Source organism: Cryptomeria japonica, chromosome 10, assembly GCF_030272615.1.
Source record: "Cryptomeria japonica chromosome 10, Sugi_1.0, whole genome shotgun sequence".
NCBI lineage: Eukaryota > Viridiplantae > Streptophyta > Pinopsida > Cupressales > Cupressaceae > Cryptomeria > Cryptomeria japonica.
The window spans coordinates 284,351,588-284,423,676 of record NC_081414.1 but is presented as its reverse complement, the minus strand read 5'-3'; the positions used below and the strand labels follow the sequence as shown (position 1 = coordinate 284,423,676).

General features: G+C 34.5%; 3 protein-coding genes across 3 annotated transcripts; all 3 read left to right on the top strand.

Annotated features, from left to right (window-relative positions):
• Positions 1-17,076: 17,076 nt before the first annotated feature.
• Positions 17,077-19,235, top strand: LOC131055584 (7-deoxyloganetin glucosyltransferase). Its single transcript, XM_057990052.2, has 3 exons — positions 17,077-17,186; positions 17,280-17,870; positions 17,954-19,235. The coding sequence occupies exons 2-3, from the start codon at positions 17,357-17,359 to the stop codon at positions 18,880-18,882; spliced, it is 1,443 nt and encodes a 480-aa protein (XP_057846035.1). The 5' UTR covers positions 17,077-17,186; positions 17,280-17,356; the 3' UTR covers positions 18,883-19,235.
• Positions 19,236-26,768: 7,533 nt separating this feature from the next.
• On the top strand, positions 26,769-27,173 carry LOC131055565 (UDP-glycosyltransferase 85A4-like). The gene has a single exon (XM_057990031.1). It carries the CDS (start codon positions 26,769-26,771, stop codon positions 27,171-27,173), a length of 405 nt encoding a protein of 134 aa, XP_057846014.1.
• Positions 27,174-40,280: 13,107 nt separating this feature from the next.
• Positions 40,281-41,821, top strand: LOC131055566 (7-deoxyloganetin glucosyltransferase-like). Its single transcript, XM_057990032.1, has 2 exons — positions 40,281-40,803; positions 40,893-41,821. The coding sequence occupies exons 1-2, from the start codon at positions 40,281-40,283 to the stop codon at positions 41,819-41,821; spliced, it is 1,452 nt and encodes a 483-aa protein (XP_057846015.1).
• Positions 41,822-72,089: the final 30,268 nt, after the last annotated feature.

Below are 72,089 nucleotides of genomic sequence, written 5' to 3'. Positions count from 1 at the left end.
TTTTGAAAATAAAGGAAAGATTTTAGTTTCCAAATTCAAAAATTAGGAGGATTTATGAGAAGATTTAATAATTAAAAATTATTAAATATTTCCATATAAGAAGATAAAACAAAAGAATAAAAAATTAAGCAAAGTGGGAAATATCCTCATGAGATGATAAATAGAGATAATTAATAAATAAGAATTATTAATTATCTCCTCACAAAAAGTAGATAAAGATGAGTTAATAAATAAAATTTATTAATTATATTTATTTTGGAGGAAAATAAATATTAATAAATTAATAAAAATGATTTGTTAATTTATTATTCATATTTATTAATTAGTTAATTAAATAAAATGAATTTATTTAATTAATGGACAAAGGAGACAAATAAATAAATTATTAAATTTATTTATTTAGGACTTAGAAGAATTGTTAGTAAAAGGGGGGTTTAAGTAATTAATTAAACCTAAGAGGCAATATGCACATGATATGTTAGGAGACATAGGTGTTGACCATTTTTTAGTGTCTACATATTGAAATATTGATACAATGGCATACATATTATGCACTATCAAATATATCTAGTATTGAGAAATTAAATCTTATAACAAATCAACCTAAAGAAAGGAATGCATTGTGGCATTCTTGATTTGGAAAATTTAATCATATTTGTTATGTGAACTTCCAATCTCAATAGCTAAGGAGATCATGACAATCTATAGCATATGTGTTTCAAAGCTATAAAAAAAAAAATTGAGAATTTTTTTTACAATTGAATTATAATTTGAAATGAAATGATTGTCCAACCATAGGTTTAGCTATAGGTTAACATATATATTAATCAAAATCTTTTCTATAAAGTTGTTATTGTTCTTCATATCTAAACATTACAAATGTTAATAGTTGTCAAAAATTATTAAGATTTTTCCAACAAGAAGTTGATATGTGTTAGTATATTAGGTTATTTCTCTCTTATGAACTTAATCACTCTAGAACAATATATGGTCAATTGTATATATATTCCATATATTGATTGAGATAAATTAGGTTGAAACCTTTGTTTAAATATTATGATATTTGATTATAAAAAAGGTTTTTAACCTATATATGATTATGGGTCTATCTTATATTGACTCATATGAATAAAATATTACTTGTATGTGTGAGGTTGGTGAGTTTGAACATGGATTAAAATGGTTGTTAACTATTTTCTGATTGTTAAATCGATGGGATTTACTAAAGTCTAGCTCGGGGGAGATTCTAACAACATTATCCAATGCCTAAAGGGTCTATCCTCCCCTTCATGGACCATAAAAAATATCATATCTCAAGCTAAGGAGATAATTAAGTTTTTCGAGTTGTGTGTTGTTTCTCACAATTATAGAGAAACCAACACTATTGTTGATTGGGCTGCCAACATGGTCATTTGTGTTGATCACATGATGAGTTCGAGAGGTGATTTAGATCTTCCTCATGAGACCTGTGCCTTCCTCATTTATGATAAAGTGCATGGTTATGAGGGAGTGATAAGTAATAATGACAATGCACTTATCAATGAAAAAGGCCATAATGAAACGGAAAGAGCGGCACTCAAAGATTGAGCTGGCATTTAATGCGGACAAGACTCCAAACACTTTGTGGGTGCCCATTTCTATTTTGAAGACCTTCCTACTCTATGCTTTGATCTTTGCTTTTACCCTATTTTGCATTGTGAAGGATAAGAATAATATGTTTGTTGATGGCATGGGAGGTAACAGGAAAAAAATTGAGCCGCTCTCCTGTGATGCACGGAAAGATAAGTCGAAGGTATGGGCTATTCAGGAAATGGCCAAGATGACAAGTTATATGGAGAGAATTGTAGGGAAAAACCCTATCGTTACTAGAATTTTCAAAAAGAATTGGAAAGATGGAAAAATTACCATAGGAGGAAGAAGGGTTGAAATTGACAAAGGGATGATTGCGGAAGTTACTGGTACGCCAATGGGAGGCAAAAAATTTTACAAAGACAAGAAGCTCATAGAAGCTACTATCAAGTGATTCGTGAAGGAGGAGTCTGAGAAAACCAAGTTGGTGAAATCCAAAAAATCCTACTACTCGCCCAAAGTGATAAAGAAGGTATGGAGATGGATTTCATTTGTTGTCATGCAATATGTGACTCTTGATGGTAGATACTCTCATGTCTATGGATATCACTTTGTGCTTCTAAATCATTTTTGCCATAAAGATATGGTGTCTATTCCATTCTATTTATTTAGCTCTCTTAACACTAGCATTAAGCATTTTAGGGCTAATCCAGACAATAACCCTCCCATGCATGAAGGATTAATGTTGCTTTTATACAACCATGTCAAGGCCTCATCTATACAGTAGTCTATCACTGAGCTTTCAAATTCAGATGATGAGTCTGAGAACTTAGAAGACAATGAAGATGAGGGGTTTGATACTGAGTGGGAAGATGATGGTGACAAGATTACCTCTCCTAAAGGTTCTAGCAAGGGGAAGGACAAAGATTTGGCTTTTGGGTCCGAAAAAAATAAAGCTGGAAAAGGGGTCAAAGGAAAAAGAAGTAAGGTCTAGAAGGAGGACAGTTGGCTTCAAGATGATGAAGAGGATGATGAGGGGATGGAGACTGATAGTGATTATGTTACCCCACTACCAAAGAAGAAAAATAAGTGTAGCCTTGTCATCACCAAAATCAACCCAGATAAAGGGAATGATTTTCTTAATGTCCAACCCAATCCTCAAGATCCCAATAAAAGGACAGATGATGTTGAAGAAGATGGGAAGACGGTGAAGGAAGGTGATACTCTGTCTCCCAATGCTACTAGTGTTAACATGGAGACCTTGGATAATACTGCCCCTAAGATCAACATTGATAGCAGAAACTCTTCTTTAACCATGTTGAATACCACGAAGAGTGGGATGATGGAGATCTGCAAGGTTATTGATTGGGTTGATTTGGAGATGGACAATTTGAAGAAAAAGTGGGAGGATACATCAAGGAAATTGGATACCTTAGAAGCTATTGGAACAAGTAAGCTTAGTACCCCGCCTGACTACCTGAATGAATTGACTAAAGCCATCAGTGGTGCGGAGGCTATCACTGGAGCATATGGCTCTCAATTTAAGGTTGTGGAAGCTAGATTCAATGAACTGAAGAAGCGGATTCTTAATCATGAGAACACCCTAAGGAAACTTGGAGAACAAATCCAAAATATTCTGAAAGCCTCTACCAACAACTTCAGTGTGATGATCAGCAAACTAGAGCAGATCCATCAGGAAAAGAACACTATTGATAATATCGAGGATAACGTTCTAACTCTTGAAGGGGGGACTACTGGTCATGGAAAAAGAACTTGAGCTAGTACTAGGAATTGATGAGTGTTGTTGCCTCTATGGTCCAGCTAGAGAAAGAAGTGATAGAGCTTATCATAAACCTTTCTTAGGGTTTGTTGCTCATGGTTGTCCCTTAGTTATCTTTGTGTTGTCCCTTTGCCTCTTTTGGCTTCTTGCTAGCTTTTTTGTCTTTGCCAACTGTCTCTTTTTTGTGTTATGCTCTATCTAGCTGGTCTTCAGTGTCTTATCTTTTGATTATCTTTCTATAAAAGGGTTTCGGGGCCCCTTCAAAACCTGCTTTTCACTTAATCGAAAACTATTTTTTAATTTTCAAGTTATCCGATTATAGTTTAAGGCATCTTATTGTAGAACCCAAAGTGGCTATGGTATCCTCCGATTTTCCACAAAAATAAATGAGATATTTTCTGAGATTCTCCCACACATCAACTACCATTGGGTGTGGAAAACGAACTAGGAGTCCCCATTTGATCAAACGGAAACAATATCAAGTCGAAGAGCTCATCGAGACAATTCGATGCAACTTGAATGGACTCAAATGAAGTCCATATGAGCAAGATATGGCCAGTCAAAGTTTCCCAAAAAAACATCTATAATTTGAATTAGAGTACAATTTAATTTTGTAAACCTTAATTATGGACCACCATTCTAGATCGGAAACTCATCTGCGAGACACCAGGGTCATTGCCATTGCGTCAAGTTTCCTAGAGCTATTTACGGATTATAGTCCCACCTTATTTCTACTGCTATTGGAATGAATTGTAAGGAGTGGTGATTACAAACGACACTAATTTATGTTTGTCTGTATAAATGGCTGCCAGTAGTGAATCATATCTACTTCACTCAATATTGCATTTACTGCCAAACAATCATCCAACTGAGGTGAAATGCATTAGATATGAATTCACTGTAAAGATATCTTAGATTTTATCTTTGAATGTAATATTTTTCAGCTTCTTTTTCTAGACTAAATATGGTTTTGTAGCTTTTTTTCTAACCGAACAGAAAATGGTTTCAAATAATTACCCCCAAAATGATTTGCATTTACTCACAAAATTGATCCAAAGTAGATTTCTATGCATTTAATCACACCATACTATAATAATGAGTGGTTGAAGATGCGATGTTGATATACAGTAATTTTTGGACATGATGATATTATAAAGAAACTACCATAAAATATTTAAAGGTTGCTCATAGGAAAAACTTAAGGGAGGATATGTTTCTGTCAATATTTTGATAGAGATTTGAAATGTCATAAGATTTGAAGGCGTGAGACAACATTTTGGTTGATGTCTTGTCCCATATAAGACTGTATGTCAATGAATGAAGACTGTGCACCGATAGAAAAAAGGTTGTTAGCAACGTGAGATAATTTTGAGGTTAAAACACCACACAATATAGTCCGTAAGCTGAAAATTAAAAACATCTTGATTGCGAAAAGTGGAGTTTGGAATATAATAATAATTAGTTTATCTTCAATAAAATTTCACTTCAAATAATTATTATCTTATCTGAATTGAATTAAAAATCCTTCAACTTCAATATATAGTTTCTTCATGAAATATAACACATCCATTATTTATTTTGAACATGTTTATCAATGTTTTTAAAACTTTATTAGAATCAGGGGCTTTTTTTTAATGTGTAAATTATTCATTTTTAAAGATCTTTGATTTATGCTTAACCCATCACTTGTCTTCAAAATAACTCTTGAGTTGTTGGATTTTTAAGCTCAATATCATCCCATATTTTCTCACACATTAAGAATACAAGGTCCATCTACTAAAGATAATATGGTTCTAGACATGCTTGGACTTTCCTCTCAAGTTCTACTAGTATTTGATCTCTACACCAATTCAATGTGAAGAGTATCTTTGTAAGAGAATTTAGTCTATAGATTTCCCATATTTATTGAGTCAAATAATGTCAATCCTACACCTCTCATGAAGAGTGCAAGGTTTACTTTAGTGGTGAATTTCTCAAGTTGGCGACCTAGGACATGGCGAATATATTGTACCAACTGGAGGTGGCCATGTCGCTAGAATATTATCAATTTCTGTCAAATTCACGGCCCGATCGCAATATGTTTTATGTACGAGGATTTTGCAAACACAATACACGGTGGACACACGGTAAATTTAATATTTTTCACCTACACTCTCTGAGGTTGCCTTACTAGAGGACCCAATTCGCCAGGCATTTTGCCGATGCGTGTCTCCATTCACCCCAATTTTTGCCAACTCTATTGTATTTTCCAATTAATTGGACAACCCATAATCACCTCAAAAATTACATAAGTAATGTTATAGTTAAGCGAGATTCGCTAAATATTTGTATACCATATAAAATTCTCACGGAATTCGCCATATAAGGATTGGTATAAATGCATTCAAAGATCGGATCTATCTCTACACAATCTGGTGGGTTCTAGGCTCTGAATTCAGATCAATGGCAAAGTTTCACACCAAGGAAAATCATTGTTGTTGACTGCATTGGCGATTGCTAGTGATCTAAAGGTGAGAGATCATATTTTTGAAGTGTTATAATATTATTCTGAATTTATCTATATCTGTTTGCACTGTTGAGTTCATTCTTATTTGGTGGGGACCCGTCAATGTCAAGTGGTCAGTCGGGAGACCTCAAACATCTAGATTGTAGGTCATAGGGCCAATGAAATATATATTATACTTTATATTCTATTATTACTTCTTCAAAAAATTGATTTTTTTTGTAGCCTTTATTTTGTTGGAGATGTCGAATAGGAAGAAGGGTAGGAATCCTGAATGTGGGGAAGGCCATGAGAGGCCAACAAAATGCAAAATGTTGTCTTCATACTTTGGCTTTGGCAAAGATTGTTGTGAAAATCAGGAAGGTACATCATCACAAGTACAAGTACAAAATTCACAACCTACACTGCATGTTGAAGACATCGGCGAACCTGGTATCTCAGATCAAGATGAACTTGAAGAAGAATATCTGGTAGATACCCAAGTTAGCTGGAATGATATAATCGACTTGGGTGATAATGCCAAAGATGATAATGCACGGAAGGGGAAAAGAAAAGCCAAATCAAAAAAGGATCAACCAAAATTAAAAAAGGATCGAGAGTGAGATATGTCAGTGAGGAATTTTCAAATTAATTGGGCATCAAAGTATCCATTCATTGAACTAGTGGAAAATCCAATTGAAGGCGAACCTCCAATAGAATGCAGGTGTAAGATTTGAACTTGGAAACATAACAAGGATATTAGGTTGTAGCTAAAAATTGACACCATAGAAAAGCATATGGGTAAAGTTCATGAAAAACAAATGATAGACGAAGTTGAAAAATTAGTGATAAGATAAAAAACAAAGTTGGAATGTAAGCAACAACATATCCACCTTGTCTCCTCCAAGGTCCAGAAGAGACGCCAAGAACCGGGACGTAACATCTGTGTTAGCATGGTATCTATTTTCATTTCATAGAAACTCTCTACCCAACACCATCATCATAGCCTCATTAGTGAACATTCCAACCTCCTTATAGACTAATTGGAGGGTTGGGTCTCTAACTAAGCCCAAAAGACCCTCTGGTCCTCCGCAGACATGCTTCTCAAGCGGATAGGAGTGTCCATCTTGAGAAATCAAAATACCAAATTATAGAACCTAACCCTATAGACCTAAACCAGAGGCAGAATTTAACTATCGTGAGCTCCAACGATTTATCTACAAAAGGCTAATTGAAGATGAAAGAAGTAGAGGTCATCTATAAATTGTTGAAGCTCATGATTGTAATAATTCCCTCTCTAACCATATTAATTCCTTTAATTTTTTTTTAAATATTTCGTATATCTCTTTAAATCTTTCCCATAATTGCACTGGTGTGAAAACTTGGAAACAACTTGAAACCAGTACCAAATACCATATCGGAAGTCGTGTTGAAGTCATGGGGGCAGAGTGGATTGCAGTTAGTGACAAGACATATATTAAATGACCAACATTATCAACCATGACATTTGATACATGTCTATTGAATCCAATTCCATTCTGGGCACTTTCTGGAGACCTACTCTCTCTTCAAAAATTTGGGTTGAAATAAAGCTTTAGTCATTGATCTACAATCATCGAACGGTTTAAAATCATTGATATATTTTAGGTACGTGTGACGTGTCAATGAGGTCACGCTTATCAATACATCATGTAGAGTTTGGACTCAATGTGATTTGATGTGCCTTGTCTATTAATGACAATAAATTCATGAAATCACCAATAAAATATATATTTTTTCATAAATAACAAAACATTAGCCAAACAAATTAAATAATTTTCAAGCGGTGGATAAAAATTGCCAATACACTTAAATAATTTTTCCTTCATAGTAAAAATGTTTGCCCATACACTTATATATTTGTTCCTTTAAACGAAAAACATTCGCCTCCTACAATATATATTTTCCCCACAGAACAAGGTATTATTCACCAAAATTTTATGGAATTTTTGTACCTTAGAAAAAAATCGCCAATACAAATTAATTTTTTTTCCTACTTTGAAATTTTTTTTGCCATCAATATGAAAAATTTACCCCCAAAATAACATTTGATTCCCTAGGGATTTACACTTTTTCCCAGGGGGTTCTTTCTTAAAGTTATACCTAGAAAAGTGTGTGCCTTGACAACAACCAAAATGAGTGCCTCTTGACCACATTGGAGCACTATTTTATTCTTTAAAAACACAATATTTTTATGTGAATGTGAGGTCTTCTTCATGTTGCATAGGTACAATCAAGTCAAGTATAAAACAAATTTTATGTCAATTGGAGGAAAGACTTCTCTATGTAAATGCAAGGAAGTTTCCTTGTGCTGAGCAGAAACAAAAATGCACTAGACAATTTGCATGCATTGTGAAAATTAATCACTGTGCTAACTTGGATGAATCCAAAATGGTAGAATCTAGCACAACATCTCATGTCGTCTCCAATTGAAAGTAGTTGTATCCATCACCTTGTCATTGAAATATGTATTGATTCAAAGGGAAAGTTCCATAGAGTTTTCTAGGAGGAGTATGTATTTTATGTAGATCATTTATTATTTTATCACTAATTTTGAACTTTTTGTTCAGGGCAATTTAGTTTCCAATAATAAAGAATGATAATGGATGGTGTCAATAAACACAACTTTACTTTATATTTTGAACTGAAGGTACAAAAAAATTGTATTCTATTTGCAAAAAAAAATGATAAGAGTCAAATTAATATAAAAAATATTAAAACTATCATCATTTATATATATATCAAAGTATTATACAATATTATTTTATTACTACCAAAAACTTATTAAATATTTATTAATATTTTTAATAGATAATAGTCATGAATAGAACACCATGGAACCTTGCCACAACTTAATTTAAACTTCATCTTGGTCTGCTTCTTTCTTGAGAACCAAAAGAATTTGCACCCATTAAAAACTTTGATGTACCCAGCCAAGCTAATGCCTTCATTATAAATCCCCAAAAGCTAACAGTAGCATTCACAAATGATTAGGTAAACCGATAAATAAAATATCTACTTCTAAGTGCCAATTATCTGTGTTGGGCTTAAACCAAGGAGAATCACTGTTAAATGTCCCCATCCCATAATTCTTCAAGAGTCTTGTAGGGGTTGTTTGTACCATTAACAAAATGCTCACCACGTTGTATTTTTCTCTATTCAAGCACGCTAATTTTTTCATGATCATTGGGAGTCAAAGACCAATGAAAAACCTAATTTTTTTTTAGATATTCTACCTGTGTTGTAGCTCTTAGGCAGCAAACTCACTCCTTTCTTGAAACCCCCACCTTTTAACATAACCTTCATTTTGGGCAATTTCTTGAATAAGGGGATTATCCATCACCACATTAGAACCCCAAGAAGTATTTGGAGCTCCTAGAGGAGACCACGCACTAATATGAATGTTATACTTTCTGCAATAATCTCTCAACTTCTTTTGTTGCCAATGTGGATGCATCTCCACCTGTAATTCAATACGACCAAGTAATTTTTGTGACTCAAGAGAAGGATAGGTGAAATGGACTAGAAAATGAGCAGTCAAATAGGTAGATTTACATTAGCGACTCTGGACTTGTAAACCTGAGGTGATTGAGAAGCTCTCAAGCAGGGAATTGGTGAGAAAATGTGATTATATCAACGTGATAGGAACATGATAGTCACCTTTACATATAGTTGATTATCTCCAACAGTAGAAACAGAGACATGATCAACTATACACCAAGAGGACCATCTACAAAATTATGCAACAAAGAGAAATTGTAGGTAAAAAGAATCTATTCAATTTTGTTGCATTATAAAATATCAATATATAAGTTAATAGAGAAGGAAAAATTTGTTATCAAACAATTATCATTAGAAAAATAATATAATAATAAATATGTTGTAGAAACTTGCTAATAATATGTCACTTTGAATGGACAATCTTTTAATCTACTTTAAAAGAGATACCTTCAATAATTTCCAATAAGACCACAATAATTCACATGGTGATAATAACTAACCTATATCTTCTATATATTTCATACTTATGATTTGAATATCACCCAACCTTGTTTGAGTACTTAAGTATACTTCTTATGATGACCTAAGTACCTATATGTGATTATAATAATGCTTATGTAAAACATATGATTTTTCCACAATCCATGATAGTTGTTAGTTTTTGCTTCTGGTTTTGATTGTGTGTGATTTTTTTGCATCAACATTTCGAATCACATTCTGTGATCCATCATCAGGATGAAAGAATGCTCAAGAATAGAAATACGATGGATCACAAAGTGTGATCCGAAACTTTGATGCAAAAAAATCACACACGATCAAAACCAGAAGCAAAAACTAACAATTTTTATGTAACTTATTTAATAATTAAAGTTGTCATAAGTCAAATATCATAACCAAATACATACTATAAAATTAACTGACTACTCATACCTCGATACACACTATAAGATTAGAGGTTAATAATCACTCAACAGACATAACAGACTTGACTAGTCTAGATAACTTATTGAATTTGTCCCTGAGCTCTATCTCCATGCACTGCTACATTCCCTGCCAAGTAGACTTTATGTCTAATAGAAAAAATATTCTTTTTTGAGTGGGGTAAGTAGATTCTCTGTTGTCAGCTTGATAGACCAGTGGATAAGGAATAGATCTGCATACTCTAGTTGCAAATTACTAGATTTTAGAAAAAAAAATTCAATAAGGAGGTCTACAGAACAGAGAAAGCAAAAAGCTGAATTTTTGAAAGGGAAACCATACATTAGACTATCCTTGATTGCAGCAACAGGGTCACCGTGTTTTGTATTCTTTATTTTAGTGGTGACAGACATCTTCTCTACTGACAGGCCCACTCTGAAATGTTGAATTCAGAACTTTCCCTAGTGTATGCTCTGAGCCGTAAACCCTTGCTGTGTCAAAATGTCTATAACCAACTTATATAGAGAGAGTATTAAACAAAAACACAACTTCAGTGGAATAATAAATAGATATGATATCTTTCATCTTTTGTGATTGAAAATTTCACTGTGTAGTTCCAAATTTCATTACCTTTGCAGATTTCTTGGGAGAAGACTGAGACGATGTAGATAAAGAGGCCACAATAGAACTGCTATAGAAAAGAAGAAAAAGATGGTTTCGTTGTAATATTGATATGAAAAAAGAACATGTTTTAAAGAGAGAATTGGGTGCCAGTACGCAATCTATGGAGTGGAGAAACTTAAAGTCATCTACTGTATTATTTATTCACAAATAGATGAAACACATTTGATCTAAGTGGAGATCATAGAATATAGGGAAAGTGTATCCGTAGTCATTAAAGCTAGTTTCATGTATTGACATATCTAAATGTTTTATCTGATTTTAATTATTTTTTTTGTTGTCTCCCCATGTGACTAACTGGTTATAATTATTGTTTTGACTTATAGATAGTAATGATGCATGTTGTGGGATCCATCATATACCCAAGGTCAAAAAATACACAATGCACTTAAATTGCCAATACTTAAGAACAAATGTCTACATAGTCATGGACTATGGATATTAATAAAGGTGTACAAATAAATTAACACCAAAATTGATATATATAAAATTTATTAATAAATATTTAATATTTTTTAATTTCTTTAAAATTAATAATTAAATATAAAAAAATGAACAATTATTAGTTCCTACCAAAGGATGGATACTATTGCATTCATTGAATTTTTTATTTCAGCTAGTTCAACCAATGAACATAAAGAATTAAAAAAAATTGAACAAAAATTTTATAGTTTAAAAATTATTTATATTTTAAATAATTATAAAAGATCATTTTTCCTTATTCTTATTGGATTGAGTAAGTGTAAAATTCATATTTTTTTTTAAATATTACTCATTATTATTCACACATCATTCATTAATTCTATTTTTAGTACTAAACACATAATGAATTTGACATTCTCCATATCAGCATTGAACTGACTCTTCGTAGGCCGCAGCTATTCTAGCTCCAAAACAGACCTATCGTACAATGTGTTAGTGACAAGTTAGTCAATCACAACCATTAACTGCAAAATCAACGGTGTAAAATGCGTGACTAACATGCGTATTAGTGAATCCGTACTGTCTTTTTAGAGCCAGAATAGATGCGTCCCTTTTCATATCTTAACTATGTGTCTTTCCCTAAAAAAAAATCCATAGAAGGTGAATAATAATAGCATCTAAATAAAATGCGACATGAAATGAGAATGCATACCATTTAATAATGATAGCATATTTTTACACCAACTAAAATATCCTCAAAAGGTGTGTCGTACTACAATGTGATGCCATGAGCTTGAAAAATAAGCAGTATGCATTTAAAATTTAAACAAAGTACAAATCAGCTGAGCCACATAGCATAGCGGCTCTCTTTATAAGTAATCAATTAATCTCATTAGTTGTTTATTCTCCAAAGATAAAATTTTGCTCTTTTCAAACCGATTAGCCAAATTTGTCTTGTTTGTTTAATATGACTCTTATAATTTATTTTGCTCTAATTTGCTTTGAAAAGTAGAGAACAATATTTATACAGTTTAATTGTTTAGATTAAAAAAAATAATGTAATTGATTTTTTATTTAAATCACCTAAAAAATGTAAATTAAATTTCATTTTTCATAATGTTTTTTTTTGTTGAAATTAGATTTTCATTAGATCATTCTAGATAAAGTAAATTATATAGCAATGGTTAGCCAATAGTAATATATAATAAAAAATTTAGAATTCTGAATATGGATGAATTTAAATTTATTTAGAACGGTGAATTATATAGAATATTTGTACAACATAAAAAATTTATCAAAATGTATGGAAACAATTAATGTACGGAGTTAGGTACATACATTAAATATATTTATCAATAAACGGTTTTCTACTGTACGTATTCTTCTTCGATTGTAGGGTTTGTTGACTGTATTCCAATTGTTTAGTTATCTAAGGGTGTCTATATTATTTTGTTTTGTTTTCTAATCTAATGTAATTTGTTTGCTACTCCATCATTAAAATTATTTTTAAATGTCTGTACATGAAGAATTTGTAAATACAATCTCAGATAACAATGACATAAATAGATATGAAGAAAAATGAAGTACTAAATACTTGCACAGTAGAGATAATCAAAGCTGCATATAAACAACACTCAGAAAAATACATTAATTAAGTGATAGTTTACTTTGAACAGACTATATACTTATAGTCCAATGAATTGGTAGCCTGAACTAATAACCATGCAAATAAAACACAAAAAAAAAAAATACTAAAACAAAGATTATGCTATCGCACGCTAGAGAGAGATTTGGAAATACTGGAGTGCTACAACTTTCTTTTGTACCAAATTTCTGATAAAATGATATTTAAAATTAATTTAGTTTTGTAATGATGTACATTAATAAGATACGACACAGATAAGGAGACCTAAATCATCAAAAATGCAGTGTACCTAGATTACAACGTAGAATACCGAGATTCCAAAGTACTTCCTTGAACCTTAGAACCCGCTATTTTAAAGGAAGCCTGTATTAACAATTCAATGAAGATATGGGTCTCAGGATTTGATTTTCAGAGATTTGCAATCAAATTTAACAAAAGCCATACTTATCTCGATTTTTGAAACAACTCACCTACATTAATGATCTAGGGCAACCTGTATTTTGAGATCTCCATTTTTGAGACAACTCACCTACATTAATGATCTAGGGCAACCTGTATTTTGAGATCTCCATTTTTTTGTTTCCCATCTTTTTCAGGCAGGCATATATGAACAACAGAAGAGTGAGGAGGCGGCAAACATTAGGGTTCGATTTAACCAAAATGGTAAGGCGGCAATCATTAGGGTCTAATTTTACCATATACTATTTAACGCCATGGTGAAGTTAATCTCACCACTTAAATAGGTGTGTGGTGTTTCTTTAGATTAAAGTATTGCTCATTTTAAAATCAAGATAATATAAACTTTATATAGTGGCTACCTAACAAAAATATCCACAGCACATTTAAAACTTTTAGGATAGAGCATGATTCTGACGATATTAAATTTTGCCTACGGCCATATCCAAAACTATTCCGACTAAGCGTGAGACAATTCCAGTGGGCAGAGCCCATGTTATAATAGCCTATCAGCTAAAAATAGTCTGTCGATTAATGAAGGAGCATATTTTTTTATCGTGACAATAGTGAATATCCGACGGTCACCATCGTTTCGACCATCTAATCATCACACATTATGGATCATTGATTTTGTAAAGTCAGCAGGTGCATTTCATATAAGAGACATCTTCGTATAAACTAGCAATTGCACCTTGGTGTGCAATGGGTACGCCAAAGAGGTGTGGAAGGTCAATTAGGAAAAAAAAATTAGTCTTTTTCTTGTATATGTTTGTAGAGTATATTCAAGGCCAATTGAAAGGTCATTTACCTTTGAACAAGGAAGGTCTCAATGGAGAAGTGATAGGTTTAAAACAACTATGCATTCTCTTATAGGGATTGAAATATGATTGAAAACAAAACCCTCTAAATAAGAAAGATAATTAAATTACCAATAGGCTCATGTTATGTGTGTGTGTGTGTGTGTGTGTGAGAGAGAGAGAGAGAGCGTTGATTCTACACTATATGTTTCTTGGCGTAATTAAGTGATTCTAGTGTATGATGCAAATTGTGTGTTAATATAATTAATTATTTAACATTAATTTTTAGGTGTAAATTATTGTCAAATTTAAGAAAAAGGATTAAAAATAAATTTTATACATTCATGCTATTATTAAATCATATTTGTAATAAATTAAACAAAAGATAATTATTAGATAGATAAGATAATAATAAATTTTTTAAATATAATAAAGATGTTAGTATAATTTTAATATTAAATTATAAAAAAATAAAAATAATAATAAATAATATAATATAATAATAAATAATTAAAATTTGAGTATTCAATTATGAAATTTTAAATATCAGTAATTAGTAAAACATTATAAACAAGATATTAAGAGCGGTATAACATTATGTAAAGGAGCTTAAATATTATAAATGTGAATATTTTTTTATTACATTAAACTTCTAAGAAATTAAATAATTTAATATATAAATTAAAAATAAATAAATAAAATTAATGATATATAAAATTTTAAAAATAAACTCAATAAATAACTGATGATAATATTTTTTTATTTTTCTATAAAAGTGGATAAAATCACTGAAATATATTAATAATTATTATTTTTTACAGTGTCTGATTCAAAGAGCACTGAAGGGAAAGAATCGGTAAGAAAACCCTTCAATATTGCTCAAGTAACACAAGCCTATCTACCCATTACAAGAAGCCCATTGGCATAATTCATCCAAAAACCCATCCCAATTACATAAGCCTCATTAGATATAAAGGAATTTGCCAGAGGAGGCATACAGAAAGAAAAATATTAGAGTGAAATCTCAGGAAGAAGTATATCCATCCAATAAACCAAAAGATCAGTCAAAAACTCAAAGCTAGACCACCCCTGTCTATGAAACACAATTCTCCAAGCCACTAATTAGAATGATACCATAGAGCAGAAGGGAAATCAGAATAAGAGATCCTACCAATACAAACGTTGTGAGTAAACATAATGTGACCCAAATAAGGAGAAGGAGAGGATGTTGAAGACCTCGTGGAGCCAGAGTAAAGCCAAACCACAGAAGCAGCCAAGAAAAGAGCAACAAGATGAGAAGCCATCTCATATACCAAACCCTCTGCAAATTCCAAGTTCTTAAAGACAACCACCAGCCTCCAAACCTAACCAAGATCTCCCAGATAAAACAGAGCATCTTACCATATAATAAACGATACCATAGTAGAAAGAAACATGAGAAGGCCAATAGCAGAGCCCCGAAATATACCACTCCAACAGAGGAAGCATTATGAAAAAAACCAAATCCACACACGAGACCTCCTCGAATGTGCAAAGACCAACTTCAAAATATGATAAATAAGGAACGTTCCACATAATCAGATGCCAGAAAAGAGAAACCAGGCTGGCAGAATGAAATCACCCAACTATGATGAAGCAAAACCATGTTACAAAAACATGACCCCCACTGATTACCCAAACAGTAATCAATCTACCATCTCAAAGCAATCATCATTAAATAGCCGAGCAAGTGAACAGTAAGCAGTAACCACACTCAATCAATGATACCCGAGACATCCTCCCCAACATATCACGACATGATTAGCACATGAAACCGCCAGAGAGTAAGTTATAATGAAAGGAATATGCCCACACAATACAGCAGTTATACAACTAATGAGTACATCCCAAGCAATAAGCTTGACAAGCCCGAGTACTCATACAACTGCCATACTCAGAAAACAGAACATTAACATGAGAAATAGGCAACATCAGACCTATGAAGAACAAATTCATCACTGATTTGTCAACTACTATTTTTTCTCTTTGATTTGTGGATAATAGATATTAGATTAACTATTTTTTCCTGTAATTTATAAAGCTTTCAATACCAAATGAATTTTTACAATAAAATAAGAAAACTAATATTTGAAAGTAAATCAATTCCTTAATATTTAATTTTAAACATAATACAAATTATAGAAATTGAACTTTGATTATTTCAAAACATTATCAATAATTGATTAAAAAACTCATTATATAATCACAAATATTGTTATATACAGATATATGTCTACTCTGACTGTTTGCTTAAATGATTTTTTTATTGATCTCTACAAATTTGTATTGTTTTCATACTGAAATGGACGGTTATAATCTTTAATAATTTAATCTTTGGAGTATTTAACTAAGGGACGTTTTCTACTACCTAGAGTTAAATGTCGGGATAAGTTGAAAGATGAGTTAAGGGCAGCGAGTCAACACTTTCAAATCTCAAACAGATGTCAAATTTAGCCGCGTTCATCTACAATCGAGATTCTCACTTCTGAATACATTCGTTGTAAGATTATTTGTTTATCTTCAATATATTTTATATGTTTTTTATCTTAATTTTTAATTTATTCTGTACCATTAATGTAGAAGACTACTCAATAGAAAGAAAATATCTTGATATCTTCATATACGACAAACTATAACTAAAAGTATAGGCATTCTTTGGTATTCAGCGATTAAAGACGAGAGAAATTAGCTGGCGCAATTTTACATATACTCGTGGATTTGACCAGCTGTGGGACACTGCCATTGGCTTACATATCAATATGAATAATAATTCAATATCATCATATCTTCGCAGGGTACAGTGTTCATATTTAATCCAATGGAGGAGCGGGTTTTCATGTAGTGGGCATACCGTTGGTAGGTAGAAAGATTATTATTTGTTTATACATTTCTAAAAATAAAGTCGTACACGACCGAGTCATTTCTTATTAATTAATGGTGAAATTTCAGGTTTATACATGGGTTTTCAGACATATTTGGATTGAAAAGCGGAAATAAGCACCTGAAAAGACTGGAAAGGAAAAATCATGGCTGGAGAGAGGAGACCTCATGCTGTTCTGGTTCCTTTCCCCGCCCAAGGCCATATCAATCCCATGATGCGGCTGGCGAACAAATTGGTTGAACAAGGATTTGTAATCAGTTTCGTCAATACCGATTACAACCATTTTCGTATTGCACAGGCCAACAAATCCATCGCCAATGGCTTTGATTCTCGGGAAGGTAAAAGTCATGGCGCTATTCGTTGGGTAGTCGTCCCAGATGGCCTTCCTCCCACCGATACTCGCACAGACATAGCCAGTTTGTGCCATGTGACAGAAAACATCATCGTTTCCTTCATCGACAATCTCATTGGGGAGATGAAAAAGCAGAACCCTCAGGAGAACATCTGTTTGATAACGGACTGTATGGCGTCCACCGCGTTAGATGCAGCCAAACGCCACCGAATTCCAATGGCTGCTCTCTGGACCTCACTTACTGCCACCTATGCCATGCTCTATAATTTGCCCAATCTCATCTCCTCCTCTCTTCTTCCTTCAAATGGTAAGCCCCTCAATTCTCTTTGATTTTATGAAGGCATGGAATTCTAAGATAATGGAGTAGTTTTATGTTTGAATGCTTTACAGGAGTCCCCAAGGATTGTACGATGGTGAAATACCTTCCCTCCATGCTGCCTCTCTGCTCTGCACAGCTTCCTTGGGCTGTTGGATTCAACGAAACCCAGCAAGAGTTTATCTTCCGCTTCATTGAGCGTTACATGGAAAGAACGAGAGAGCTCAAGTGGGTGTTATTCAATTCTTTCTATCATCTGGAAGCCCCTATAATCGATGCCCTAATCGCCCAAGGAGCATCGGTCTGTTCAATTGGTCCCTGTATCCCTTCTCCCCGTCTGAATGGGGAAGTTCATTCAGATATCACGGCGAACTTCTGGTCAGAGGAAGCAGAATGTCTGGAGTGGCTAGACAAGCAGTCTCATAATAGTGTGGTGTACGTGTCCTTCGGAAGCCTGGCAATAGTGAACCAGAGACAGTTAGAAGAATTTGCGCTGGGTTTGGAGGCTACCCAGAAACCGGTTCTGTGGGTTCTGCGAAGTGATCTCATGGACGGTTCAAGCGCTGTACTTCGTCCAGGATTCATGGAAGCCACCAAAGATCGGGCATATTTTGTGCCATGGTGTCCACAGATGCAGGTTCTTTCTCATCCTTCTATTTCTTGTTTTATCACTCACTGTGGATGGAATTCCATAGTGGAGAGCATCGCCATGGGAGTGCCCATGCTCTGCTGGCCTTACTTTGCAGATCAGTTTTTGAACTGTGTTTATGTGGTAGACATGTGGAAGATTGGGCTGGCTTTTATTACAGACAGCGATGGAACAGTAAGAAAGGGGGAGATCGAGAAGGCGGTGCGGATAGTGTTTGAAGATGAGACAATGAAGACAAGAGTGATGAAATTAAGGGAGAAAGCAAAAGATGCAGTGAAGGGCGAAACAGGATCCTCTTCTGCAAATTTTCAAAACTTTGTGAAGGCGATGAGGGAGGAAATCTGTGACAAATAACTGTTGTTTGAGGAGGCGTTGTTCTGTCCTGTTCATCGTCCTGTATGGCGCTACTTCCTCAATTATTTTCCCTGCCCTGCCTCCAGCTTAGTCTCTTCATAATTTAGTGTAGAGAATACTGTTCTAATAAAGGCATAGTCCAACTTCTGCAGGGCGATCTTTATACAGAGATCAGAAAGTTGTATTCAGATTTTCAATTACATAATACAATCAAAAGTGCATTCATACCTATAGGTAATGCGCTTCTCCAACAAATGGATGGAAACAACGTTTTGTCTGAAATCTCAATGGTAAGGAATATTTTGTATATTAATTTTCATCGGCTCTCCTAAAATTTGAGTCATTTTTCGGTACACTCTGATATGCATATTTAAAGATAGACAGTTTATATTTAAGAACATAAATTGGAGCACATGGATTGGAGCAATATCCTCTGCCCTGTGGGGTTAGCTAATATTTATCTTACTTCTCCTGAATGTTCAATTTAGGAAGGAATTCACACTACTTTTGGTTAATCTATGGGGGAAAAAAATGTTTTCTAAGATTTGCTAGTAGAATTAGTTGGGTTTATAGGTGTTTTTTACAGAAATTATTAAATATGTTATTGTGTGAATGTTTAATTGAGAGTTCACTTTAATTAACAAGTGGTATAGTGCAAAGGAAAAAGGAAAAAGTTGTACAACAAAGTTGTACTAGTAATTTCTATGTTAATTTAGAGTTTTATAAATACGAATTGTCTATTGAATGTTTAATCTTATTTTCCTTTCTTTGAATGTTTAATCTTATTTTCCTTTCTTGTAGACTTTGTAAGTTTTTTTCTTAACTTATAAGCAATTATGATGAATTCTAACTTTCTTAGATTTATCAATTCGTAATTCTAACATTTTTTCAAGATAGCTTTAGTGGATATTACAAGGAATTATCATAGGTACAAGGATTCTACTATTTTTACCCTTTTAATGCATTTATGTAGTTTTACTTTTTGTGATAATCATGTAGTTTTGTCCCACCAAAGAATATGTTAGACTATATAGGATATCTAGATTTGAGCAATGATTGAGTGTGGACATTGGATAGGATACACATATTTTTATTTTTATTTTCATCGATATTTGTCAAGCATTGTATGCCTTAGATTTCACAATGTAAGATTTGGCTATGAAGGTAGCCACCCATGATCTAGAGGCCTAATGAAAAGCACAAGAACAAGAGAGAAACAATGTGACAAGAATAAATTATATTCCTATCAATGATGCAATAGAATCAATCAGTGGAATTGAATGAGAGTGGAAAGCAAACCCCTTAGTTGAGTATGCCAATATAAGATAGAGGACTGGATAAGATTATGACAAGTGTCTTAATCTTATGACATGATACATAGTGTGATAACTTATCACCCACCTTTGGTGGAAAAGAGGTGTGATACATCCACTAAAGGTAGATCACCAACCTATGGTGGAACAATGATAACATGATAAAACCATTAAAGGTAGAAGTTCCACATGAGGTAGAAAGTGGTAATGTGATAACTACACTAAAGTGGCAGCTCCTAAAAGCTCCTCTTTGGTCCCTATATAAGTTTAAGTGGCATGTAATTAGGACCTAGGTGAAGAACTAACAAGGTACAACACCTTAATTACACTAGCACCCCCCCTTAAATGCAAAATAGGGAGAATGTAAGAAAATGCAAATAATGCAAGGTGGGTCCCGACAACTAGGCCTTGTTAGGTACAAGTGGGAAAAAGGTCCTCCCCAAAAGAGATGAAAATATAAAATACTCTCAAAGAAGAATGAGAAGGACAAAACCCCACATGATGAAAATGTCCCCCCATATTAGAGAAGAAGAGAAACCATGCAGCGCACACTCAATGTAGAATCTCATGCAAAGCTATGAAATGTATCAATAAAGAAATACTAATGTATCTCTCACATCAACATAATAAAGATTGAAATCGAGGAGACACCTGCATGAACATCAACTAGATACTCATAAATTATAAATTGATACTTGAACTAATATCAATTGAAGACATGTACCAACTCTCACAATATAGACCATGACTTACTAAATACAAGAGGATTACATCCAATGAAGAACCAATGACAAAGTACACTGAAGATATGTCACTTTATTTTAATGCATATACAACATGGCCCATACAAGAGATTACAACAATGACATAATGACAATGAAGCAAATCTAGAAACATGAAGATGTCACCAAAGAATATGCCCTAAAGTGGAGTACTAATGATGCCCTCTGATTGGGATGATGTAAAAAAAATGAGCAATGGCCCCTCCTCTAGCTTGTAGGTAGATGAATAGTCGCATAATAATGGCAACAAAGGGGCATTTTTTTCTGTAGCTTTGGGTTCCCTACTTTGATTTGGATGAATTGATAGTTGATCTTGGGGTTTTTGGGCCTTATGAGAGCAATGGTAAGGTAAATTTATCCCCAAAATGCTAAAAAATTATAGGTACCTCCTAGATCAAGTAACAACCTCTAAACTTCAAACACTTATAGATTTGGCATGTAGGGTCAAATTTAGATAAAACAAAAGGAAATCTTGAATTTCTCAATCCTTCTAAATGAAATTATGACCTTCTATTTGACCCAATAAGCTCTAATTTTTACTTTAAATACAAATCAATGGAAACAAACAGCCCAAAATGCACAAAAAAGCTCTCAAAATAACTAACCAAAGACACATAAAACCTCTAATACCATGTATATTGAGATATGAAGGTAGCTACCCAAGATCTAGTGGCCTAATGGAAAGCACAAGAATAAGAGACACACGATGTGACAAGAATAAACTATATTCCTATCAATGATGCAATAGAATCAATCAATGGAATTGAATGAGAGTACAAAGGAGACTGCTTGCCGAAGTAGGCCAAAGTGATACATAGAATTTCATTAAATTATGATAAGTATCTTAATCTTATTGCATGATACATAATGTTGATAACTTATCATCCTCCTAAGGTGGAAAAGTGATAGCACGATAAAACCACTAAAGGTGAAATTTTCACATGATTTCAAAAAGCTATTGGTTAAAAGATTAAGAGACATGCATCAATTGGATAAAGCAAAATTAATTGTTTGCTGAAACAAGAAGGATGATGAAGAGATGTTGAAGGAAAGATGAAAGAAAGCAATGAATGATATAAAATAATGAAAAGGAGATGAAATGATGAAATAAATGAAATGATAGAAGAAAGGAATGGATGAAAGAGTAGAAGAATTGATGAAAGAAATGAAGAACTGATGAAAAGAGTAGAGATGTGATGAAAATTATTGTGCTTTTTAAGTACTTGTATCATCATTGAGATTATTATGGAAAAAGGATGAACTCATTTGGATATGGAATAGACCCAAATGAATCGTGTCAGTTGCATATAGGAAGACACATGAGATAGTTAAGGAATGCTCCAATTCACGTAAGACCCATACATCCTCGATGATCTTAGACAATCACATCCTAAGATGATTCATCATATTACTAAGGAAACCTGTGTCAAGAATGAAAACCATTAATCTTGAGATGAAATGCCTTGCTTCCAGCCCACAAAAGCACCACAACTCTGTATTTTTTGTTCTATTGAAAAATGAAATACCAGACACAAATGAAAATACCGTCAACACACTGCACAACGCACTTGACATGTCCTTTCCATTTGAAATGGTTGCAGTGAGTGCTATGATGCCACAATAAGCCTAGTGCTAATAAATCTCAATCCACCTCAATGGCTTCCAAGCAACATTGCACGCAAAGATATAATATTTAAATAAACTCACCAATAAATTTAGAGAAGTTTTTGGCAATTGGCAAGCAAATTTTTCCATCTGACTGACACTTTTCTGGCCTTAAAATCTCACACTAAAGCCTATCAACAAATTACATAAATAGACTAGCTTATATATATTTAATTTTATAATATATATATATATATATATATATATATATATATATATATATATATATATATATATATATATATATATATATATATATATAACAAACTGAGAGATATCATTCTCGAGACCCCTATTAGAGTTTAGGGTGATAAATATTAAAAATAGGTCCCTAGGGAAGGATATCTCTCAATGTATTTCATATATATTATAAAATTAAATACACATAAGCTGGTAGAAATCGTGACTTAACAAAAAAGATGATAAAGAAGTCAATATATAATTATATAGTATTGTATTATTAAATAGAATTATACTAATATTATTATATTATAATTATTTTCAATACCTATAAGTATATTAATATAATATTAATAAATTAATCTATTATTGGTATAATATTAATATACATTATATTCATAATTTTATAATTTTATAATTGAATTAGCTATGTTAGATTAGGATTAAAATATTATTTTATATTAGAATAATATACCATTAATAATAGCATTATAACCCTAACTCTATCTCAACCTTAATTGTTTGATTTACAGATAGGGTAAAATAATAACTAGGGTTCAAATATGGTTCATGTTATAGTTTAATTAGCATTATAGCTCAAGCACAATTATGGTTAGGGTTAATGTTAGGTTAGGGTTAGGGTTCAATTAGAGGGTTCAATTTTGCATAGGGTTTTATTATAGGTAGATTAGGGTTCAACTAGAAAGTAGGGCTTAATTATATGGTTTAATTATGGTTACATTTTGTTTTGATTAGGGTTATGGTTTGATTATTGTTAGCATTGGTATTTTATTTTAATTAGGATTAGGCTTTGGTACAGTTATGGTTTGATTATAATTAGGATTTGGTATGATTATGGTTTGATTATTGTTAGCGTTGGTATTTTATTTTAATTAGGATTAGGCTTTGGTATGATTATGGTTTGATTATTGGTAGGGTTAGGATTTGATTATGATTAGGCTTTGGTACGGTTAGGGTTTAATTACGATTAGATTGGGGTTCAGATCGAGGTAGGGTTTAATTCTAAGGTTAGAGTTAATTTTATGGTTAGGTTATGGCTAGTTTTCAATTATGATAAGATTAGGTTTAGGGTTGAGCTTAGGCTACAATTAGGGTTATAATTTTGGGATAATGCTTCGAGTAAGGGTTGAGCTTCAATGAGAATTAGTGTTAGGGTCAAGACTAGGGTTCAATAAGGATTAGGGTTAGTATTATAATCAAATTAGGGTAGAGTTAGTGTTAGGATTCAAAAAGGGTTAGTGTTTAAGAATAAAGCATTGTGTTAGGGTTAGTTTTGAATAATAAAGATTGGCTCAAGGATATGGTTAAGGTTTAATTAGGGTTAGCTGTTAAGTTAGCATAAATATTTAATTAGGGTTGGAGTTCAATTAGGTTTAGATTAGGGATAAGGTCAAGGCTAGGTTTGGTTTAGGGTTAAGACTACTTTAGGGTTAGGGTTCAAGTTCAAGATAGGGATTAATTATGGTTAGGATTTAATTTTAGGGTGAATTTATCATAAGGGTTCAATTAAAGTTAGGGCTAGAGTTCAATTGGGATTAGAATTAAGGTTATAATTCAATTACATTAGGGCTAGGGTTAAATTAGTATTAGTGTTCAATTAGGATTAGGGTTTGGGCTAGATTAGGGTTAGGATTAGATTAAGATTAGAGTTTAATTAGGATTAGAATTTAATTACATTTAGGTATAATTTTAGGGCTAGGGTTTATGGTTTAAAGATAAAGCATGGTGTGAGGGTTAGGATTATATAATAAAGCTCGATTTTAAGGTTAGAGTTATGGTTTAATAAGGGTTATGGTTATGATACCATAAAGGTTTTATTAGGTTTAGGGTTCAATTAGGTCTAGAATAGAGATATTGTCAAGGTTAGGGTTTGATTATGGTTAGGTTTTAATTATAGTTAGGGTTTGTATTAGGTTTTAATTAGGGTCAAGAATAAATTACATTAGAGTTAGTGTTAAAATTGGATTGAATTTCAATTAGGGTCAAGGTTTGGGCTAGATTTCAATTAGGGTTAGTATTTAATAATGGTTAGAGTTCTATTTAGGGTTAGGGTTCAATTAGTGTTAGATTAAGTTTCAAGTTGCGGGTAGGGTTTAATTCTATGGATAGAGTTATGTTTAGGATTATGTTAGGTTTGCCATTCAATTAGATTGATTTGGGTTAATGGTTAAGGTTATAGTTAATCAAAGTTAGGGTTGAAATATGATTAGGGTTTGATTATAGTATGGGTTTAGTTATAGTTAGGGTAAGGATTAGATTTCAATTATTATTATGACTTAATTACATTATGGTTTGGTTTAAATTAGGAGTAGAGTTCAATTAGGTTTAGAGTTTGGGGTATATTAGGGTAAGGGTAAGGATTAAAGTTCAATTTGGATTACAGTTGGATTATGGTTAGGGTTATGTTTAGGGATAAGGTTTAATTATGGTCAAATTAGGGTTCAAGATATAGTAAGGGCTTAAGTGTAGGGTTGTATTTATGTTTAGAGGTTAGGTTATCGTAAGGTTTTAATTATGGTAAGATTATTTTATGGTTAGGATTTAATTAGGTCCAGATTAGGGATACTATCAAGGTTATGGTTTGATCATGATAAGGGTTTAATTATACTTAAGGTTAGTATTAGATTTCAATTAGGGTTATGATTCATTTACATTAAGGTTAGAGTTAAATTAGGATAAGGGTTCAATTAGGGTTAGAGTTTGGGCTAGAAAAGGGGCAAGGAAATGAAATAAATATGTATGTAACCACACAAACATATAAATATTGATAAAAAATTAAATTACATAAATAGACATAAATAAATATAAAAAGAAGAGAAGGACAAAAAGAAACTAAAAACATGTGTATATAATAACAAATGTAACCACATGAACCTATGAAAATTCACCTATAACATATGTACGCAAACCTATATGAACATTGCGAATTCTAATGAAATGTCAATCAATTCATATATAAACATAATTGAAGAAATAACAAATATGTTGCAAATTAGATAGAAATTATATATACAAATGTATATGTATTTATGTAATGACACAACTGATAATCTATAAAATTCATAAAAAAATTATTAAACATAAAGACATAAATAAATAAATATAAATAAAATGCAAAGACAAAAATAAATAAAAAGCTAATATATATAATAAAAACTAATCAGTTTTGAATATTTGAAAAAAAATTAAAAATAAAATAAAAATAAAGTCCATCAAATAAAGATTAATAGGGATGCAAACATATGCATTCAAACCTATATTTAAAAACAAGCAACCCATACATACTTTAAACGGTAAAAAAGAAGAAACATATGTATATGTATATGTATATAAACATATACATAATGAAGGGCGGGTAGAAAACAGGAGTTGGGGAGAGATGATGAATGAAGGGGATAGAGTTTAGGCTTATCCTTGAACGGACAGTTATAATCTTTAATAATAATTTAATCTTTGGAGCATTTCAGCAAGCGAGTTTTTTCTCACCAGAGTTAAGATCCCAGGAATTTAGCCGCGTTTCATTTCAAACAGATGTCAAATTAGCCGCGTTCATCTTCAATCGATTTTCCCATTGTGAAATACATTTATTGTAAGAATTTATTCTTTCAGCGTAGAGTTGAATTCGGACAACGGTCAAGCGGCGGCATCACTAAATTTCTGTGTCCAGACAAACTAAAACTAATAGACATTCTTTGGCATTCAGCGATTAAAGAAGCTAGAAATTAGCTGGTCCAATTTTTCATATACTCGTGGCTTTGACCAATTTTCTCCAGGTGTGGGACACTCTGCCATTGGCTTACATATCAAGATGAACAACAATTCAATATAATCAAGTCTTCACATGGTACACAAAATTTGTGGATTGAAGAGATATTTGGATTGAAGAGCGGAAATAAGCACCTGAATTGACTAGAAAGGAAAAATCATGGTTGGACTCAGGAGACCTCATGCTGTTCTGGTTCCTTTCCCCGCCCAAGGCCATATCAATCCCATGATGCGGCTGGCGAACAAATTGGTTGAACAAGGATTTGTAATCAGTTTCGTCAATACCGATTACAACTATTTTCGTATTGCACAGGCCAACAAATCCATCGCCAATGGTTTTGATTCTCGGGAAGGTAAAAGTCATGGTGATATTCGCTGGTTAGTCGTCTCAGACGGCCTTCCTCCCACCGACACTCGCACAGACATCGCCAAGTTGTGTCATGTGACGGAAAACATCATCGTCTCCTTCGTCGACAATCTGATTGGGGAGATGAAAAAGCAGAACCCTCAGGAGAACATCTCTTTGATAACGGACTGCATGGCGTCCACCGCGTTAAATAACTAGGCAACAAATCCATGGCAAATCTGTAGGCCAGCAAACTTTAAACGTTGTGTGGCTTCGTTCCATGAAATGAAGTCATCAGTGGCGGAATCATTAATTAACTGCTATGTCTTGATCAAAACGGGATGGGTTAAAAAACACACACTAAGTGTTGACCGCACACTAAGTGTTGACCGCTTAGTGTGGCTGGTGTGGGGCCCATTGAATACGTTGCTTCACTCACTGATGTTTCCGTTTCCCACTGTTGTTTTCGTTTCCCCCAAACAGCCTTGTAAACTATAATAGTTAGCAGTCAAGCACCCAATTCCCGCCCATAAGATCAACTAAAGCAAATTCAAATTGCAATTGCTGCCCTACAGAAGTTAATGATGTGGTTCTTCATCTGGTCAAACACAAGTTGTCAAGAAGCTATTCTCAACAATGAATGGAGGAGTCGCGGACAGAAAAGAGTTTTTAATGAGAAATCCAAGCACTCATGGGGATTCGACACCAGAACATAGAACATAGCGAAACTCTTTGGCTACTGCTCACAGACTGTTAATGGAGATGGGCACGACAGATTAGGGTTTTGTTCAGTGAAGAGATGATGAATAATGGAGGAGATGACGTTTTTGTCAAGGATATGTTGGATGGGAGATTAGAGCCCACCAAAGGAGTAATGGTCGATAAGATGTATTTGTTGAAGATGGCATTTGAGTTGGCCTCAATGCTTACGACCTCTTAGTAGGACTATTAGCTGGCCTCGATGCTTACGGTCTCTTCACATATAATTCTTGTATGCAATAGGAACAGGAGAGTTGGGCTTCTATGTTAATGGATTTCAAGGATAGATCCACAGGCAAATACAGAGATTTCTCTGCAACAAACTGAGGAATTGTGAGTTATTCTGGCAGGCTTTGGCTATTCCATTCGCTGAAAAAATTGTGACCGTCCTCAAGATTGCGTTTTTATTCCTGATCAATGTTAATCTCCTGCTTTTGCCTCTGTTTGATGAGTTTTTCAGTGGACACGAGGGATTTTACTCCATTTATATTCTTTGCATTTTGGGTTTGTATCTCAACGTTCTCTCTTTATATTTTCTATACTTTTGGAGGGATGGAAAGAGAAGTCATTTTCGATGAGGTCCAAGTGCTCCAAATGCAGCAATTCGAATATCCCCCTCTAATTTCACTCCAAGGCATAACTAAGATCTCAGGTGAGCACATGGCCAGTGCATGGGTGGCAGCCCACTCCTTCGCAACCGCAGCAATGCGACCCTCTCCATGATTAATCCAGTAGAGGAATTTTATTTTCTCTATAAAATGTAAAATTAAGACCTTGCTTAAAATCAAAGAAAGATATTCTCTCCTCTTCCAAACATGCAGAGCAACTGATAATGGGAAAAACAGCAATACCAACCAAACGGGCAAAGCCATTTTTATTACTGTCCAAAACCAGAAAAAGGTTGAGCTATTATAATTCTCAGTATGAGAGAATAGAAGAAACATCGTCATCTCATGTCTCAAACCACACATTTCTCACATCAAAAAAGAATCTCCCATTAAAAATATTAGCTTCCCATGCCTGAATACAAATTTGTGTTCTCCCCATGCCTGAATACAAATTTGAACACAACTAATATTCAGCTATTTTTATTTGTGTTCAATGCGAATAAATTGAAATAATCAGCTACTATTAGATTTATTTGTTTTAAATGTGAATAAATTGAAATAATCAATAATTTTTAGATTTATTTGTGTTTAATAATAAATTGAAACACTCAACTATTTTTTAGATTTAAATTAAACTCAAATAACAAATATGAGGAGATTGGTTTTCATTTGCCTAATTTTCTGGTATGATAAGGGTTTATTTTAATTTTTGTTGCAAACTCTACCCATTTTTTATCATTGAAATGGTTGACAACACAATGTAATTTATACAAAGTCTCGCGGTATGTCACTTGCATGGTTTCAATGAATTTTTTAAGAAACAATTGTAGTTCTATTGTGTTAGATTTTCATAAATTTTCTTGCAAACTTTGCCCATTTTTAAAATTATTTTTATTAACATAATTGAGAGCACAACACAATCCATGCACAATATTCGGGTAAGCCACTTCAATATTTTTTGTTTATTTTTTATTTTTTAAATATGTACACAATTAGGTCATTTTTTCTTTCATTCTCTTTCTAATACCTTAAACCTTGATATTTTTAGATTGACTTTTCGTTTTATGCTAGTAGACTAAAACAATATCTCTATAGAGTTCATGTTGGTTCATCCTTTTTTTTTTTGTGATGGGATTTCATAAATTTTTCTTGTAAACCTTTCCCATTTTTTTTCATCGGTTTTGTTGACATCACAACACAATTTATGCAAAATCTTCAGGTAAGTCACTTGATATTGTTGTAGGAATTTTATTTTTTTTGGAATCTATACATGACCAAATCATTTTTTTGTTTTATTAATTTTCTAACCATAAAACCATGATATGTTTAGATTATCTTTTTGTTAGTTAAACATTTTCAAGTATTAGTTTGTATTTGAAGTAAAACAAAAAAAGAATATGGGGTAATAGCTGCAAGGAATCCACTAATTTTAATCATTTTTTCATAAAATATTTAACAACTCTAATCATAGATGTACCCAATCCCTTAAGTTTCCATGTCAACCCCAAGAATAAAATAAATTTCATCGATTACATAAACTATTACAAATGTTTAAGTACAACAATATTTTAATCTTGGTCTAAGCCTAACACCTAAGGATGTAAAACAAAAACATTTAAACTTGTTAAATAGTTTATACTCCTAGCTTCAACAATTCATATGATGTTATTAGATTGGTGTGAAAATTCTAACTTCATAATGACATGAAATGCAAAATTTTAGGAAAACATATTCAAAGATACAATGATAGGAATGCTACCATCATGCAACATCAATGCAACTTAAGTACATGCAACCTCATTGAGCCTTGAGGTTTGATGGTTGTATTTATATTATGGAGGTCCTTTGTAGTTTCAAACTAGAAAGAAAGGAAAGTGCAACCAATATAACCACTTTTTAAGGATTTTTTAGGCAGGAGGTTCACTACAGCATCTTTTCAGTTAATGTGTCCAGACCCAATGTACTTAAGTTGTTTGGTAGGGCTTGGTATTCATGAACTAAATAGGTTGTATTTTATATCTTTTTTTCTCTTTGACAATCTAAAAGGTTGAATCTATTAGTCGAGTTTATGCCTATGGTTATTTTGGAAAAAAATTATCCTTTATTGTGTTCCATATGCATGCATGAAAGTTTTCTTCTCTTGTATGTACCATCCCTTTTAATCTTAGTAATATTATAGCTACAATTTCTAGTTTACTTCACTATAGATTATTTCAATTCTTCAAGAGCTTTTATCAACAATTTTTAATCATTACATCAATTAATATTTTATAATGTAAAAATTTTAGATTTCAATAATTAATTTTAGGTTTTCTATTCAATTTATATTTATTATATATCCTATTAGAACTTAACAATTTATATACCATAAAATTAAGATTCTTATTGGCACATTTCTTATAAGGGTTCAAATAAGTTCTACAAGGAAACCTTCCTTGCCTAGTGAAAAATGTCTTAATTTTTTTTGAAAGAATTTAAAAATTGAAAATATATTAGCTCCCATTGATCCATATCAATGAGGAACTTATCAGGAATTATCTCCAAATATTTATGATGAAATCCTCGGGATGAAGTCAGCCATTTGCCACAAATCAAGAGAATCAATAGTGCCATGTGGTGGGAATGGTGATGTGCATCCAAGAAATAGACAAGTGTGACCATAATTAATGAGAAAATATAAGCTAACTTTGTCAATGCACTTTCCACTATTTCACTATTCATATGAAAAGTCTAGATGAGATGGTGTCATTTCCAACTTTATTTACTACCTTACTAAATAAATCTACTTACAAGGAGCATAATAATTGTGTTAAGAAATTTTTTTTGACTCACTAATATTTGCAAAAGTAAAGCTCTTGAAGAGGGATCTTATAAATATGTTAAAAAAATTCCTCTTTAGTATAATATTTAACCCCAATGTTATTGGGTAGCATATTACATATACACACAAAAATTTAAACCCAATAGGGTGATCTAAGCTTATAAAAGGAATCAAACAAATGATTAACACAAAGAATTTATATTTCTATGAGTCTTTAAACAAATGCGACCACCTTTTCATTTTTAAACTTCCATATATAATCAATATGCAGCGCCTTCTTGGGTTCGAATTGACATGATGATTTTAAGAAAATGATTCCAATTTCTTTCAACTACCAAATTCATCTAGCGTTTCCTTTTCCTTTTTAATTTCCCAATTTTTCTTGGCATTTTAGCTTTATTGAAGATGGTCTCTTTGAGTCATTTCATTTTTCTTGAAATTGGCACCCAATCTTCCTTCCAATGCATGTTATATTTTATTACAAATTCAATCACACCCATAGCACAAATATCTTTATAGATTTATAATGTATAAATAGAAAAATGAGTATGTGCACCAAGATGGTGAACAAAAAAGTGGCCACTCACCTAAAAAAATGCAGGTAACACATTTGGGTTACTTGAAAATTCAAATAAATCAAATGCAATACAACTTGAAAATTTGAACCTTAACGAGTAAAAGGTTTAAGAATTAAAACCTCGTATACATTAAACTTGTTATAAAAAAATGATATTTTAAAATATAAGTGACCTGATCATGATTATAATTTTTTTTAAAACAACCAAGTGGGTCATTTTAACTCATCGCTGGCAAGAAAGAGAGAAAAAACCTCCCAAAAAAGAAAAGTAAACCCAAACGTGTTTCATTAGCTATCAACTAAATCATCATGCCATGACATTGCAAAGGTAAGTGTTGATTCTTTTGTGCATTTTAATTGGTTTTTATTTAAAATTTGACAATCTTTTTTTTATTAATATTTTTAAAATTGATATCAGATTCTCAAAACACTGGCGATGAACAAAAATTTCCTTCTGATAACCCTAAGGAAGACCCATAGGATAACCCTCAGACTTCTCTAATAAGCCCTCCAAACAACTCACAAGACAATTTATTAGGTCATCTAGCACAAAATAGAGTCACCATTTCTCAGTTAGTATCTACATTGAAGACCTCAGAATACCAACATGATGCATTGGTTGCCACAACTTTAGAATCAATGGTGACAAGTGTTGACGAAGTTTCCAAACAAGTAACTAATTGGAAAACATAGAGGGAGTCATTTCATTCATATTGTAAAGAACTCAGTCATACATTCTAAAAATAAATGTATACAAGTCAATTTCATATGATCAATTTTAGATGATGGAAAGTTGTAATTGGAAAAAATATACACTAGCCAAAATTCTATAAATATGTTAGCAAAGGATGTAACTCGAGAATAAATAATTATTTTCCTAGTTTCTATTGGCCTTAACACACAATAATTTAGTGGAAATGAGAAACAAACCAAGTCTAGATACACTAATCCAATGGGAGCTACAAGTGCAATCGTGTTTGTCTAGGATCAGTCTCCAAGTGGGAGATTTTTTGGTGTGGAGCTTGATCGGTTTCCAAATGGGAGATTGTTAGTATGTATTGATTGATCATTCTACTAGTCTTAAATTTTTGGTGACTTTGTCAACTATGCTCTCCCCCCTCTAAAAAAATATGGCGATTGCTCCTTCCCGGGGGTTTAGTCTAGTGATGGGTACTATGTGTTTGGTTGTGGCCTCAGCCATTTGGGTCCCTATGCATACTCTTTGTGACTTGTGGATTTGGGCTTTTCTATTCTATTATCTTGGCCCTATTGAGGGGGGGATGTTTACTTAATAGGAGGGTCTCCTTTGGTGTTATGGGTCTTTTGGATGGGATAATCTTGTCTTCCCCTCTAAGAGACTGATGTTTTGCAGTCCCTTCCTTATTGATAAGGATTTTGGTGGTGTTTATTGTTATGCAGGTGTAGGATCATTTCATCTTTGGTTTATTATCTGGAGCCTTTCTCCTTTGTTGTTCCTTATAGGGATGTTGTTCCCCAATGTTTATGTTGATAATTGGCTTATTGAGGTGGCCTATGTTGGTTGTTTTTTTTGCCTTTTTGGCAAAAGGTTATAGAAAGCCTTCCAAAATTTGGTGGTTGTTGTTTTTCCCCTTGGCTGGTTTGTTCCCAGCTTAAGGGTGGTTGTTAAGGATGGTTCGGGGTGCATTTTTAAACCCCTTCGTTCTAATTAGGTAGATTTGTGTGCTCAATATTTCAGTTCCTACTGGTTATGGCTCTGGTCAAAATATTTTTTCAAAAAAGCATCTTCCTTGGTGTTTTTTAGGTCATCTCACTACTTGTGAACTCTTCCCTTGGCATGCCCCTATGGCAGCTTGTTGTGGTATGGGCTTATCCCACTTTTATCTAATCAAAACATGACAAAGAATAAGACATCCAACATCCCATAATAATAATAACAATCTTTAATTTAATAATAGATCATATGTAGCACATTTTAAGAAGAAATGTGTTGATAGAGATGCACTTAATCCATTGAATCAAAAAATGCATCTCAAGACAAGACATTGTAAGAAAAGGAAAAGTATAAACATAATCATTTACAAAAGTGACACAAATGTTCAAGAGAATTTCATTTATAAGCAATGATATGCAATGATTCTATACAACTGAAAAAATATAACAATATTTTATTTACAATCAGACATTGAATTAATAATTAAAAATAATAATGATTTAATTCCAGAGAAGTTCCATCGAAGAGGGTTTGATTTAAGAGGGTTATATAAAAACCCCTTGAATAAAAAACTTTTACGATTAAATATCAATAGAATCTCATTTATAACTATCAAAATATTGACAAAAAAAATAAATTTACCTCACATTATGGTGGATTGGATAAAATCATTGATACCATTTATTTTGTAATTATCTAAATATTAGTATTTTCAAAAGTATAATATATTTTTCATTAATGTTATTTTAATTTTTTTACAATGAATATAGCTCCATTATCGAAAATGACAACTAGTCAAGAAACTAGCAAAAAAACATTTTTAAAAAATCTCAAAAAATGCATTATATTGCATATAGGTATCCTTTGAATTATAAAATAAAATTACTTTTGACATACATTTATAAATAATAGTTCTAATTTTGATTATTAAAGGATTATTTTTTTTCTTGGGTACCTAATAACATTAGTCCGATTTCAAGAGGTCTAAAACTAGTTTCTTAAGTGTGATGGGCATAATGATTCACAAGGGTATGCACATAGTAAATCATTTGCTAATTTGATGGAAGAGTTTAAGATAGAACAAAAATATTTGTGGATGAATTTGTTTGTTAGCTCTTTACGTGGGTATGAAAATGAATGGTTGAGAAGATCTTTAGACTATCATTTTTCTTCCTAGGAGGATCTTATTGCATAGTTTATTAACTAATATGAATGTTTTTATGACCTTTCCTTTCTTGTCAAAGACCCAATAAGCATTATAAAGAAAAAGGGAGAGTCAATTTTATATTTTAAAAAAGGTGTAACTCCATTTCCTAAAATCCCTTAGGAAGAGAGGCCACACATGTATTAGTTTGTACTGACATGTTTTGTCAATCCTTTGAGTATGGGGTAAACTTTTTTCTAAAGGAGCTTAAGCCTAAAAATCTTGATTAGGATTTTTCTTTTTAGTTTTCAATCACTTGAGGTGGTTTATGACTAAGTTGAAACTATAAGTATGGGCTATAAATATTTTCTATCTCCTACATGTTTAAAGGGACATACAAACCTTCTTTAAAATTTATTTTATATGACTCCAAGGATCAATGGCATAATTGAAAATGTGGATGAGCATGGATCATGCTTGTATTACCTATAATTTTCTTGCTCTAATAATTATTTTTTGGTGGTTTGATCATAGTTGTGTAAGAGCTAGTGGCCAATTCATCCCTAGATATGTGAAACATTTCATATTGTAGCTAAAAAAATAAAGGTATCACCAGGGCGAGTATAATCAACCCTCCACAAAAATTATCAATAATTTTTCTTAAACAATCATTATTAGTGTTGTGTTTCATCTTTTCTTTAGGTCTTTGTTATCTCAAGTGTTTAAAATTTCCAGTTTTGAGGGTTTAAGGGTCAATATGAAGAGTTTGGCCTTTTCCCTTAAAGTGCCTTAAATTTCTAATTTGCATGTTTATGATATATATATTGAGTTGATTCATGTGCATGATTCAAGAATGGGGTAATCGATTAGTGCATGTAATAAGAATATGTGTTGGGTATCCTTGTGTCGAAGAACTTAATGAGTATACAAGTGAATGTGAGGCATTTTAGTTTGATGAGGTTATAATTCACTTACTAATTGTGAACTAGTTTCACCTATGAGTGAGTCTTTACTTTGGCACATCAATGAGTATGTGGAGTTAAGTGGAATACAAAGGTTAATGAAATTGAAGATCAACATGTTGCACTTTAGCTTGAAGGTATACCTAAGTTTGAAATATTTTAATTTGAGGTGCACAAAGAGATTTTTTTTTGCAAGTTAGAATTACATGGAGTTTGTGGCGTTTAGTTTTAGTCTTAAATAATTTGATAAACTATGAGAAAATGACAAGTTATATTTATTAGGAAAAAAGGTTCCCTTTTTAAAAAATAAATCAAAAAGCAGATTCAACTTGTCATACTAATCAATATGTTATCTATGTAAAAATGATTTGAAATTATTTGTATTTAATTTATATACACATATATGCAAATGAATGGATAACTATCCCCAAAATGATTTTAATATATTTATTTTATATCCAATAAAAAATGGAATATATTTTTATAATCATATATGAATATTATCATTTATGTAATATACATATTTTTAATAATGCAAGTGATATTTAAAAATATTATACTTAAAGATGTTTAGAAATTTATTAATTTTGAGTATTTGAATAAAATTAAACACCAATATATGATTTTTCTTTGTTTATCTACCCAACTGCATTTAGCAGCTTATAAAATCATACAAGCCCCTGCAAAAGCCCCGCTAACATTTACCACATCTCAAGAAGATAATCCAATAGGGTATGGAAACCTGCACAATCTTGAAAAATTAATACAGTAATCAATAACAGTTCTATAAGATCATAAACCAGAATGGCGTTGAAGCTAGCAATGTGAGCATCGTAAACTGTTGCTTTACCTAAGAGCATGTTGAAACTGGCCAGTTTGTCTTACCATAGGCAAATCCCTATGATTCTTGAAAAATGAATCCCTCTCCTGGAATTGCAGAGTTAAAAAGAACATTATAGTTGTGATGTAAGGAAATCATGTTGTTTATCGGTCATAGTTTCATAAACAACGAGTGGGTCTATGGGCATTTGTGCAATGACAAAGCACGTCCCATCTTCTGTAGCGCGGGAACCTTGAATTTAAATTTACTTTGGGCTTCTAGTTGTGAGTTGCTACTAACTGCTGACTGTAGCGGTTAACGGGATAACGGAAACAGGTGCTAGGAAAAGTAACGGAGTAAAAGGGCCCACACCAACCACCTAAGCAGTCAAAGCTTAGTGTTGGGTATGTGAAGCCCAACAGTCACATGACTGCTCGACTTCCCTAAACTATTCATTTCATGCTTAAATATGAATATAAATATGTGTGCACTTGATGTACTGTATTGTATTGGAGATTGATTAATGAAGTTATTCCCTTCTTTCTGGTGGACGTAGACACTTAGTGGTGAACCACGTTAAGACTTGTGTTATTTTGTGTGTTTGTCTTAATTTGCTTTCAACTGTTATGTGTTGTTTATATCTTTTCTCTACTTATTTAAATTAATAATTGGTATCAAAGTTGTGGTTGGTTTGAGCAGAGATGGATGAAGCTGATTGTATCATTGACGAGTTTCTCAATAATTTAGACTCGGAAGGGAGTGAAGTTGTGCAAGAGAAAGTTAAAACAATTCGACATGTACATTGGTGGGATGGCTGGAAAAATGAAGAAGAAGATGCCAAGTTTGTGGACAAGATCCATGAATATGATGAAGAAAGAGGGAAAAACAAACGCGATCGTGAGAAATCACGAAGAAGGTCAAACTACAAACCTAAAGATGATAGTTGCTGGTATTGTGGCAAGAGAGGCCATATCAGAAAGAATTGTTGAAATTATAAGAAAATTGATGTCCTCCCTATTATTGGCAAAAAGAGACAGCCTGGGGAGATAGTTTGCAAGCTTATTCCCCCCACGCAGAAGGCTCGGAAGGTTAATCGATTGAACGGGTAGGTGAAGAGTCGCAAGGTACAGGAGACTTGTGAGTTGAGTCTCTACGATGGCGACATCGTTTTCATGCCCCTTCATGAGGGCAGCCGTGAAGATGAGGAAACCTTGAGTGAGGAAAGTGACGGGGAAGAGGTGGAGCAGAAATTAAAATCCCTTGAAGAAGTCCTCTCGAACATGAAGCAAATGTATTTGAAAAGGGGGAGCATCAAATACTGAATCTCATCGCAACTCCTCATAGGTCCAAGGCTACAAATCGAAGGCACATAGAGGATAAGCCTCAAGTGCAGGACTTAGGCTTGAATTTCTCTTCTTCTAGTAGTAATAATATGTTTGGGTGTTTTGGGAATGATGAGCAAAGAATTGCTGACAACCACATTATTGCTATTGGTGGCTCTAGAATTGATGAAGCATGCAGACAAAAGCTTCACCGGTTAGAGGCTGTAACCATGGGGTATCGTGAAACACTTGAAGAGCGTGGGACTAGAAATGTTGAAGATCCCAGGGAAGATGGAATTGTAGTTGAAGAAGAGGAATGGGCAAAGGAGCATGAAGGGAGCGGTAGGCTTATACACATGTTTATTGGACAATTTAATCTGTTCCATCAAGAAAACAAAGAGACTATAGATGTTGAACAAGAAGCATTATTATCATCTGTGAAGATTCCAAACTTACAAATGATTGTAATGGGTATAGCGCAGACGGGCAGCGACAAGATGGCGACATTTACGTTGCCTATTTTGAGCAAACTCAAGGAGGCGGCAACTAGAATTGTTTCTCGAGTTGGGAGTCAAAACTCACACGCTCATTTGTAGAGTACTAGCATTTTTGAGATGGAAACCTATCAAATGGGCATGGCTCCAGGGCTTTCGCTAAGGTCATGTGAGGGCCTCAAGCCATCTTTTTTTGTCCGTGCAGAACCTGCAGTGTGTGTGGAGGCCCTGAAGATAGAGGTGGTGTCAATCTGCGGTAGAAGATGAGAAATGGAGGACGTCGTGAGGGTTGTTTTGTCCTTCATACTTGGAGTTGATTGCGTCTACCATTTCTTTGGGGTCTTTGATGGGCATGGCGGATCCCAAGCGGCTTTGCATTGCAAGGAGCGGCTCCACGAGGCCTTAGCGAAGGAGATCCATTTGACGGACCCTGTAACAGCGACAGAGTGGGAGTTCGTGATGAAGGCATATTTTCTCAAGATGGACATGGAGGTTGCGGGGCTTTGTGGAAGTGGAAAGCAGCTCGATGGTCGGGGGTTCGAATCGCAAGGACATACTGAAACTTCAGAACCCTCTGAAGCCTGGGCGACGGAGACTCTAGGATCAACAGTTGTGGTTGCAGTGGTGACCAGTGTTTTAGGCGTACTAGCCATGTCTCGAGCTATAGGAGACAAGTATTTGAAACCATACGTGATTGCAAAGCCAGATCTAAGAGTGAGAGAGAGAGAGAATTACAGAGGAAGAAGCCAAACTAAAGGTTGAGTATACATATACGGATCCTTATGTAGGTTATCAGGTCGTTAAAGTGGTTGACGTTGTTGAATTTATGGATGTTATGGATCAAGGAGCAGTATACCTTGAATCTGAAGAAAGTGGTGTTCCTCACTGTGGATTATTGCACAAGTTTGTGCTTGGCAAGGTAGCATTTCATGATGGTTTTGATAAGAGAATTATTAATTCTGACCTAACGTGGAGAAGGCTTGTTCGTAGTGTTTGTGAACAGTCTTTGGCGAAGTTAAAATCTTCCATGGGCCTAATTTTGTAAGGATCAAAATGGAGAGCAGGGGATGCTACAATGCATGGATGTGTCAGTTGGTCTTCATGGGGGAGATTGTTAGGTATGTGAAGCTCAACAGTCACATGACTGTTCGACTTCCCTAAACTATTCATTTCATGCCTGAATATGAATATAAATATGTGTGCACTTGATGTACTGGAGATTGATTAATGAAGTTATTCCCTGCTTTCTGATAGACGTAACCACTTAATGGTGAACCGCGTTAAAACTTGTGTTATTTTGTGTGTTTGTCTTAATTTGCTTTCAGCTGTTATGTGTTGTTTATATATTTTCTCTGCTTGTTTAAATTAACACTTAGTCTGTGACACGACTCGACAGCCACCACCGCCCCATCGTTATTCCTTTGCTGTTGTATTTACTTTCAAATTTTCGAAATCAAGAAAATGAAATGGAACTAGCACCGGGAGGGATTTTTGAATTGTATTGGGTGGTTGCCATCCGTCTCTGCTGCCGTCCGTCTTCCGTCTCTTCCACCGTGCGTCTATGCTGCCGTCCATCTAATGCATTCATCGTATGGTATCATGATATGCTCTTTTCTATGGAGATTAGCCGCTCCCCTCAATTATAATATTCATTCATTGAATATTACTATTCAAAACATCCGTTGCTGTTTAATTAGAAACATATGTTTGGCTTGAATCGAGATTCCGCCTTGCGTATACATAAAGACTCCTAAGATCTAATATTGTTCTTCTGTGGAGTTGAAAATATAACCACTCCAAAACAAAAGTTGAAATTCGGTGGAACAAGATTTTTTAATAATTGACTTGTACAGAATCGGCATTCGGCTCTGATCCTTTCCAGGTTTGGGACACTATGCCGTCGGCCTACACATCAATATAAGCACGGCTTCAACTGGTATAGTGATGCTGATTACTAGATGTTGGAGTGGCTTTCAATAGCTGAGAAACTAATTGTGAATTTAAAGGGGCTTACGACTACTTAATCTTTTCTTGTAATTTGAGGGTGAAATTTCTGGGATTTTCAGAGATAGGTATTTGGATTGAAGAGCGAAAATAAGTGCCTGAATTGACCGGAAAGGAAAATCATGGCTGGAAGTGGACATAGGAGACCTCATGCTGTTCTGGTTCCTTTCCCCGCCCAAGGCCATATCAACCCCATGATGCAGCTGGCTAATAAACTGATTGAACAAGGATTTGTAATCAGTTTTGTCAGCACCGATTACAACTATTCTCGTATTGCAAAGGCCAACAAATCCATCGACAAAGATTCTGCTGTTTCTAGGGAAGGTAACAGTCATGGTGATATTCGCTGGGTAGTCGTCTCAGATGGCCTTCCTCCTACCGATACTCGCGCAGACGTTATCAAGTTGTGTCATGTGACAGAAAACATCATCGTCTCCTTCATTGACAAACTGATTGGGGAGATGAAAAGGCGGGATCCTGAGGAGGACATCTGTTTGATAACGGACTGCTTTGCCGCCACCGCATTAGATGTGGCCAAACGTCACCGAATTCCAATGGCTGCTCTCTGGGTGATGTTTACTGCCACCTATGCTCTGATCTATAATTTACCCAATCTCGTTTCCTCTTCTCTTGTTCCTTCAAATGGTAAGCCCCACAGTTCCTTCTAATCACACAAAGGCATGAATTTCTCAAACAATGGCGTAATCAGTATTTTCGTTTTGATCACTTTACAGGAGTCCCCAATGACTTTACGAAGGTGAAATACCTTCCCTCCATGCCGTCTCTCTGCTCTGCACACCTTCCGTGGGCTGCTGGATTCAATGAAAACCAACAAGAGTTTATCTTTGGCTTCATTGAACGTTACATGGAAAGAACGAGGGAGCTCAAATGGGTGTTGTTCAATTCTTTCTATTATCTTGAAGCCCCCATAATCGATATCCTAATTGCCCAAGGAGCCTCGGTCTGTTCAATTGGTCCCTGTATCCCTTCTCCGCGTCTCAATGGGGAAGTTAATTCAAAAATCACAGCGAACTTTTGGGCAGAAGAAGCAGAATGTTTGGATTGGCTAGACAAGCAATCTCCGAAGAGTGTGGTGTACGTGTCCTTTGGAAGCCTGGCAATGGTGAACCAGAGACAGTTGGAAGAATATGCGATGGGTATGGAGGCCACCCAGAAACCGTTTCTGTGGGTTCTGCGAAGTGATCTCATGGACGGGTCAAGCGCTAAACTTCCTCCAGGATTCATGGAAGCCACCAAAGATCGGGCATATTTTGTGCCATGGTGTCCACAGACGCAGGTTCTTTCTCATCCTTCTATTGCGTGTTTCTTCACTCACTGTGGATGGAATTCCGTAATGGAAAGCATCGCCATGGGAGTTCCCATGCTTTGTTGGCCTTACTTTGCAGAGCACTTTCTGATATCTGCTTATGTGGTAGACATCTGGAAGATTGGGCTGGCTTTGAATACAAACATCGATGGAATAGCAGAAAATAGGGAAATCGAGATGGGGGTGAAGAGAGTAAGTGAAGATAATGAGATGAAGGCAAGAGTGTTGAAATTGAGCGAGAGAGCAAAAGATGTAGTGAAGGGCGAAACGGGGCCGTCTTATGCAAATTTTCAAGACTTTGTGAAGGCAATGAGAGAGGAAATCCATCACAAATAACTCTTATTTGTGGAAGCGTTGTCCTTTCATTAATATGTTATAAATTGTTAGTCCCTGATTTTTAAGGTGGAGAATAATGTTTTCAATTAGCTGTTTGCAATCAATTTTAGTTTAGGAAATCGTGGGAAAAAAATTCATTGGTTTTCTCATCTTTAATCAATAGGAGAAAATTTGGCCCTTAATTGCATTTTTTTTCATAGATTATTAGTCAAGATTAAAATCAAAAGATCAAAAAAACCTTTTCTCACAATAAAGATTGAAAACAGCGAAAAAACTATTTACAATGGTTTCTGGTTCTTACATCAATCTTGATTCTAAGATGTAAATCTGAAACAAATACAAAAACAAAAAAATTATCATAAGAAATAAAGATAATTTAAATATTATGCAGTTGATTCTAAGAACATGCTTTATATCACAACATCTAACCTTTCTATAGCTTTAAAGGCAATCATGGATATTGCATCAGAGAAATCCAACATATTGTTGCCAACTTGCTTCTACCAAGAGCTTACTTTATTTAGTAAATAAATTAGCATTATTTACGAAAAGAGTTGCATATAAGAGAAAGTTGGGTCTATAATGTAACAAAATTGAAAGACAGCTATGAAAAATCCAGTTGAAATTATTTTGTTAGATAACTATTTTGGATAACCGTTAAAGAATTTGTAAAATATTAATAATTATAATTTTATGAAAATTTTAATAGTTTGAATGAAACATGACAATTTAATAATAGTAATTATAATTTTGTTAAGTACTGATAGTTGGAAAATATGTAATAATAATAATATAATATAATATCAAAGATAATAATTTATAATATGTAGTAACAAGTGCCACATAGTGGCGAGTACTTGCCATTTAGATTTGTAATAGTAATTGAGTATGCTAACCTAAATTGAATGTTAATCTTAACCCTTACACTAACCCTACTTTAACTCTAATAAAAGTCTTGTCTCTAATTCCAATTATAACTCGTATCTTAATTGAATTGTATTACTAACCTCTTTGAATCCTAATCATAATTTAACCAACCCTAAATTAAAAAATTTGCCTATAAACCTAATTGATCCTTAACCCTAACCCCAATTTAACTTTGTACCTAACCTTTACCCTAATTAAATCCTTACCCTATGTTTGAACTATAACCATAATTTAACCCTAGCTCAAAAAAATATATCTTTAAATAAACACTAATTGAATCATAGTCCTAACCCTAATTGAACCCTACTCCTAATTAAACTCTAACACTAAGATAATTGAACATAAATCTAGCCCTAATTGAACTATAATCCTAACCCTAACTATAATTAAACCTAACTATAATTATAATTGAGATATAATTATAATGAATGTATTTGGTAATCTTTGTATTTTTTAAGTTAGTTCATTCAATCTTAACAATAATATTATAAATATGGGTAATCTTAATTGAAAATTAGAGAATACATTTTTATTATTCAATAATGGAATATCAATAATGCTAGAGATTATATTTTTTTAAATTATCAAATTTCCACAATTCATCAAATATGTGTAGCTACTTTTGGATATGATTGTGTGGAATTTTTTTGCATCAATGTTTCAGATCACACTCTGTGATCCATCATCAAGATGTATAGAGAATTTCAGGATATGAAATAAGGTCAATTGCAAACTAAGACAACCTCAAGTTCATATTTGAAGCACTCAACAACATTTGAGAGAGACTAAGTTTGCAATTTTCATTGCAAGTTTGATCCTTAACATCTCCAGTTGTTTGGATTTGAGCTTGTCTTAGTTTGTGATTGACCTTATTTCATATCCTTACATTCTCTATACATCTTGATGATGGATCACAGAGTGTGATTCGAAAAGTTGATGCAAAAAAAGTCCACACAATCATATCTAGAAGCAGCTACAGATAATATATTTTTTATTATTCAATTAATATTAATCATTCGCTCACTTGTCATGGTAGTTACCTTGTAATGGTGACTACCAAGATTTTCACAATTAATAATCAATTAATTAGTATCAAAATATTTTCACCTAGTTTTAATAATAAAGAATAAATTCATTTGTCATGGTAGTTACCTTGTAACATATTCAAATAAAAAGAGTTTAGATTTATAAGACTAAAAAATTTATTATTCATCCAAGTATTCATAATCAAAACATCTCCACAATATTAAATTATAATATTTTACTTATTATATTTTTTTTTATTAAGGATCAAACAGGTTTTGAGGGGACTCGAAACCCCTTACAACAAGTTTTGAAGGGACTTGAAAACCTCAGATTTTACATTGATTTGAAACCCATAGCAGAATGTTAACATAAGATACAACAAAGACAACCAGCAACCCACCCACAGCCTAGCAATAAAGATTAAACATTAAAGCTCTAGTTGAAAGAGAGAAAGGTCAAAGCCAAACACTAGAAGAATCAAGCAAACATAAACATAGGATTTTTTCAGGCTCCCTCAATCTTTACTATAGGTTTTATCAAGGGTCACATAACCTTAACTTTGAGAATAAACAATAGTAAGATCACCTTACCCTTCAAAATATCCACCTCAATAGGAGAGAAAGGAGAAAAGGTCAGCAAAATGGTAGCAACAACTCCCTTACAACCAACAAATAATTTGCCAACAGCTCCTCCTAGCAACACCAGTAGCATTGAACTCCACCTCCATAGAAGCTAGGTCATCTCTGGCAACATCCATCTCCACCTCAATAGAAGATAGGACCGCCTCTAAAGGAAAGGCTAGAGACAACTAAAGATGTTGAACCTGAAGTATAAAGGCCAAGGCCAAAGAAGCAAGAAGGGGGAGGATAACCAACGCCCCACCCCCCCCCTCTAAAAAAAGAGACCAGGGAGACAAAAGAAACAAGAAGGAAGAAGCAACTCCCAGCACCACAAAAATAGCAAAGAAGATCAATGAGAGAAGAGGGAAAAAGATACCATCACAGAACCAATGCCAAGGAAAGGCAACAGAACCACTGCCAACCTCCACAATATCCTCAACAAAGCCTTCATCGTCAATAGGAACCCTAGCCCTTGTCCTAACACTCCCACCATTCATAGACCCAGAAAGCCTCCACCAAAGAATGGCATAGGGAGCACCAAATAAGGAGGGGGAAAACCTGACAATCCTAATAACCCCACAACTGGGCAAGGGGCGCACCAACCCAATATCGAAAAGGCCCTGTCTGCAAGAAGAACCAACAACGATGACCGCAAAGCAATGCAAGCAATAAAAAGTCACTAGAGATGGTGAAAACCTTGTGCCATGCCAACAAATAGGCTCAAAAAAATATGGAAAAACAGGAATAGAGCCAAAAACCCATCCACAACCCACAACCAAGAAGTGGAGAAGGAGCACAGTAGCCAACCTAGCACGAGAAAAAATGGAGAAGCCCAAGAAAAGTGAACCACAACTCCAAAAAATAATTGTCGTATCAACAAAAGCATCTCCACAAAGGCCCTGAACAACAACATCCACACTAGTTGCCAAGGCGCAAATCCTACCTCTAACTACACAACCCCCTGAGACCCTCGAACCTTTGCATGCCTCCCACAGGAATAAATTTGAGCCAAAAACCACAATAGCTGATAGAACAGGGGAGGGGGGGTCATTCACATCCTAACTCTAACTACACAACCCCCTGTTCTTCATTGTTAATTTATTGTAATTATAGTATTATATTATTATATAAATTTTTATATATAATATACTATATTATTGATAACAGTATTTTATCGTCCAATTATTATATTATTAAATTGAATGAGGATAAGTAAAATAATATTATTAATTCATATTTTTTAATATTATATATATGTTTATTTACTTATGTAAAATTTTGAAAGATACAAATTCTAAATAATTCAAAAATAAAATTTAAACATTCTAAATATTATTTTAACGTACCTAAAAATTTGCCAAAAAAATCATTTATTGAATTGTATTCCTAACCTCCTTGAATCCTAACCATAATTTAACCCTAACCCCAAATCAAAAGTTTTTTCCTAGAAGCCTAATTGATCCTTAACCCTAACTCCAATTTAACTTTATACCTAACCCTTACCCGAACTATTTTTGAACTGCAATTATAATTTAACCCTAACTCAAAAATTTCTTTTATAACTTTAATTAAACACTAATTGAATTATAATCCTAACCCTAATCAAACCCTAGTCCTAATTAAACTCTAACACTAAGCTAATTGAACATAAATGCAACCCTAATTGAACTATAATCCTAACCCTAAGTATAATTAAACCTAACTATAATTATTATTGATCTATAGTTGGTAATCTTTGTATTTTTTAAGTTAGTTCAGTCAATATTAACAATTAATCCTAACTCTAACTATAATTCAACCTAGCTATAATTATAATTGAGCTATAGTTGGTAATATTTGTATTGTTTAAGTTAGTTCACTCAAGCTTAACAATAATATTGTAAATATGTGTAATCTTAGTTGAATATTAGAGATTGCATTTTTATTATTCAATAATGGAATATCAATAATGCTAGAGATATTATCCTTTGTCATTTGTCATGGTAGTCACCTTATAATGGTAACTACCAAGATTTTCACAATTAATTAATCAATTAATTAGTATCAAAATATTGTTACCTAGTTTCAATAATAAAGATTTATTTTTAATGGTAGTTACCTTGTAACATATATCAAATAAAAAAAAGTATTAGTTAGTAGTTTTAGTTGTATTAGTTGCTCTTATGTTTTCTGTATAGCCCTTGGTGGCTTCTCTATCAGACTGTTGGTACCTTAGATATCAGACTATTAGTTGCTTAGATAGTATGCTACGTAGTAGATATAGATATTTGAACTCTTTTTTGAAGACTGTGGATATTCAGAAGTTGTTGTTTTGGGTATTAGTTGTTGTTAATATGTTGCGATTATTAATTTGCTACTTTTACGCCCTCTCGGTAGTTGTACTTAAGGGACAACACCCTAGTTTTTGCTGCTTTAATATCAAAAACATACATCAATTAAAAAAAAATGCCAAAAATTTTATTATTCATCCGAGTAATTATAATCAAAACATCTCCACAATATTATTATTGTATTTTAATTATTATAAATTGTTAATTTATTATAATTATAATATAATATCATTGTATAAATTTTTATATATGATATACTATATTATTGATAAAACTATTTTATTATCCAACTTTTATATTATTATATTTCATTAAGATAACTAAAATAATATTATTAAATCATATTTTTTTATATATGTGCATTTTATGTACATATAATCAATGATAAAGTAACTTTATGTCTACTTAACTATCTTAGTAGTAAAGTTTATATATGGTAGGGTCCCTAATCACATAACTACTTCACTATTAACTTTGAGATTAATGTTAATATTTAAAATATAGAAATATTGAGAAAGTTATATTTAATGGTAATAAGTGAAAAATAAATAGAAAATTATTTAATAATTAATAATATTTAAGATGTAATATGATAGCTATTATGTTAAGGTAAAAATGTTATAATAATTATTGAAAAGAAAAATAATTTATTAATAACTTTTTATGTTTTATTATTTTTTATTCCTAAATTTTTAGTTGAAAATAATTATACTTTAATAAATTTTATATATATAAATTTTTTAAATTTTTTTAAAATTAAAAATGAAATCTTGATAAATAAAATACGTAGGTTTTAATATTATGCAATGAGATTAATCAATTCAATTTTAAAAATTAAATTAAATTAAATTTATAAACTATGCCACACATCAGATAGATTGGTCTTATTAAAAAAAATCCTGTAAAAAAAATGTTTACTTTTAATAATCAAATATTTTTTAACTTTGAAAAAAAATTGCTCAATTTTTATTGGTTGTTGTTAAAAAGTCTATTCACTTGACATATTCTATTTAAAACGTACCCTTACTTATAGTTCAAGGCAAGAACTAATTACAATGGCTATTTTTTATTGAGTAGAATAAATTTTACCTAATATTTTTAGCCTCCAAACTGCACATGTTGACATTTAGTACACAATCCACATGCCTTGGCTATGCTTCCTCATTTTGCATTCTATTTTAGACGTGGTAAATGCTGAGAAAAAAAGAGTTGTGTTTATCTTGGAGGGCCAACTATTCCCTTCTTTTGATCTACAATGGAGGATGGTGAGTAGTGGTATTAGACGAATCTCATCACAAGAACGCCCTGCCAATTCTTCACCAAATACTAGAAGGTGGTAATCTTTGACGAACAACTTTTGATTTTCATTTTTGGAACTAGCTGAATCAATGGCTTCTTCAATTTTGTTTGATCTTTTCCTTAACAAAAAATATCAAAATCATAGTCTTCATAGATTGCAATCAACTAACCATGTTGAGGAACTGATGGATTGAAAGTATACTTTGGCTTTGCAGAAGGGAAGGTTCTACCCTGATCACAACATCACTTTGGTGATAATGATAAATGAAAGTTGCTAACAATCAACCCACTATGGGAGGGTGGGCTACAAAAGTAGGTAAGCCTTATTTTGATAAGGTAACTTTTGTTCAAAACCTCAAATTATGCAGCCGATTCTTTATAAAAATATTTCCAATTAGTTTTGAAATCACTGATGGTGGATAAAGAGTGTTGTTGCCTCCACCCATTCCCCAATTCTATAAATGAGATAGAGCATATGTTAGCTCCCACTTTGTGGGTGAGTGACATTATGAATTCTTTGGAGATTTTTTGCTATTTATTGCAAGTTTGTCTATCTAACAATTGTGTAAGCCTTTGTGCTAGAATACTTTTGCACACAAATGTGCTTGATATTTATTCTTTATTGAGAATATTTTGACACTATCATTTGTTCCTTTAACAAAACTAGCAACATGGATGTTAGTGTTGGTTTTTGCTAGTTTCTGATCTAGTTGAGCTTTTCTATTTTGGGGGCATATGTTAGTTTTGCTAATTAATTTTGTGATCTAGTTGAGTTTTGCTAATTATTTTTATTATCTAGCTGTTTCAAATAAATTTAAAGATGTGCTTTATTATATATCACTTCATTACTTGTAATTGAAACCTTCATATTTTGACAATGTCCTTTCATTTGATGTTGACATGCTAAAATGATGGTATCCAAATAGCTTAGAATCCTCTATTCTGTCAACAAAAGACATATTTAGATATGGAAAAACTTACAGATTCTTCAACATACAACCAACACCTTGCACAAGCTAAGGTTTTCTCCTTAGTTGTGCTTCCTTTTCTTTGCCTTCTACATCTATCTTAGGTTACCTTAGAGGGGATTTAGGGGTAGATTATGGTTCATGACTAGGATAAAGGTTGTTTTGTTTCTATTTTGGAATGTCTCTATGGCCAATAGTTCTCTAAGCCACAACTTTGAGAGCAATATTTGGGTGTAGATTTTTGTAATTAGAGCTTTGTTAATAGTGTTTTCCTTTTAGTGTTTGTTCATCTGAGGTCGTGCAAATAGGATTTTCAAAGATGTCTTTGGGTTTTTGGATTTCATAGAGGGGCAATGAACCTCTTCAAGTCAGGTGGCTTCTAGTGATATGGGACAAGATGGCTCTTCTCTTGGGGAGAATGTATAGACAACAAAGGCCTTTTATGTGGGTAGGCCATCAAAAATTAAGAAAGTCAATGGATGCTTGGAGAGGAGCCATGGTCGTTCAATTTTGGTTATTCAGTCAAAATCTATAATGGAAGATGTTTCATATATGAGCATTTACAAATTCATGGGAATCCAAATATTCTTGACTACATTGGAATCTTGGAATCGCTTAACTTGGCAAACTAAAGGAGATATGAAGATCATGTTGGTTGCAAATAATTATTTTATGGTGGTTTTTTCATGCATGGCTGATAGGAATTGGATTTTTCAAGGTGGACCTTACTTATACAACCAAGTTGGTCCTTTCATTAAACGTTGGCATGTGGATTTCAACTTGGCTATGGAGCTCCCTTCAACAGTCTCGGTATGGGTGTGGCTTCCATGGCTTCTATTGGAGTTTTGGTGAAATGATATCTTCATATGATTGCTATTTTTCTCAAGAATCTAGCTCGAATAGTTTTTCAACCTCTAGATAAAAAAGTACTTATATATGCTCATCTTTGTGTAAAAATTGATATGAATATTCTCTTCTAGGTTCGATCAAAGTTTATCTAGGTTCTTCTTCCTAGATTCACCAACTCAACTATGAAACTTTACCTTTTTGTTGTTAGCTTTGTCATGAGTATTGGAACCTTCAATAGAAATTCCCTAAGGTTAATCAAGCCCTTGTTGCAAGCCATCATACTTCTACCCAACATTTTTTTCATGGTAATTTTTTTCTAATTGACAAATAGCTAGGATCGGGGATTTTAAAATTGGTGAATATGACGAATCAAGGGTCTATCTCCCATTTTCCTAATTTTTACATATTTTAGGCCATAAGAAAGGTAATTCTCCATCATATTTTAGGGACCAGTCATACCTATTGAATTTTTTCACTGACATCTTTGAAAGGTTCCAATGTATGTGCACCCATTTATTCGCCAATACCAGCTAAGCGATTCAATACCACAAACATTTAAGAGGACCCATTTTGTCACTCATGTTGTAAGTTAATGGCAATTATCTAGTTCCATGATCACCTTGGAAATCGAAACACGTCATTTTGATAACTGGGGAGATTTTCCCATTTTCACTCTACAATGCCAAAATCTCGCTTAAATTTACCTCGCGGAATTGACCAAATATGGATTGGTATAAATATAATAAAAAATTGGTACTTTTTTGACACATTTAGTTATGTTTTGATATCTATATAGTTGACTCAAATCATAGACAATTTTCTACTACAAACATTATTGTATAACAAACTTCGACAAAACCAATCTGTAAGTGACTATGAAAATTTCTTTTACAGTATTATAAGATTATTTATCCTCAGAGTTTGTGAATTTTAGTTCATTTTTAGAAATTATTTAATAGGGTTTCATTCAGGCACTGAGGAATCAAATCCAGGGGTCTATCTTCTTAGATTCTATTTCTTTCAATTTGTATTTCTTAAGAGATGTCAAGCAATCAGAGTCATAAAAGTGTTGAAGGGAGTTCATTTAAACATAGATATAGAAACATAATGTCATACTTTAGTAATATTCTTATTAGTAGTCCATCAGATGGAGGTGCAACATTAGTAGTTGTAGATGCACCAAAAATTAATGAAGAAGGACAAACCTCTGGGAAAGATTGAAATGAGTTAATTGAGTCAGATGCCAATGTCATAGATAATGTTCCAATGGAATTGGATTCCTAGAATAGTCAGAATAAGTCAATTGAGGTTGATGACAATGTCGTAGGAAATGTTGATGTGAATGACACAGATGATGTTGCTAAGAAAGGAACAAATAATGTTGTTGGAAGTACACAAAAAGGGGAAAAGAAAAGGAAAATAAAAATCGAGGCATGAGTGGGAAATGACAAGGAATTTTTAGTTGGATTGGGTGTCAAGGTACCCATTCATTAAAGAAATGCCAAATCCAAAGAAAGAAAAGCCTTCAACAGAATTCAAGTGTATGATCTGTAGTTGGAAATTGAAAAGAGACAAGAAATTGCAGCTAAAACTGAACACCATAGAGAAGAAGCATATCAGTAAAGAGTATGAAAAAGAAATCATAGATGGAAAAGAATGATCGGTGATTAGATGGAAAACAAAGGAAGAATGTAAACATTTTAAGTATGAAGAGGACTATAAAGAGCATATGTGAAGAGATGAAGAATGCTAAACATCGAGGTTCGATTGATTCTCAATTTAAACATTTGATGATAAAATCATTCAAGTCAAAAATTGTTCAGTTGAATGTTGTTTTTTTAATTTTGAAAAATGGTCATCCTCTGTCAGACTAACCTGACTTTGATACTTTATTAAAAATTTTGAATGTTCCTATATTTTCTCAGCTGCATTGGTTAAAAACTAGTGGATGTGAATGGGCAAGTTGTCTTGTTTAGGTGTAAAAAGATGATGTAAAGGAAAATATTAAATATTCAAACTTTATTGCATTATCTTTAGATGAAGTTATGACAATAGATAATACTTCTTGGATATGTATGCATGTGTATAATCTACGGAAACATGTCCACCAACCTCATTTATGTTGTGTTATTAAAATGAAGGAGAATTCCATCATGCAAAATATATTTGACGTAGTTCAGAAATATTTAAAACAATTTGGCGGTATGCATGACTTTTCAATTGCTGAAAAGTTGGTATGTGTAGGCTCTAATAGAGATAAAATGTTTCAAGGTTATAGGAATGGTCTTTACACAAAGCTACAAACTTATTTTTCACCATACATGATTGGCATTCACTGCATGGCTTAAAGACTGAATTTAGCTTTTAGAATTGTGAGAAAATTTGATTCAATAGCTAGAGTTAAAAATCTAGTTCGCAAGTTTTGCGCAATCTTCTATCGAAGTCCCAAGTTCAATATTTAGAATATCAAAAATTTACTGAGGGAATAACCGATGGAGACAAGCTTCTTAAGGATGTTGATATCAGATGGATCTCCTTGCGAGGACTAGTAGAAATAGTTTTCTCTGAATAGAAATTCCTGATTGGACTAATGTACAAACAATAAGAGTCAGTAGACAAATATTTTAAGAATTTACATAGGTTAAGTGATACATAGAGACACTCTTAACTTTGGCTAGTATTCAAGTCTCCTATTGAATGAAATGAGAAAGCTTGCGAAAGTATCTCAAGAAAGAAATGTATATATTCAATAATATATTGCTTTGTGTAGAAGGTTAATCCTAACCCTAGATAATATGTATCTATCAAATGAGCTATTTATAAAGGAAGCATTTGTTGGCCATTTGGTGGAATTGATTGTGTTGCATCTATGTTTTGTCATTGATGCCAACACTAGCTATTTGGATGCTTTACCGGCACCCTTCTAGTCCCAATAGGTTGAGTGGTTTCTGGTTAACTTGGATCCGGCATGATCCAGTAGGTTCTAGTATAGTTTGGTGATGGAATTGGCTTGTTCATGATACTCATGCTCATATTTGGTCAGTTGGTTTTGGTATGATTATTGGATGCTATCCTTCTTGCTTAGAAGCTTGGTTTCTAGGTCCGACGAGGGTTTCATTGGAAGAGCTTTTGGTGAAGATCTTCGATGAATTGCATAAGTGGTGTTGGTGCAGCTTCTGGTGAAGTTTTAGGATGTTGTTGGTGATCATGTTTGAGACTTGGCAGATGGAGATCATTGCTGAAGCGTGTGGACCTATATTGGGTCTTGGTTAATCTAGGTTATGGACCGGCTTTAATGTAATGTGTGGATTGGACCTATCGATGTATTTTCAGGATGTCTTATATGTTATATATTATTTGTTTGGTCTAAGGTTGACATGGTTTGTAACTATGTAATTGGTTTATTGTCTGGTGGTCGAGCTGATTGTTTATGGTCAAGGGTTTGTATATATAGGTGTAAGATCTCATTTTAGATCATCATGGTTATTGTTAGAGGTCATGGTCAGGGAATCTAATTTGCGAATAATGTAATATCATTCAAGCAGAGGAGTTGGTCGATCTTTGGAGATCGAATTGGGTTTATGTAAGAGGATTTAGTACTCTGGTATTGAGCTTAAACTGAAACTATACTCAAGCATAGGAAATGTTATCTTTTGCAGTTCAACACTTCTCTGGATTGTAGTCTAGATTTATATGTAGTCAGTGAGGCTCCTTTTGTGATGAGAAGTGCGCTCTAGGTTGTTGGCCTTCCTGCAAGTGTAGGCCCCTCAATTGTAATTCACATACTTACTGCATAAGTATTATCTGACTGTGGGTAGGCTTCCCATCGTGGTTTTTCCCTTTACCGGGTTTTCCACGTATAAATCTTGGTGTTATGTGGATGGCTTTTATTCTGTGATTATTTTTTATGCTTAATTGAATTAACTGCTATTCTGATATTAATGTTTTGGGCTCTGGTATTAAAGTTTAAATTGCTAATGGTTCTTGTAATCCATGACAACTGATTCAACCCCCCTCCCCTCAGTTGTCTTTCAGTTATTTGAACTGTCTAACAATTGGTATTAGAGCTTTGGTCCTCTCTACAGAAAGATTAACTGCTTGAGGAATATCCTATGGTGACTAACAGTTTGAGTTCATCTATTTTTTTGGAGCTATCTTTCGAAGGGATATTTCGAGGCTTGATGGAACAAATTATACAGTATGTAAGATTCAGATGGAGACTCATCTAAGATGTCTTGGCAAGGAGATTTGGGAGATCACACAGAATGGTGTCACACCCTATAATCCAAGATCTGGCAATCCTTCTCCGATAAACTTGGACAAGGAGCTTGAGAATGATTGTAGAGAAAGAGAAGCTCTCTTGTGTGCACTTTCTGATCAGCAAATAATGGGATTAACCGACAAATCATCTAGAAAGGCTATATGGGATAAGTTGGAGACTCTTAATGAAGGTGACCCTATAGTGAAGATTGCTAAACTTGATGGTTACAAGGTGAGATATGAAAACCTGAAGATGGAAGAAGATGAAAGGATTACTACATTCATGGAAAGTGTAAATGAGATTGTTATGGGAATTGTTTGTAAAGTCCTGAGAGCCCTCTGGCTTACAAAATGAAGGCTACTTCTATTAATGAGTTGAGAACAATGGCTAATACATCTGTCAATAGAGATACTTTGGTTGGGAAACTATCTTCTTTTGAGCTTGAATAATTTGGACCTTCTAGAGTTGTGAAGTTTGAACCTGCTTTTCATGCATCTACATCTACAACTGGTAAGCAAGATTGGAAAGCTTTATATGCAAAGGAATTGGAAGATATGAAGAGAGAAGATGATGAGTTTGAGAAAATTGAAGCACTATTTGCTAGAAGAGTACCTAAAGGACCGGTAGGAAGTAAGTATGAAGGAAAAGCACCTTTTAAATGTTATGCATGTAATAAGATTTGTCATTTTGCATCTAGATGTCCTGAAAGAAATTCAAGATTTGAAGAAAGAGTTAGAAGATCATTTAAACCTAACCCTGGATATCAGAACAAGTATAAATATAAGAAAAATAGAGACAAATCATGATACATAGTGGATGAGGAAGGTGTTATTGATTCTGATGATGAACCAGCAGAAGACTCTACTAGTGGATCCAACAATGGGAAGGAATGGGTGTTCCTAGATATCAAGGAAGATGATCTGACACTGGAAGATAATGCACCTCAAGCGAAGGCACTTGCTGCTAAAATTGAAGACAAGGATGAATGGGTAATTGACAGTGGTTGTTCACATAATATGACTAGACATAAAAGGAATTTTTTGTCTTTGGAAGAATTTGATGGTGGTCTAGTTAGATTTGGAGATGACAATGCATGTATGATCAAAGGAAAAGGAACTATATCACTAGATGGTAAGAACAATACAAACAATGTTTATTATGTTGAAGGTTTGAGGCATAATCTTTTGAGTGTGGGATGATTGGTAGATAAGGGATTTCAATTACAATTCAAGGATGGAAAATGCAAAATCATTAACAGATCTAGTTTGGAGATATCAACTGGTACACATAAAAAAGGTAATATATTTCATTTGCACTCCAGTGAGAAGACATGTTTGATTACACAGATTGATGAGAGTTGGTTATGGCATAAAAGGTTGTGTCATGTGAATTTTGATTGCACTGTGAAGATCAGTTCAACTAAGTTAGGGATATACCTAAGACTATGAAGCCCTATAATCCGGTATGTAAATAATGTCAAATTTGTAAACAGGTCAGAACCTCTTTTAGAAGTATACAAGATAAATCAAATGATGTTCTTGATCTTATTCATACTGATTTGTGTGGCCCTACTAGAGTTAAAAATTTTCAAGGTGATAGATATTTCATGCTAATCATTGATGATTATTCTAGAATGATGTGGGTTACTTTTCTATAAGAAAAATCTGAAGCATTTGAAAAGTTCAAAATCTTTATTGCTATAGTGGAAATTGAGACCGGATTGAAGATTAAATGTTTGAGATCAAATCATGGTGGAGAATTCACATCTGGTGAGTTTAATAACTTTTATGACAAGCATGGTAGAAGAAGACAATTTTCTGCTCACTGGACAACTCAGAAAAATGGAGTTGTGGAAAGGAAGAACATAACTATCTTGGATGCTGCTAGAATAATGATGATAGAAGCTATTCTACCTCATATCTATTGTAGAGAAGAAGTGAGTACAACAGTTTATACACTCAATAGAGTACATATCAAAGGACAAACCGGTAAGACACCTTATGAATTATGGTTTGGCAATACACCTACAGTTAAGTATTTCAAAAAATTTGGTAGTAAATGTTATATCAGGAGAGATGATATCATTGCGAAATTTGATCCTAGATGTGATGAAGGCATATTTTTTGGTTATTCTAATGAAATCAAATCATATAGATGTTATAATAAGAGATTACAGAGAATTGTGGAGAGTGCTAATGTCAAAGTCGATGAGCTCAACAAAAGTCAAATAAGAGTTTATGAGAAGGAACCGGCAGTGGCAACGATTGTATCTGAACTGATAGCACCTTTATCAGAACAGAGTGTTGAACCAGTTACTCCAGAAATATCAGAGAATTATATAGTAACTAAATAACAGGGAAGAGGAACAGAAAGTCAGAAGACTCCTAGGTATGTGAGATTGAATTATTCAGAAGATCAAATCATTGGGGATAAGAGCAATGGAGTGATGACAAGAAGAAGATTGGCAACTAATGAGGTATGCTTAATTTCAAAAGTTGAATCGATATCAGTAATTGAGGCATGTAAAGATGAATATTGGTTGAAAGCTATGGAAGAAGAATTAGATCAGACTGAGAAAAATAACATATGGACCTTGGGGTATGGATGAAGGGAGAAGGGGAGAGAGTGAGAGAGAGAGGGATGGGGTATGGAGGAAGGGAGAAGGGAGAGAGGGAGAGGAGGAAGGGAGAAGGGAGAGAGGGAGAGGGAGAGAGAGAGAGAGAGAGAGAGAGAGAGAGGGAGAGGGAGAGGGAGAGGGAGAGGGAGAGAGGGAGAGGGAGAGAAGAAGGAGGGGGGAGGGAGAGGGAGAGATATCGAATCCTACGACACAATATGACTCTTAGAGCACAATATGACCCCTAACAACATCTAAGGGGTCATAGGGTGTCCTAAGGGGTCATATGACACTATATTATCCCTTAGCACACCATAGGACCTATAACGACACCAAATGGTGTCCTAAGGGGTCATAGAACACCATAGGACCCTTTAGAACACCATATGGTGTTGTTATGGGTCATTGGTGTCCAGAGGGGTCATATGGCATCCTATGAACCCTAGGACACCATATGGTGTTGTTATGGGTCATATGGTGTCTTGAGGGGTCATATGGTGTCTTAAGGGGTCATAGGACACCATATGACTGATCTCGATTGTGACTATAGGAATTACAGAAGAAGAGAAAGAGGGAGGGAGAGAAGAAAAGAAAGAGGAACAGGGTATGGAGGAAGTGAGAAGGGGAGATAGCGAGAGAGAGAGGGATGCGGTATGGAGGAAGGGATAAGTAGAGAGAGAGAGAGAGAGAGAGAGAGAGAGAGAGAGAGGAAGAGATATCGAATCCAAGACACAATATGACCCCTAACAACATCTAAGGGGTCACAGGGTGTCCTAAGGGGTCATATGACCCTATATTATCCCTTAGCACACCATAGGACCTATAACAACACTAAATAGTGTCCTAAGGGGTCATAAAACACCATATGACCCTCTAGAACACCATATGGTGTTGTTATGGGTCATTGGTGTCCCGACGGGTCATATGACATCCTATGACCCCTTAGGACACCATATGGTGTTGTTATGGATCGTATGGTATCTTAAGGGGTCATATGGTGTCTTAAGGAGTCACAGGACACCATATGACCTCTTAGGAAACAATACGACCTCTAATGACACCTAAGGGGTCATATGGTGGGCTAATAAAATAATATATTAAATTTAAAGTTATGAATAGAACATCATACAATGAGGCTCCAAGCGAACAAACAACGAGGCTTCACTAAAAATCAAGTTTAAAAGCTTGACCTTACCCTAAGAGTACTGCCTAAGTTCTAAAACATATGATGCTATTAAATTTGCAAGGTTATAAGTCTGATCTCGATTGTGACTATAGGAATTACACACTTGATTTCTTTCATGGGTATGTACCGTTCCAAGCTGTTTGACAACTGATGATCATCATATACTACCACTGCCATGCATACAACAAACTTTAATTTCTTTAGGTGATAAGCATTGTGTAAAAAGATGGAAACTCTCGCATACCCACCACTATCATTCTCCAGGACATCATCTATGTTACTCTCCCTCTTTCTCTTCCTACCTATTGTTTCCTTCTGAAAAACATATTGCAGGTACTCTGACTCATCATGTTGCTTTGTTGACACTATTTTCCACATCTGCTCTGCTCATTAAAAACACATTCAAGAAGAATATTGCTACAGGTTTCCTTGTTTGTCACGGTAATACACCTGTGGTTCAATTTCAAACCCTATTCCTCCTATTAAATATACACACACAAACCCATCAGTCAATGAGACTCCAACCAACCAAACAATGAGGCTTTTCTAAAAAGCAAGTGTAAGAGCTTGACCTAACCCTAAGAGTACTACCTAAGTTCTAAAACATATGATGCTATTAAATTTGCAATCTTATAAGACTGATCTTGATTGTGACTATAGGAATTAAACACTTGATTTCTTTCATGGGTATGTACCATTCCAAGTTGTTTGACAAGATGATCATCATATACTACCACTGCCATGCATACAACAAACTTTAATTTCTTTAGGTGATAGGCATTGTGTAACAACATGGGAACTCTCACATACCCACCACTATCATTCTCCAGGACATCATCTGTGTTACTCTCCCTCTTTCTCTTGCTACCTGTTGTTTCCTTCTGAAAAACATATTGTAGGTACTTTGACTCATCATGTTGCTTTGTTGACACTATTTTCCACATCTACTCTGCTCATTAAAAACACATTCGAGAAGAATATTGTTGCAGGTTTCCTTGTTTGTCACGGTAATACACCCATGGTTCAATTTCAAACCATATTCATCCTATTAAATATACACACACAAATCTGTTAGTCAATTTTCTTAGGAGAGCATACATGACAAAAATCAAATAGGAAGTTGCAGACAAGAAATAAATTCACTTACTTCTATAGAAGAGCAGACACAGTTGCAGTGGGGTATGGAGGGAGGGAGGGAGAGAAGAAGAGAGAGAGAGAGAGAGAGAGAGAGAGAGAGAGAGAGAGAGAGAGATGGGGTATGGAGGAAGGGATAAGAGGAGAGAGGGAGGGATGGGGTATGGAGGAAGAGAGAGAGAGAGAGAGAGAGAGAGAGAGAGGCACCTTGTATTCGTTTGAGAGGGGGGGATGGGGTATGGAGGAAGGGAGAGAGAGAGAGAGAGAGAGAGAGAGAGAGAGAGATGGGGTATGGAGGAAGGGATAAGAGGAGAGAGGGAGGGATGGGGTATGGAGGAAGAGAGAGAGAGAGAGAGAGAGAGAGAGAGAGAGAGAGAGGCACCTTGTATTCGTTTGAGAGGGGGGGATGGGGTATGGAGGAAGGGAGAAGGAGAGAGAGAGAGAGAGAGAGAGAGAGAGAGAGAGAGAGAGAGAGAGAGAGAGAGAGAGATGGGGTATGGAGGAAGGGATAAGAGGAGAGAGGGAGGGATGGGGTATGGAGGAAGAGAGAGAGAGAGAGAGAGAGAGAGAGAGGCACCTTGTATTCGTTTGAGAGGGGGAGACAATACACTTACATGTGTATATATATACTTAATATATATATATATATATATATATATAAATATTATACATTATATGTATATACAATATCATATTATACACATATTATACATTACATATATTATATGTATATACACATTATATATAGAATATCATATTATACAATAGCGCATACAGGCTGCTTACACCATAAGTACCCCGTACGTGCTTTTGACTATTTAGGCTTGGAAATAGGCCTGGATGAAAAAGCTACGTTTTGGAAGTTTGATTTTCCTCCATTTCTCTCATTTTATCAACTTAGTTTATTGACTTTGTCATCATCAGGTTTACACTTCATCAAGTGGGTATTTCTAAAATTACCACCATATTTTCACCCATCTTCTGAGCTTTCTAACCATATATTTTTTTTTCATTTTGAACAACAATAACATATTATTATTGAATTTCTTTTACCAATGTCTCCATAGTTCTCATAGACATAGGTGCACCATTTTTTGTATAACTTTTGATATACTTATCCAAATTTTAAAAAAATTATAAATTATTGTAGTGCACTTGATTCTTTACATTTTTTTAAAAAAATTGTATTTTCGATTTGTTTAGTGCAACTTATGCTTCATGCACGAATAGGTACCTAATTTTCAGGATGTGCTCGATTAGAAAAATCATTAAAAAAAAATACTCAACAAAAAATTACAAAAAAATACACATCTTCTAGTGCTCACTCTTAACTATCTTTCTGTCAAAGGATTTGTCAAAATACTAAATCTAACTATGACTTTTTTGATGCGCATGTCAGACACTATGTTATGTTTTTCAGAAGAAAAATATAATCATGGTTAATTTTTTGTGTGCGAAGGATTTGACCCCCTTAATCTTATCCAATTTTGAAAAAGTTTAATAGTTTGGAAACTAGATTCAGAGTTTTACAATATTTGTTGTTTGATTATCTTCATATCTTGAGTGGATGACTTTCAAATTTTGCCTCCAAGTTCAGGTTCACTTTATTTCTTAAAAAAGTGTCCACTTATACCCCCTTTTTGACCATCTTTGTGTACTTACCCTATCTATTTATGTATATGAGGATGGAGAAGGTGAAGCAAATGATCCAAACAATGAGGGATGTTTCTTGGTTTCTTTGATGGACTGGGTGATGGTCGCGTCCATAAAAGGATATGAAAATCATAGTAAAACATTTCCTGGGAATTGGGCATTTCAACAGGTGACCAATATCTCTCTCTGTAGACGTTCATTTACTTGTCAAACCAGGGGACGTATACTTTAAATGGCGCAGCAAAATATATGCACTAGGAACTTATTTTGGTCAAATCACAATGGAAATACATACTGAAAATAAATCCTATCTACGCTACAGGAAGGTAATGCAAAGCTCTTTAACTCAACTATGATTTGATTACGACAGAAACCATAAGAACTACAACCAAAACACAAACTATGAACTGGCCCTATGCTGCAGGAACAGACATAGTGATGGATTCCTTGTGCTGCAGGAGCAATGTAAAGCTAAGTTTGTATAAAAACTTTAAAGATGAAAGAAAACTGAAGCTTAACAGGAAAGAACAACTAACTAACTAGCTACAGATACCTACTAAGTGGGCCCCCTTAGCAAGCATCTCCTGATTACGCAGATACTAAATTCAGAACTTCATTGAACTTTATTCATAAAAACAGAATGCTATACATTGTTTTGTTGATATGGAAACTAACAACAAACTCTGCTTCTGGTTAAACAGATTCTGTCTTTCATTATCATATATTCTTACATGACATCTACTATTCTTATTCCATCCTTCTCTCTGTCTTCTTTCGCGTAGGAGAAGAAGCTTTATTTAAAAACAGGAGAGCAACTAACTAACTAACTAACTCCATCAAAGAAAGACGTGGAAGTAAAACATATCCTCGAATCAAGGAACAAACTTCATAAATGAATTTATGTGTTCAATCCGATCCAGAGAGAATCTAGCGCTCCACTCTTTGTCATTAAAATTCTTTCCCATGATTTCGGTCAAAGAGTCTTCGTCGGAGCTTCCTCGAAGTCGTGCAGGAAATGGACTTTACTGCAAGGCCAAGATTGGCTGTGCTTGACTCGATCGTTCTTCAACAACCTGCGAAATAAAAGGTAACAGGCAACAGAAAAGGCGTATGGCACATACACGATATCTATTCATTAATCACACATTTTAGATTTACTTCATCATTCAAAAACTGTATACAATATACCAGTCATTTTAGGGGGGTCAATGGGGCAATAAATGCAATCAAGTCAACACAAAGATCTGCAGGAATATAAAAGTATCTTGCTATAGGATATCCCAAAAAGGTTTCACAAAGTCTGAACATCTATGAAATAACAAAAGTAAAGGCATTTAAAAGTTTATCATAACATCCAAATTATGAGCATATTTTAAGCTCATCACTGCCCCCTACTTAGCCCAATGCTGGTCCTCCAGCATTAACTTTCCTGGTGGTTTCTCTGAAGTCGGTGGCTGCTACATGACTCTAAAATGAATTTTTAAACTTGTAATAAAATCTTCTGAAATCCCGGCATTTTTCATACCTTTGGTCTTCTAATTCATTGTTAAGATTTGTAGCCTGGTGAGAATAAAGTGGCCACATTAGCACAGGGGGTCTGAATATCAGCGGCAACCACAGTTCAAATCTTGTTTGAAGTCCCAATTGAATATATCTGCTGGTTCGTTTGAGAGCTGCTGTGAAATTTAAGGGACCATGCGGTTCTGACTTTCTTAACCCAACAGTTAACCTCTCCCATCTTTTCTCACTTCTGGAGAATGCTAATTTCCAAAATGAATATTGTTGTTCCTGGAATTCATCATATACTTTTTTTCTGATATCAAATATTTTCTCTCTTGCTGAAACATTATTAACACCATATGTCAGAGCAAACCAATCTTTCAACATTGCATAAGGGTTTGAGCTATGAGATCGTAATGGAACAGGCTCTATTTTCTCAACTTCCTCATATGTTTCCCACTGCCTGCCATAATTCACCTCATTTGCTGCCCATGACATAAATGCTCTCAAATGAATATCACCAATATATAGAAGAGGATTCCATTCTGTTTCAAATGGTATTAAAAAGCCATGCAAATAGAATTCACAGAGAGAATTTCTTAACCAGTTAGGGGCTGCCTAGTATGCTTCATAGAATTCTTTGGTAGTATGAATTATAGGATTTTAGTTTCTGGAAATTCTCATCAATTGGAACCATAAAAACTGTTCTTTAAGGCACAGAGCATAAACTCTGGGTGGAGGTCTACATTCCATAATCTGACCAGTTACTTTCATCATTTCGTCCGTTTTTGCTTTCAACTCAGCAATTTCCTGCTTCTGACTTTCAATTTTCTTTTTCAATTTCTTCTTTTCTATTTCCCATAGACTTTGCTGCATGACAGTTTGGGCTATGTATCGGAAAGTCAAGGTTTGCAATGTAACTGTTTCCCAATTAGCTTTAACATATTCTCGAAACTCCATTAAAAACGTTCTCTTATACACAACAATGGCTTTACAAACTTCAGAATGAGATACAATTTCACTAGGCACATTCAATTGTTCAGTCTATTCTTTCTCTTGCTGCAAGATAAATTCTTCTTATTCCTGTGGTGGAGAAGTATGTGCTTCCTCCGAAAATTGCATAGCAGCAGTAGCCAAATCATCAAGATTTGGTAACCCTTGCTCATTATGCCCTGTTTCTTTTGTCTCAACTTGTTCCTCTTCAGGAACGAACGAACTCTGGGCAGCATTTTCGGACACATTCTGAGAAACATTAAATTCGGACTCAACAAACCCTTCTGAAATTACAATTACCTTTGGTTGCGGTGAAGCAGGGGAGGTCTTAGATTGTTTCCTTGCGGAAACCCTTCTTGACACTGATGCAGCTGCAGGAGGTGTTTCGGTAGCTTTCCTCTTCCTTGTTTGTTTAGAGGGCTTTGCCCTACCAGAGGATGACGGTGAACTAGAAATAGCAACAGGCGTTGCTGTAGGAGAAACAGCTGCAGGGGAAGATGCTGCAGGAGAAGGGCATTGCCTTTTCCGAGAACGAGGGTCAGATTCTAGGGACCCTTCTGCCTTTGTTTTTCCTTTCTCACTCCTAGTGGCAGACCTAGTTTGTACCCTAGAAGAGGATTCAGGTGTGGAAGCAGCAGGACCAGGTGCTACAGGAGTAGATGACCCTTGCCCTGTTTTACTGGTAGATGCACTTTCTTTCTTCTTTTTCTGAGGCCGTGGGGTAAGTACCCTAGGAGATTGTGGAATTTGCAAACTCTTTTGGGCAACAAATTGTTGCTAGGAGAGAGATGAGACATCCCTTAAAGAGCGCTCAATCAGTAATTTAATAAGGCCATGATGAGTGACAGAATTATCTTTCTCCTATTGAGTTCCGTGGACATTATGTTCTAAAAATTTTAACAAGAAATTCGGAACATTTATAACTAACCCATGCCTCATATGGCTTAATAATTTAAAATGATGAGAATGCAGATAAGAAAAATGGCCTTCACAGGTAAAATACCTGATTATGTAAGTAGCATACTCTGAATAAGGAGGAGGCAACGATACGCGCTTGCATCCCTGCTTGGAGACTTCCAGAGGTCCATCAGTAGGCATTGAAAACTCAGCCCTTACAGCTGCAGCGTCTGAAGAAAAGTTTTCTCCAACGGCTGGAAGCCGAGTTACTTCTGCAATTCTGTTTTCGGTTGCAACAACCGTTAGACCCCATATAGTGGCTTCCCCTTCAAAAAGGGTTCTTAGAAATTCTGCAGCAGCCTCCTCATCAAAATCATTTAAGCTAAAAAAATAATTTAACCATCCACAGAGGCTGAATGCGTGGACTGTTTGCAGATTTTGCAATAATGTTTCATGAGCTGTAGGCTCATGTCGCACCAACTGACCATCCATGTTTGTAGTTTTCCTTTAGCTGAATTCGATTCCTTGCTGAAGATTCAAATTCTCTGCTTCCCCTTTTGTTTTGGTTTTTTTCTTTGTGCGGTCACATTACTTTCTTTCTTTTCCAAAAATGAACTTTTTTGAACAAGCAGTCTTAATCGTGATTATGCAATAAAGAAAGACATGCGATCATAGTTGGAAAGTACCAAAAAAGTATTAAAGAAGATTATTTTGCAGTTATGGCAGCGATGAAAAGACAGGTTTTAAAAGATGGATTACCCCGCCCCCTACTTAAAGTATGACATGTGTCCTCACATGTCGTAAAGAACAGGTAGAAGTTCAGGTAATAATGACCGGTACATGCATATCAGAAAATAAATAGAATGAAATAAATAAGATATGCGATAAAAAAAGATATGGCGTACCTTTGATAATTGCACGTACGTGTGAAGAAATATGATGACATCTGCATGGATTGACAAGTAGGAAAGATATCTTAATTAAGTCTGATGCGGATGGATGACGTGGATGGTTGGAATGGATGGATGAAATGAATGGACGAAATGAATGGACGGAAGTTAAAGAAGTGAAATGGGGGCGATAAATGATAATGGAGAAAAGGGGTTTCCTTTTGTAAAAAGAAAACCTTTATTATGGGGATGCTTTTTGAAAATTACGGTAACGCTGCAGGAGAAAGGCATAAGCCTTCGGCTACAGGAAGAGTAACGGGAGGAAGCTGAACGAACTACTACATGAATTCTTCCTTGGAGACTAGTTTGTGGTATAACCAGAGTCGGTGGCCATTCACTAGCAATTTGAAGCGGACTGGGTCTATTGTTACCAGCTGTACAGCTCCATTGTCAAACACATTTTCAACTTCATAGGGACCAAGCCAGCGTGTTGTGAGCTTACCTTGGTTTTCTTGAAATCTGGAATCATATAACAGAGCCCAATCTCCAGTAGCAAATTTCCTGGTTTTGATGTGCTGATCATGCCATTTCTTCCTTTGCTGTTGGATTGCTTCTGTATGCTGCAGGGTGGCTTTTCTCATTTCATCAAAAGCATTTAGCTACAGGAGACGGTCCTTCTGTGCTTCAAATATGTCTATATTGAGTTCAAGAGCTATCCTCAAAGTTTTGTGTTCAAATTCTATGGGTAACATGGCTGTTTTTCCATAAAGTAGCTCAAAAGGTGTAAACCCAGTTGTTGTTTTTCATGTAGTTCTGTAAGCCCAAACTGCTTCAGGAAGTCTACTACTCCAATCTTTTCTATGTATCTGTACTGTTTTTGTGAGGATCGCCTCAATTTCTCTGTTTGTTACCTCTGCCTGACCATTTGCTTGAGGGTGATAAGGGCTGGACTTCCTATGTTTGATTTTATAGTCATTCATTAGTGTAGTGATCAGATTAGACGTAAACTGAGCTCCTTGATCGGTTACAAGCTCTCTCGGAACCCCAAATCTTGTGAAAATTTGTTCATACAGAAACTCAGCAACTTTGTTATCTCGAGCATGAGTCATAGCTGTTACCTCGACCCATTTGGTTACATAGTCCGTGCAAACTAGAATGTATGACTTTCCATTTGATGGTGGATCAATTGGTCCTACAAAATCCATCCCCCATTTATCAAAAGGGGTGACTATTATCTGTGGATATAGTGGCATTTCATCGGACTTAGTTGGTCTTCCCATACGCTGGCATTTGTCACATTTTCTTGTATAGGCCACAGCATCTTTATGTAATGTTGGCCAGTAGTACCCTGTTGTAAGAACTTTCATTGATGTTCTTTTTGCTGCAAAATGTCCTCCACATGGTTCATCATGGCAAGCATGCAATATGTCATAAGTTTCATCTTCTCTTACACATCTTCGCATTACTTGATTAGGTCCAGTATAAAACAAACTATTTGCAATCCAAGAAAAGTTAAAACTTTTCTCTATTAACAATTTCTTTTCTTTTGGAGAAAAGTAGTCTGGTATTCTATTTGCTGCTAGATAATTGGCAATGTCTGCATACCAAGGTATATGTGCAGCAATGGAAAACAAGTGTTCATCTGGGAATCTATCATCAATGATCTCATGTTCAACAGGTGCAGCTGATTGGAGTCTTGATAAAAAGTCAGCTACAACATTAGCTCTCCCTAGTTTGTCAATTATGGACATGTCAAATTCTTGTAACAACAGGAGCCAACGTGCCAACCTACCAGAAATGGTAGGTTTGTTCATCAGATATTTGATTGTTGCATGGTCAGTATAGATGAATATCTGATAACCTGTGACATAATGTCTAAATTTATTCAAAGCATATACTACTGCAAGCAACTTCTTTTCTGTGACAGTATAGTTGAGCTCATGACCTTGAAGGTTCTTGCTGATAAAGTAAATAGCATGTTCAACTGAATTTTCTTTTTGATTCAGAACTGCTTCTATGCCAAAGTCAGAAGCATCAGCATGTATGTGAAAAGGCAAATTCCATTTTGGACCTTGAAGAACAAGGGTTTTAGTAAGCAAGTCTTTTAATTGTAGGAAGGATTTTTCACAGGCCTTTGTCCACTCAAATTGGGAATCCTTTGTTAACAAAGCATAAAGTGGACTGACAATTTTACTGAAGTCTTTTATAAACCTTCTGTAATACCCTGCATGACCAAGAAAACTTCTGACATCTTTCTATTTTGCAAGAGTTTGTAAATTCTGAATTACTTCAATTTTAGCAGGGTCAACCTGAATTCCATTTTTTGAAACATGATGACCTAGAACAATACCTTCTTCCATCATTAGAAAACACTTCTCACTATTTAGAGACAAATTTTGCTCTCTACATCTTTTCAATACTTTTTCTAAATTTACCAGTGCTTCTTCAAATGTGACTCCATAGGTAGTGAAATCATCCATGTAAATCTCCATACATTCATGAGATATATCAGCAAAGATACTAATTACTGCTCTTTGAAATGTTGTTGGCGCATTGCATAGGCCAAAAGGTAAGACCGAATAAGCAAATGTTCCCCATGGACAGGTAAAAGTGGTCTTATCTTGATCTTCAGGGGCTATTTTTATCTGATTGTACCCACTGTAACCATCCAAAAAGGAAAAATATCTTTTGCCGAACAGTGAGTCTAGTACTTGATCTACAAAAAGTCGTGGAAAGTGATCTTTTTTAGTGGCACTGTTCAATTCTCTGTAATCTACACATACTCTCCATTTTCCACCTTTCTTGGGAACATTGACTAAGGGAGAAACCCATTGACTATCAGAGATTGGATAAATAAAACCAGCATCAAGCAATTTTTGAAGCTCACTTTTAACTATTTCCCTAAGTGCTCGATTTACTCTTCTTTGAGGTTGTCTAATTGGTGAACAATCTTCTTTGATATATATCCTATGAGTACAAACTCGAGGATCTATTCCTTGCATGTCCCCATATTCCCATGCAAAAGCTTTATGTTGTTCTTGTAGCATTTTTAATAGATCAGCCTGTTGAGACTGTGACAACTTGTTATTGATATTCAAACAATGATCTTGAGACAATTCTATCTGCTCCGTGAGATTACTCATAGAGTCTATAGGTAATGTTTGTATCTCTTGTGGAAGCAAATTATGAAAAATCGCTGGAAGTTTAGGTAGTGAACTTTCAGAATCTGGTTGCAGCAAGAAACATTGTAAATGAGTATCATTTGGACCAGATGAACCACCTTTATTGGAGTTGTTTTGTAGAATTTGAAATAATAAAGCATCTTCACTCTGAAGTTGTGAGAATGGGTCATTTTGAATCATCATTAATTGAGGCAAAGAATTGGCTTCTTCAATTTCCTCCCCCACATCTGGCCAAACAGGTTGGGACAAATCTAGCTGAGGTCTAGCAAGAGGATACAGAGCCAATTTCTTTGTGGATTGCCCATCAGAAATGGTCATATCTCCAGAACGACATCCTATAAAAGCATCAGCAGTTGCTAACCATGGTCTACCAAGAATAACTGGATACCCTCCTAAAGTTGCCTTAACTGATTAGATTGTGAAATCAGCAGGATACTCCCAAGATTCAAGAATGACAATTACATCTTCTACTATCCCATCAGGTTTAACTGTGGAGCTGTCTGCAAGCTGTAAGACTGTGGGTGTAGACCTAATGTTTGAAATGTTCAGGGAGTCCATAGTATGCTTTGTCATGACATTAATGGCAGCACCTAAATCAATCAAAACATTTTTTACAAGTTGGCCATTTACATTTATCTGCACTACAGGACTTCTAGGGTCAATATACTTTGGAATAACTACATTTCCCAACATTATATCAGCCAATTTCCCTAAGACATGAATTGTTTGAGGGTCATTTTTCTTTCATCCAGGCTTCTTTAAACAGGCTTCTTTAATAGCTTTTCCAAAAATAGGAATATCTTTAATAGCCTGAAATAAAGGAATTTGAATCTGCACATTTTTGAGCTGATCTAGAATGTCAAAGGTGGGTTGTTCCATGGGTTTATATGCAGTACTTTGCAACCTCTGAGGAAAAGGTGGGTTATCTTGATTTTGCAAAATAGGCTCTTTAGGAACGGTATCTGTTATAGGCATATGCTTAGTAGGAACAATAGGTGTAGTAGGTTCTTCATGGGGAGGATCCGATATTTCAGTAATCCGAGGTGGTTTTGGAGTAGGTAAAGTAGTTCCAAACCTCAAATGGATGTCATTAATGTTTAAGGCATAAGCTTGATATTGGTTGGCTTCGGCAAGATACGCAGGCTGCTGAGGCTTATTATTGGGATTGGGCATTGGTTGGGCAGGCATAGGCGTTTGTTTTGGAGGTCCAAAATTTGTGGTAGTTACTGCAGGAGGCGGCATAAGGGCTTGTGGTTGCGGTTGTGGAAGCTGCAGGAATCCAGAGGACTGGTTTTGCCATTGTTGAGGGCCTCGCCATTGAGAATTTTGCTGCCAATTTCCTAAAGGTGGGGTCCATTGCCCCTGTGGCTACTGTCATCCTCCATGAGGGGATTGTCATTGCTGGTTCTGATAATAAGGCCAATTTGGTTGAGGTGGATTCCAGGATGGTGGTGGTCCATATGCATGTTGCCATTGGTTATTATATCCAAAATAAGAATTACCAAAAGTTAAAGGGTGTTGAGGCATACCTTGTCTTTGGGCCCATGGTCTCCTTTGTGCAACAAAGAACACGTGATCATCATCTCCTTCTACTGGCTTAAAGTCAGTAGGTAATTGTTTAGCTTCCAAATTAGCCACCATCTTGCATCTGCAGTCACGCTTCTTTTGTCTGCAGTATGGATAGAACTCGGCTAAAACTGCGTCAGCCTCCTCATGTTTCTTTCGAGCTTGCATAGTGTCCAGTTGCGTAGCCATATTATTAATGATGTCCTGCTTGAAGTCAGATAGCAGATTTGTTATCTCTATTCGGGAAACTCTGCTAGAAGAAGACTTCCCTATTGTAGCATGATGACCTCTACCTTTCTTAACTATTGCTCGAGAGTAGTTAAGACATATTTTCTTTATATCATCCCAAGGCACCTGGGTTATATCACCTCCTCCTATCAGGTCCAGGGCATCTATACAAGCATCACTGATTCCCTTTAGAAACAACAGTTTCTGAGAGTCCTTGTTGAGAGTATGGTTTGAGTTCCTCTGTAGTGCAAACAAGAATCTGGAAATGTAATCTTCCAGACTTTCATCGTCCTTCTGCTAAATTCAGAATATATCATCACCCTTGTTGGCGCTCTTACAATATTCCTTATACTTTTCAAGGAATTTTGTCTGCATGACCTCCCAACTATCAACTACACCTTTTCCCAGACTCATGAACCATCGGAGAGCTCCTTCCTTCAAGGTGGAAGGGAATAACTTCAATTTATGAGCGTCTGTGTTGTAGTCATAACTACGACAGAGGACATCAAATTCAAACAGAAAGGTTTCTGGATCCTCTGTGACCAGGCCATAAAACTTTGGAAGCAAAGAAGAGGGAATGTTTTTAAGATTGTCAGTATCTCCCTGGGGAACAATAGGAAACTCAAATGCAGGAGGTGGATTATTGGGTGGATTATTTGCCATGTTTGGTTGCTGAAATAACAGAGCGAATGGATTTTCCTCAGGTTCATTGTCAGCTGGGTCAAATGGTAGTTCAATAAACAGATTTTCAGGGAGGAACCTTCCCTGGGCATCTCTTCTTCTTCTATGTATGCAATATAATGAATAGTGGCTTGAAGAATCTAGAAAATTTTACTAACAAGCTAAACTAATGCCAAAAATGACTTCTGATAAACTCCTAGCTAGATGCCATCCCTGGCAGCGGCGCCAAAAATGATGGTCATGTCCACAAAAGGATATAAAAATCACAGTAAAACCTTTCCTGGGAATTGGGCATTCCAACAGGTGACCAATATCTCTCTCTGTAGACGTTCATTTACTTGTCAAACCAGGGGACGTATACTTTAAATGGCGCAGCAAAATATATGCACTAGGAACTTATTTTGGTCAAATCTCAACGGAAATACATACTGAAAAGAAATCCTATCTACGCTACAGGAAGGTAATGCAAAGCTCTTTAACTCAACTATGATTTGATTACGACAGAAACCATAAGAACTACAACCAAAACACAAACTATGAACTGGCCCTATGCTGCAGGAACAGACACAGTGATGGATTCCTTGTGCTGCAGGAGCAATGTAAAGTTGAGTTTGTGTAAAAACTTTAAAGATGAAAGCAAACTGAAGCTTAACAGGAAAGAACAACTAACTAACTAGCTACAGATACCTACTAAGTGGGCCCCCTTAGCAAGCATCTCCTGATTACGCAGATACTAAACTCAGAACTTCATTGAACTTTATTCATAAAAATAGAATGATATACATTGTTTTGTTGATATGGAAACTAACAACAAACTCTGCTTCTGGTTAAACAGATTTTGTCTTTCATTATCATATATTCTTACATGACATATACTATTCTTATTCCATCCTTCTCTCTGTCTTCTTTTGCGCAGGAGAAGAAGCTTTATTTAAAAACAGGAGAGCAACTAACTAACTAACTAACTCCATCAAAGAAAGACGTGGAAGTAAAACATATCCTCAAATCAAGGAACAAACTTCATAAATGAATTTATGCGTTCAATCCGATCTAGAGAGAATCTAGCGCTCCACTCTTTGTCATTAAAATTCTTTCCCATGATTTCGATCAAAGAGTCTTCGCCGGAGCTTCCTCGAAGTCGTGCAGGAAATGGACTTTACCGCAAGGCCAAGATTGGTTGCGCTTGACTCGATCATTCTTCAACAACCTGCGAAACAAAAGGTAACAGGCAACAGAAAAGGCGTATGGCACATACACGATATCTATTCATTAATCACACATTTTAGATTTACTTCATCATTCAAAAACTGTATACAATATACCAGTCATTTTAGGGGGGTCAATGGGGCAATAAATGCAATCAAGTCAACACAAAGAGCTGCAGGAATATAAAAGTATCTTGCTACAGGATATCCCAAAAAGGTTTCACAAAGTCTAAACATCCATGAAATAACAAAAGTAAAG

What these genes read in the sequence shown, in the direction of transcription:
- LOC131055566 (XM_057990032.1), top strand. Translation starts at nt 40,281, where the DNA reads ATGGCTGGAAGTGGACATAGGAGACCTCATGCTGTTCTGGTTCCTTTC. An exon ending in TTCTCTTGTTCCTTCAAATG is followed by an intron (nt 40,804 to 40,892) that starts GTAAGCCCCACA and finishes ATCACTTTACAG; the next exon opens with GAGTCCCCAATGACTTTACG.
- LOC131055584 (XM_057990052.2), top strand. Translation starts at nt 17,357, where the DNA reads ATGGCTGGAGAGAGGAGACCTCATGCTGTTCTGGTTCCTTTCCCCGCC. An exon ending in CTCTCTTCTTCCTTCAAATG is followed by an intron (nt 17,871 to 17,953) that starts GTAAGCCCCTCA and finishes AATGCTTTACAG; the next exon opens with GAGTCCCCAAGGATTGTACG.
- LOC131055565 (XM_057990031.1), top strand. Translation starts at nt 26,769, where the DNA reads ATGGTTGGACTCAGGAGACCTCATGCTGTTCTGGTTCCTTTCCCCGCC.